This window comes from Ranitomeya imitator, chromosome 6 (genome assembly GCF_032444005.1).
Source record: "Ranitomeya imitator isolate aRanImi1 chromosome 6, aRanImi1.pri, whole genome shotgun sequence".
NCBI lineage: Eukaryota > Metazoa > Chordata > Amphibia > Anura > Dendrobatidae > Ranitomeya > Ranitomeya imitator.
Window position 1 is genome coordinate 429,697,995 of NC_091287.1, and position 72,089 is coordinate 429,770,083.

Sequence of the window (72,089 nt, forward strand, 5' to 3'; positions counted from 1 at the left end):
ACACGGACGCGTCTCATATGCCATCTGTTTCCACACGGACGCGTCTCATATGCCATCTGTTTCCACACGGAGGCGTCTCGTATGCCATCTGTTTCCACACGATCGCGTGTCGTATGCCATCTGTTTCCAGACGGTCGCATCTCGTATGCCGTTTCCACACGGACGCGTCTCATATGCCATCTGTTTCCACACGGACGTGTCTCATATGCCATCTGTTTCCACACGGACATGTCTCATATGCCATCTGTTTCCACACGGACGCGTCTCATATGCCATCTGTTTCCACACGGACGTGTCTCATATGCCATTCGTTTCCACACGGACATGTCTCACATGCCATCTGTTTCCCCATGGACGCGTCTCATATGCCATCTGTTTCCACACGGACGTGTCTCGTATGCCATCTGTTTCCACACGGACGTGTCTCATATGCCATTCGTTTCCACACGGACATGTCTCATATGCCATCTGTTTCCCCATGGACGCGTCTCATATGCCATCTGTTTCCACACGGACGTGTCTCGTATGCCATTTGTTTCCACACGGTCGCGTCTCGTCTGCCGTTTGCTTTTTCTTTCCGCAGATGACACGTGATGGATACCAGCCCTTGTTTTTTTTCATAGAGCCATTGACTTAAATGGGCAGTTTTGATATGGTAATTTGCTCAATATTGTTCCTGAGAAGCTATGAATGTGGGTTGCATTATAGGGGTCCCAGAGCCTGGTCCCTGGAACAATCAGCTGCACTGAGCAGTGTGTGACTCTTCTACAACCACAGTTCTGTGTAAAGCATGTTACTATGCTCATAGAATCACCGTCACCTCCTCCGATGAGGGGATTTTGTCCCAAAATTGTAATACATTATAGGCTGAAATGACTCCAGGACAGCGGAGCGGGACTGCTGCCCTTAACAAACATGGCTGATTCCCAACGCGTCATTTTCACGTCAATGCGGTAAAGCGTTACTACAAACAGCCTCATTCATAGGTCAGTGGACGTCACGTGGTTCTAACCTCCCCTGTCCTTCAGCATGTTGACATGGCGGCCTCCGGCAGCAGCGGCAAGAAAGCGGGGGAGCTGCTGAAAAGCCTCCCGCGGGTGTCACTGGCCAATCTGAGGCCAAATCCTGGGGCCAGGCAGCGGGTAAGAGGGTACGGGTGTGAGAGGTGCGCGGCCGCCATTGTCGTGCTGTGGAGGGACTGACACGTGTAAGCGCAGTGCTGGGATCCGGCTCCTGCTGCCTCCATAGCGATCAGTCACTGGTGATCAGCAGATGTATGTAGTGAGGAGGCGCAGAAGTATGTGACCCCCGAGCATACGTGACTGCATGGGGTCCTGAGTCATAGGGCAGCGAATAAGCCAGAAGTGTAACTGCCCTTTAAAGTCTGTCGTAGAGTCCAGGGGGCGGAGACTAAAACAAGGGCTGAGTGCTTCTCCTCATAGTTGGCGCTCGCACCCTCCCTGATCAGTTCTGGTCTTTATGACAGCAGAGACTTTGGGTTCATTGGGATCTGGGTGTCACTATTATTAGCGGCAGCAGGTGTAGGCTGATGGGAGTAGTAGTCCCTTCAGCCGCTGCCTGCTGTCGCTGATATCATTTCGATATAACTCTTTATCATTCTCCCCCGCTGATCGCTGGCAGAGCAGTGGAGAATGATGAGAGTCGGGGAACAGCGCTCACTGTACGGCTGCTTCTCGTGTGCCGGTGCGTGTGGTACTGATGCGGCCACGGTTGCCACACGTATTACACACACACGGACACTCACATCTCTCTTACACCCATCACATGAAGGTCTTTAGACACGGACCGATGGTCCGCATGTAACAAATCTCAGCATCTGCTACTCTGATCTGTATCGCGGTGCAGTCAGTGGGTGCTCAGCGCCGCTCCAGAGTGTGTTTTTTTTTCTATTTCAGCACTGGAATGATGCCACTAATCCGAGTTCCTGGCCCCAGTGCTAGGCTATGTGCACACGTGGATTGGCAGCAATTTTCCATGCGTTGTACAGTACAATGTAAACCTATGGAAAACCAAATCCACAGTGCGCACATGCTGCGGAAAATACCGCGCGGAAACACAGCATGTCAATTGTTTGTGTGGATTCCGCAGCGTTTTACTCCTGCTCCACAATTGGAATCTGCAGGTGAAATCCGCAGGTAAAACGCCGTCTTCAGCTCTGATCTGCAGCTCCTGACGTCGGAGGTAGCGGGCACAAGCTCCGTGTCGGCCTGAGACCCCGCTTCTGGCTCTCATACACTTCCATAGAGTTGTGATTTCCAGATTGTGCAGCAAACACTGGAGGTAACAAACTGCTGCGCCAGAGACCGGGGGCGGGGAACATAGTGACATCACTCACTAATGGAAACAGATGCCATAGTGATGAATAAACTGCCACGCGGCCGGCCTATGGATGACAGCACGACACTCACTCGTGTGAACCCGACCTCGGTGCGCGCCTCAGGGGCTACTTCTCCGCGTTCCTGGGCTACATAGTGGCCGCCGTGCTGCGACGCTCCATCACATTGGATGAGACCCTGTACACCTGATACTGTGCTGGAACCAAGTGCACGCCGGCCAGACAATAATGTTGTGTATTTTTTTTGTCACTGTATTCTATTGCAGGAAAAAAAACGAGGACGTGGCCAACATGGTGGAAACAGAAGTGGCAGAGGCCATAAGGGCGAGACACAGAGGGGTAACCGTCCGCGCTTAGGATTTGAAGGAGGTCAGACACCCTTTTACCTGGTCATCCCTAAGTATGGATTCAATGAGGGACACAGGTCAGTACAATCCAATCCTACAAGTGGCCACAATTGGGCATCCTTACAGCCTGTGCCCATGTATGTATATACCTGTGTGGTACTTGGGAGAGGGCAGATATTGGGGCTTTCTAGGCCTATGGTGGGTTGTTTGCTGTTCTTCAAAGGGAAGGTTCCCCACCGGGAATGGCAGGAATATCCTCAATCTATAAGATTACAGCGTAACAGTTAACATCGCCGGGATGACTTGTACATCATGTTGTATCTCAGAATAGACCTTAGGCCTCTTTCACACGTCAGTGTCTACGGTACGTGTAGTGACAGTTTTCTCACGTACCGGAGACACTGACACACGTAGACCCATTCAAATGAATGGGTCTATGCACGTCTCCGTGTTTTCACGGACCGTGTGTCCGTGTTTCTCCGGCAGCACGGTCCGCAAAGCGTCCCGCACACGTGCACACGGAGAACAGTGGGCACTCTCCTCTGTGTGCACGTCCCGCCCGCAGGAGAGACAGCGCTACAGTAAGCGCTGTCCCCCCCGCGTGTGGTGCTGAAGCCGGAATTCATTCCTTCTTCCCAGCAGCGTTCGCTGGAGAGAATGAATGAAAAATCTTTTTTTTTTTTTTTTTCTTTTCCCTTAAAAATAAAGTTTGTGCGCCCCTCCCGCCTCCCATCCCCTGTGCGCCCCCCCCCCCCCCCGCTTGCCAGGAAATACCGACACCCAGCTCCAGCGATGTCTCCCCTCAGCGGCTGCAGCCTGTGCTGTGTGAGCGGTCACATGGTCCCGCTCATTACAGTGAGGAATATGCGCATATTCCTCACTGTAATGAGCGGGACCATGTGACCGCTCACACAGGGCCTTATGCTGATGCTGAGGAGACATCTCTGGAGCTGGGTGTCAGTGAGTATTTCCCGGCAAGCGGGGGGGGGGCTTAGGGGGCCCACAGGGGATGGGAGGCGGGAGGGGGCGCACAAACTTTATTTTTAAGGGAAAAGAGAAAAAAAAAAGATTTTTCATTCCTTCTCTCCAGCGAACGCTGCTGGGAAGAAGGGATGAATACCGGCTTCAGCACCGCACGCAGGGGACAGCGCTTAACTGTAGCACTGTCTCCTGCACGGTCCGTGTGGTCCTCAGTCGGCACACGGCTGCCGCACGTGTGCCGCACTGATGTGCTACGTAAGCACACGGACACGGATAATTCCGGTACCGGAATTATCTGGACATGTGAAAGAGGCCTTAGTGTCAGTGTCTCCTTAGGCGAGAACCCTTGAGTAACGTCTGCCATGTTTGCCGAATATCTTTTTTTTTTTTTTTTTTTCTAGCAGCGAGGTTTGTTATAGAATAAAAAACATGTCACTTTTTAATTTCTCCCACTTTCGAATGGTCTGTTCTTACTTTGTCTCTGCGATCATGTGTTACACATTCTGACCCGTGGCCTTGTGCCGTTTCTATATGTATCACCACTGAGGCCAGTGATTGGCTGCAGCGGTCTCATGGATCTGCAACACATGATTGTCGTAGGACCAGGTGAAATCCTTTGGTGCGTAGACGATAAAACAGCTGACTATTTATATATTCCCTTCTCTAAAAGTAAATAGCTCCTGAACAACCTCTTTAAAGGGGTGTTCTGAAACGAATATAGACTATTTTTTTTCTAATATGGTTTAGTGAAAAAGTCCATAAACTTTCTTCTCTATTTTACTTTTTTAAAAAGAAAAAAATTTTATTACCCATTTCCGTTTTGATGATGCTTTCTTTGAGAATCCCTAGTGCATGTTGGAACACTCAAACAGGACGTCATCCGGTGGCAGAGGTTACGGTCACATCCACAGCTTCTGCCCCCTCCCTGAAATGAAGTATCATCAATAACATCTGTTTTCGGGGCTGAGCTAGTCCCTGCTCTATTTATCATGCGCCAGTATTTAATTCTCACGTATGCTCAGTATGACCTCCTTATTGTGTAATATTCTTCTCAGTGCACAGTGACAGTGCGCTCACTTGCCGACTCTAATTAGAAGTGAGGAGATGGCAACAGAGTGCACTGTCAGTGTGCATTGTAAGGAGCTAGCCTGGTGAACAGAGGATTATCTCCTTACAATGTGCACACTTGAGCCGGCGAGAGAGCACACTTTGACTGTGCACTGACCAGAATAGTGCACAGTAAGAATGGATCGCGTAGTGAGCATACATCGGAATTAAGACGCATGCTCAAGTAGAGCAGCCCCTGAAATTTGCATCACTGATGACGCTTCATTTCAGGGTGGCGACAGTCTGTGGCAGGGATTGCAGCCTCTGCATCCTGATGGCGACCCATTTGAGAATCCCAGCATGCACTGGGGATTTTCAAACAAAGCGTCATTAAAACAGAAGAAATGTGTAAAAAATATATTAAACCGTTAGGTGAAAGAGGGAAGGATAGGGAATTTTTAATGACACTATATTAGAAAAACTATAATGATTTTTAAAATATAGAGACCTTTAGGTTGAAAGTCGATATTATTTTCGGACCACCCCTTTTAAGGATTACACTTTTTTTTTTGTGTGTGTCTTGGCAGGTTTGTTATACTTTTATATAATTATTATTATTATTATTTTTTTAAAGTTTTCGGCGCCAGTATCAACCACTGAGTTTGAAGAGGTTACAGTACCTCATTGATCTTGGGAGGGTCGATCCTTCACAACCCATTGACGTGACCCAACTGGTGAATGCCCGAGGAGTTACCATCCAGCCGCTAAAGAGGGATTACGGCGTCCAGCTTGTAGAGGAGGTAAAGTGAAATGGTATTGTACTTTCGAAATAAATGAATTCTAGGATCTTGTATTTGGTTGTAAGTGCGCTTGACCCCTACATCCCCAAGACTGAGGGCACCTGTGGTCTGCACAGTGTCAGCCATGAGCTGTAATGTCTGTGCTACTGTGTAATACAAAGTCGGATGTCGTACTCTACGGGATTGTCGGAACAAAATGGCCGCCAAGATCCAGCACAATAGCGACAAGTGCAGCAGCCACCGCACACGTCAGCCCGCTCCGACATAGGACTGTCCCCCTATATAGATTAGGCCCTACCTGATGATGGCCGCTTCACCTTCAACAAGCCGCAGTTGCCGCCTCCTCTCATGACATTTGGGTCCTCCATAGCCACTCTAGTTAACCCCTAAATGACCGGCGGACAGCCTTTTGTCTTTATTCTTTAGTTTGTTCATCTTCTTCTCTAAGGGTAAGTTCACACAGGGCGTTTTTGCTGCGGTTTTTTATGCTAATTTTCAGCTGCTTTTTACAGTACCGGCAAAGCCTATGAGATTTAAGCCTATGAGAGGTAAGCTATAGGCTGGACCACGGTGAGTCATTGGACGTGGTATATCTCGATTTTTCCAAAGCGTTTGATACCGTGCCGCACAAGAGGTTGGTACACAAAATGAGAATGCTTGGTCTGGGGGAAAATGTGTGTAAATGGGTTAGTAACTGGCTTAGTGATAGAAAGCAGAGGGTGGTTATAAATGGTATAGTCTCTAACTGGGTCGCTGTGACCAGTGGGGTACCGCAGGGGTCAGTATTGGGACCTGTTCTCTTCAACATATTCATTAATGATCTGGTAGAAGGTTTACACAGTAAAATATCGATATTTGCAGATGATACAAAACTATGTAAAGCAGTTAATACAAGAGAAGATAGTATTCTGCTACAGATGGATCTGGATAAGTTGGAAACTTGGGCTGAAAGGTGGCAGATGAGGTTTAACAATGATAAATGTAAGGTTATACAGGTCCTTCTCAAACAATTAGCATATAGTGTTAAATTTCATTATTTACCATAATGTAATGATTACAATTAAACTTTCATATATTATAGATTCATTATCCACCAACTGAAATTTGTCAGGTCTTTTATTGTTTTAATACTGATGATTTTGGCATACAACTCCTGATAACCCAAAAAACCTGTCTCAATAAATTAGCATATTTCACCCATCCAATCAAATAAAAGTGTTTTTTAATAACAAACAAAAAAACCATCAAATAATAATGTTCAGTTATGCACTCAATACTTGGTCGGGAATCCTTTGGCAGAAATGACTGCTTCAATGCGGCGTGGCATGGAGGCAATCAGCCTGTGACACTGCTGAGATGTTATGGAGGCCCAGGATGCTTCAATAGCGGCCTTAAGCTCATCCAGAGTGTTGGGTCTTGCGTCTCTCAACTTTCTCTTCACAATATCCCACAGTTTCTCTATGGGGTTCAGGTCAGGAGAGTTGGCAGGCCAATTGAGCACAGTAATACCATGGTCAGTAAACCATTTACCAGTGGTTTTGGCACTGTGAGCAGGTGCCAGGTCGTGCTGAAAAATGAAATCTTCATCTCCATAAAGCATTTCAGCCGATGGAAGCATGAAGTGCTCCAAAATCTCCTGATAGCTAGCTGCATTGACCCTGCCCTTGATAAAACACAGTGGACCAACACCAGCAGCTGACATGGCACCCCACACCATCACTGACTGTGGGTACTTGACACTGGACTTCAGGCATTTTGGCATTTCCTTCTCCCCAGTCTTCCTCCAGACTCTGGCATCTTGATTTCCGAATGACATGCAAAATTTGCTTTCATCAGAAAAAAGTACTTGGGACCACTTAGCAACAGTCCAGTGCTGCTTCTCTGTAGCTCAAAAGTGGCTTTACCTGGGGAATGCGGCACCTGTAGCCCATTTCCTGCACACGCCTGTGCACGGTGGCTCTGGATGTTTCCACACCAGACTCAGTCCACTGCTTCCTCAGGTTCCCCAAGGTCTGGAATCGGTCCTTCTCCACAATCTTCCTCAGGGTCCGGTCTCCTCTTCTCGTTGTACAGCGTTTTCTGCCACATTGTTTCCTTCCAACAGACTTACCATTGAGGTGCCTTGATACAGCACTCTGGGAACAGACTATTTGTTGAGAAATTTCTTTCTGGGTCTTACCCTCTTGCTTGAGGGTGTCAATGATGGCCTTCTTGACATCTGTCAGGTCGCTAGTCTTACCCATGATGGGGGTTTTGAGTAATGAACCAGGCAGGGAGTTTATAAAAGCCTCAGGTATCTTTTGCATGTGTTTAGAGTTAATTAGTTGATTCAGAAGATTAGGGTAATAGGTCGTTTAGAGAACCTTTTCTTGATATGCTAATTTATTGAGACAGGTTTTTTGGGTTATCAGGAGTTGTATGCCAAAATCATCAGTATTAAAACAATAAAAGACCTGACAAATTTCAGTTGGTGGATAATGAATCTATAATATATGAAAGTTTAATTGTAATCATTACATTATGGTAAATAATGAAATTTAACACTATATGCTAATTTTTTGAGAAGGACCTGTACACATGGGAAGAGGGAATCAATATCACCATTACACACTGAATGGGAAACCACTGGGTAAATCTGACAGGGAGAAGGACTTGGGGATCCTAGTTAATGATAAACTTACCTGGAGCAGCCAGTGCCAGGCAGCAGCTGCCAAGGCAAACAGGATCATGGGGTGCATTAAAAGAGGTCTGGATACACATGATGAGAGCATTATACTGCCTCTGTACAAATCCCTAGTTAGACCGCACATGGAGTACTGTGTCCAGTTTTGGGCATCGGTGCTCAGGAAGGATATAATGGAACTAGAGAGAGTACAAAGGAGGGCAACAAAATTAATAAAGGGGATGGGAGAACTACAATACCCAGATAGATTAGCGAAATTAGGATTATTTAGTCTAGAAAAAAGACGACTGAGGGGCGATCTAATAACCATGTATAAGTATATAAGGGGACAATACAAATATCTAGCTGAGAATCTGTTTATACCAAGGAAGGTGACGGGCACAAGGGGGCATTCTTTGCGTCTGGAGGAGAGAAGGTTTTTCCACCAACATAGAAGAGGATTCTTTACTGTTAGGGCAGTGAGAATCTGGAATTGCTTGCCTGAGGAGGTGGTGATGGCGAACTCAGTCGAGGGGTTCAAGAGAGGCCTGGATGTCTTCCTGGAGCAGAACAATATTGTATCATACAATTAGGTTCTGTAGAAGGACGTAGATCTGGGGATTTATTATGATGGAATATAGGCTGAACTGGATGGACAAATGTCTTTTTTCGGCCTTACTAACTATGTTACTATGTTATGTTACTATTTCAGAAATCCCTGCACACACATTGGTTTTTTGTTTGATCAGTGTTTTGTGCTTTGCTGCGTTTTTTTGGACATGGAGCATGTCACTTCTTTCAGTGTTTTTGCTGTTTTTTTTCACCCATTGACTTGAATGGGTGTTGAAAAAAACCGCAGCAAAAACGCAGGTATCATTATTTGCTGCGTTTTTGCTGCTGAAAATCCAAGGACATTAGCCTGGAGAAAGAGAAAAAAAACCCCACAACAAATACGCAACAATAAACGCACCTAAACCTGCGTTTTTGACGCAGCTTCTTTCCTGCCAAGAAGATCCAGTTTTGCTGCAGGAAAAAAAAGCAAAAACTCCCCTGTGTGAACTTACCCTAAAAGTCTAGAGTGCTATTTTTAATTCTTTTTTTGCGGTACACTTTGTACTTTTGACACCATTAATGTTATCAAAAAATGTACTGAAAGATGTTGGGATGGGGAGGAACCAAATGGGATGAAAAAAATGCAGCTATGTACCGTAATTGTTTTTTGGGTTTTGCTTTTAGTGGTCACTGTCTTGTCCCCATGATTCTCCGGGTCAGTGTCATTACGGCAGTAACAAACTTACGTAGAGTTTTGACTTATACAAAATTCAGTTTTTTTTTTTAAAGCCAATAAAAAAAACAAACATATAAACGTGTTTGGGATCCCCATAATCGTACTGACCCGCAGAATCCTTATTCCATTTTACTGCACACATAATCTCTTCACCACCTTGGTATTCTCCATTTTTTGCTTTTTTTTTAATTTTTAAGTCAATATGGTCGTATGAGGGATATTTTTTTTTTTTTTCTCTGATCGCCCATGACGGCACCACGGAGAGAGGGGATCCGCCCACCAAGGACAGGAAACCTACGGATAAAAAGGCGGTACCACTCTCCTGCATCAGTTGGTTTCCTGTCCTTGATGGGAGACCTACGGACTTACCAGTTCGTCGTTGGATCCGGGGCCAACCAGTCCGATTCAGGCAGCTGGGGTCCCTCTGCCTCGGCTAGGGTGGTGACCCGAAGCGCCACCGCTGGGAGCCAGTGGGCCGACAGGGTGTGCGGGGGAGGTGACAAGGAGTTCGCGGTCACCTCCCCAGGTAAGATGCAGCAGCGGCAACATCCAGGGGGGTCCCTCTGTGGTTGCGGGAGGTGCAGCACGACCCTCCCTAAATCAAGCGTCAGTCTGCACACTGCATCGCCATCAGGCGTGCAGGTATTGTGCTACTGGGGCTGCATAGGACCGGGGGTGCCGGTCAGCAGCGCATATCTGCTTCCGGGCGCTGCTTTGCGCAGGCCCGGTATCCAGTCTCGCGAGGTCTGCAGAGCGCCGGTATGCGCAGGCGCCGGCGGTGCTTCCGGCCGGGCGCTTGGTGCGCTCTGCGCAGGTTCTGGCCGGGGCGCGCTCTGCGCAGGCGCCGGCGTGGCTCCAGCCGGGCGCTTGGTGTGCATTGCGCAGGCGCCGGGGGTGCTTCTGAAGCCGCCGGTATGTTTCGGCGGGGCGCTTGATGCGCACTGCGCAGGCGCCGGCGGGTCTTCCGGTCGGATGGCGCGGATTACCGCTAGAGCGTGTTTTTTGAGTCGGATTACTGCGCAGGCGCCGACCGCTCCTCATATGATCAGTCGCTACTGCGCAGGTGCAGGGAAGCGGCGGGAGGGTTCAAATAGTAGAACCCTCATCCTCTTGGTGGCTCTGCAGTAATAGGCAGGAGCTTCAAGGGGAATAGGAGCGACAACTCAGCCGAGTTCAAGGCACGCAGACCAGCAGCAGTATGAGTGACCCAGCATCACCTCCGCCCGAATCACCTCCACCTGCAGTATCGCCACAGCAGCTGCAGCAGCAAAAAAGGCGGCAGCAGAAAGTGCACCAGGACACCAGCAAAGATTGCCAAAGGTCTCAACACAGTAAGGAGTCCAGTACGGCGTCGGGGAGAAAGCCAGAGGCAGAGAACCCCCAATCGGTATTTATGGGTCCTGGAGGTGGTAACTGGATCTTCGTGAATGTCAGAGACAGTAAGATTGTTATTTGTCTCTTTTTAGGGGAGGAAAAGCGTAGCTAAAACTAAACACAAAAGTTGCGCCATCTGTAGAGAGGACCTTCCACCTACATGTGATAAAAGACTATGCAATACTTGCATTCAACAAACTGTGTCTGAAAACCTTCCAGGGTTTGCTTCAGATCTTAAGAGCCTAATTAAAGAACAAGTAGAGGACACTTTTAGGTCACTAAAAAGTGGAAAAAAAAGGAGAAAGACCAGGCATAGGTCTCCATCTCCAGCCTCAAAATCCGAAAGTGGTAGTGAGAGTTCAGCGTCCTCCGTCTCCTCCGACTCATCCTCATCATCTACTTCTTCCTCGGGGGGACATAACTGTTTCCCACTAGAGGATACTGATGGCCTCATAAAGGCAGTAAGAAGCACCATGGGGTTGGTAGACTCCCATCCTAAAAAAACAGTACAAGACATTATGTTTGGAGGCCTAGAACAGAAAAAGAGGAGAGCTTTTCCGCTTAACGAAGCAATTGCAGCCCTAATTAAGAAGGAATGGAAAAAGCCCATGAGGAAGACTCTCTTAACTCCAAAAAGGAAATATCCCTTCGAGGAAGAATCGTGCTCCTTTTGGGAGAAGGCCCCGAAATTAGACGTGGCAATTGCTAAAGCCTCAAAGAAATTCGCCCTCCCGTTTGAGGACATGGGGGTTCTGAAGGACCCAATGGACAAAAAGGCAGATGCATTTCTCAAGGGCTCTTGGGAGGCAGCGGGAGGAGGCCTGAAGCCGGCAGTTGCAGCTGCATGCACTTCGCGCTCCCTGATGATCTGGCTGAACCAGCTAGAGGGTCAGTTAAAGGGGAAAACTTCCCGAGACTTAATTCTGGATACATTACCCGTAATGAGGGGGGCTGCGGCCTTCCTAGCCGATGCCTCGGCCGACTCCATCAGGCTATCCGCCAGAGCAGCAGTGTTTGCTAATGCGGCCAGGCGCGCCCTCTGGCTTAAGAATTGGCCAGGCGACCTACAAACGAAAACGAAACTCTGTACCATCCCCTGTGAAGGGGAGTTTCTGTTTGGGTCGACTCTAGACGACATCTTAGAGAAAGCCGGGGACAAGAAAAAGTCCTTCCCCTCTCTGGGTCTCCCCTCTTATCGGAAGCCCTTTCGGAACAAGAGGTTTTTCCGTAAGAACCCAGGGAAAGGCCAGGGGAAGTGGGACGATAAGAAAAATAAAAATAAAGGATTTATCTTCAATAAAAACCTCAATGACAGCAAGAAACCTCCACAATGAAGGTTCACCCCAGGTGGGAGGGAGATTATCTCTCTTTCTCCCAGCCTGGAAAAAGATCACCTCCAGTCATTGGATCCTAAACATCATAGAATCAGGACTGAGGTTAACATTCAAGAGGTACCCTCGTCCCTCCTTCAAGGTAACATCTACCAGATCCTCAGCAGAAGAACAGTTAACTCTAGAAAACGAGATTGTGGGGTTAGTAAAAAAAGGAGTACTCCTAGAAGTTCCCCCTCAAGAAAGAGGGCAAGGGTACTATTCCCCTCTATTCCTGAGGAAAAAACCAGATGGTTCCTTCAGGACCATTATCAATCTGAAGAATCTAAACAATTACTTAGAGGTTCAAGCATTCAAAATGGAAACGATAAAGTCATCAATCAAAATGCTGTTTCCTCAGTGTTTCATGGTGGTCCTGGACTTGAAGGACGCATATTATCACGTCCCAATACACAAGGATCACCAGAGATTCCTCAGAATGGCAATCCACATCAAGGGAGTCCTAAGACACTTCCAGTTTACAGCTCTTCCATTCGGCCTAGCAATAGCCCCGAGGGTTTTTACAAAGCTGGTCGCGGAGGTAATGGCTCACCTCAGGGAAGAAAACACCCTGATCGTTCCATATCTGGACGATTTCCTGGTGATAGGCTCCTCCCAGCAACATTGCAAGAATCAGCTAGATTTAGTGATTCAATCTCTAAAAAACCTGGGCTGGCTAATAAACCTAGAGAAATCCAAACTGGTGCCTTCTCAGGTTCAGGAGTACCTAGGTCTCACTCTAGACTCCAGAAAAATGGAATGCCGGCTCCCAGAGGGCAAATTACAAAAGATAAAAAGCTTAGCATCAAGAGTACAATCTCTCCCCTCTATAACTCTCCGACAGGGCATGTCACTGTTAGGCTCTATGACCTCTTGCATCCCGGCAGTCCAGTGGGCCCAACTACATTCCAGGGATCTCCAATGGCAGCTACTGTCCGAGCAAATCCGCCTAGGAGAGCATTTAGACGGGCGGTTAACATTGTCTCCTCGCACCAATCTCTCTCTAACTTGGTGGACATTGCAGGAAAATCTTTCCCAGGGAGTTCCATGGGTAATCCCGATATCAAAGGTCCTAACAACGGACGCAAGCCCCTCAGGGTGGGGGGCTCATCTGGGCGACCTTGTAGCTCAGGGCATTTGGTCCCCGTCCCTTGCAAACAATTCCTCCAATATGAAGGAACTCCTGGCAGTAAAATTTGCCCTTCAGGAATTCCTGGGGGTCCTTCAATCTCACCATGTGAGGGTGATGTCGGACAATCAGGTGGTAGTATCGTATATAAACCATCAGGGGGGTACCCGTTCCAAAAGTCTAATGGAAGTGGCCAACTCGATCCTTCAGATAGCCGAAAACAACCTTCTATCCCTGACAAGTCTACACATAAAAGGGATAGACAATTACAAGGCAGACTTCCTCAGTCGTTCCAGCCTAAAACAGGGAGAATGGGAACTAAATCCAGGCATATTTACCCAGATCACTCAGAAATGGGGGGTTCCCAAAATAGATCTCTTCGCGAGCCATTTAAACAAAAAAGTAGCCGCCTTTTGCTCTCTATCTCCCATGGGGAACCCAGTAGCCCTGGATGCTTTCCTGATTTCTTGGGGTCACCATCTGGTCTATGCCTTTCCTCCTCTCATTTTGATTCCAGCAGTGCTGAGGAAGATTCGGGAGGACGGGGCGTTGGTCATATTAATTGCCCCGTTCTGGCCGAAGAGACCTTGGTTCTCATGGATGAGAAAGATGTCGATATCCGACCCTTGGGTATTGCCAGACCTACAGGATCTGTTGTCACAGGGCCCAATCTATCATCCGCGGGTCAAGAACTTACACTTGACAGCCTGGCTCTTGAGAGGAAAATATTAGAAAGCAGAGGGTTCTCTTCAGGGTTAATTTCAACTCTGTTGAAAAGTAGGAAGCCGGTTACAACAAAACAGTACGGCAAAATATGGAAAAAGTTCCTGTCCGTTTCAGGAGCTAAAATAGGGAAAGAAATTCCTATTAATGCCATTTTAGAGTTCTTGCAAAACGGGTTGGAAATGGGGTTAGCCACCAGTACCCTAAAAGTCCATGTGGCAGCATTAGGTGCTCTATTTAATTTTGACTTGGCTTCAAATAGGTGGGTCTCTAGATTCATTAGGGCGGCAGGAAGATCTAGGCCTCTGCCAGTAAAAGTGGTTCCTCAGTGGGACTTAAATTTGGTCCTTAAAGCCCTGACTAGTCCTCCATTTGAACCATTACATGAATCTACAATAAAAACGCTATCCCTCAAGACAGCTCTTTTAGTCGCCCTTACTTCTGCCCGTAGGGTCAGCGACTTGCAGGCCCTTTCAGCCAGGCCCCGTCACACACAATTTCTAGAGGATAGGGTTGTTTTAAAAACAGACCCTGCATATCTCCCGAAAGTGGCTTCAAAATTTCACAGGTCTCAAGAGATATCTCTTCCCTCCTTCTGTCCCAATCCTAAAAATAAGGAGGAACAAAATCTACATACACTAGATGTAAGGAGATGTCTCTTACATTACCTAGAAGTCACTAGAGAGAGTAGGGAGGATTCCTCTCTGTTTGTGTGTTTCCAGGGTCCCCGGAAGGGGAAAAAAGCATCTAAAGCCACCATAGCAAGATGGATCACGGACGCCATCAGCCTAGCATACTCAGCAAGTGGGATGCCCGTTCCCGGGGAGGTTAAAGCTCACTCAACAAGGGCAGTAGCAACTTCCTGGGCGGAGAAGGCCGGAGCTTCCATAGACCAGATATGTAGAGCTGCTACCTGGTCCTCACCATCCACATTCTATAGGCACTATAGATTGGACCTAATCTCCTCTTCAGACCTTACTTTTGGTAAAAGGGTTCTGGAGGCAGTGGTCCCTCCCTGAATGTACTATCTATGTAATTCTCTCCGTGGTGCCGTCATGGGCGATCAGAGAAAAATATAGTTCTTACCGATAACGGTATTTCTCTGAGCCCATGACGGCACCCGTACATTCCCTCCCTTCACTTATGGGTGCACACATGGAATAGTGCCATAGTCTATTATAATTTAAAGTCACGCGGTATCTTGTTATGCTAAACAGTTAAAATTTTTACAAATGTCTTAGTAGTCTCCCATCATTATCTATGTAAACAACTGATGCAGGAGAGTGGTACCGCCTTTTTATCCGTAGGTTTCCTGTCCTTGGTGGGCGGATCCCCTCTCTCCGTGGTGCCGTCATGGGCTCAGAGAAATACCGTTATCGGTAAGAACTATATTTTTTTTGCGGGACGAGTTGTACTTTTGAATGACTCCATTGATTTTACTGCACCGTGCACTTGGAAACGGGGAAAATAATCCAATTGCACTGAAATTGCAAAAAAAAAGTGCAATTCCACAACAGTTTTTTTTTTTTTTCTTAAATTTTTATACCATGCTTACTAAATGTTAAATCTGACCTGCCTTTATGATTCCCCAGGTCATTATGAACCTGCAGACACCAAACATGTCTAGGGTTTTTTTTTTTTTTAATTTTATTAAAATGGTGACAAAAAATCCAAAGTTTGTATTTTAAAAAAATTTAAAAATAGCGCTGTTTTCTGAGACTCGTAGTTTTCCCATTTTTCGTGATCTGTGGCTGATTGACGGTTTATCTTTTCTGCCGTGAGCTGACATTATCGATATCAATTTTGGGGTAGATACAACCCATTATTGCATTTTATTACAATTTTGCGGCAACAAAAAATGTAATTTTGAGTTTTATATTTTTTTAGTTATGCCGTTTTTCTTTTTATATTTTGATAGGGTGTTTCGGAATGCAGTCATACCAAATATGTGTATATTTGTTTATTTATTTTTTTTATTCTTATGCCAAGCCATCGGCACCCCACTATCATGTGACCGGTGCCGACAGGTGGGGTTTGTGACACGCTTCCGTCGCCCGCTTGTTCAATGCTGCTGCCAGAGATTGACAACGGCATTTAACCCCTTCATGACCCAGCCTATTTTGACCTTAAAGACCTTGCCGTTTTTTGCAATTCTGACCAGTGTCCCTTTATGAGGTAATAACTCAGGAACGCTTCAACGGATCCTAGCGGTTCTGAGATTGTTTTTTCGTGACATATTGGGCTTCATGTTAGTGGTAAATTTAGGTCAATAAATTCTGCGTTTATTTGTGATAAAAACGGAAATTTGGCGAAAATTTTGAAAATTTCGCAATTTTCACATTTTGAATTTTTATTCTGTTAAACCAGAGAGATATGTGACACAAAATAGTTAATAAATAACATTTCCCACATGTTTACTTTACATCAGCACAATTTTGGAAACAAAATTTTTTTTTGTTAGGAAGTTATAAGGGTTAAAATTTGACCAGCGATTTCTCATTTTTACAACGAAATTTACAAAACCATTTTTTTTAGGGACCACCTCACATTTAAAGTCAGTTTGAGGGGTCTATATGGCTGAAAATACCCAAAAGTGACACCATTCTAAAAGCTGCACCCCTCAAGGTACTCAAAACCACATTCAAGAAGTTTATTAACCCTTCAGGTGCTTCACAGCAGCAGAAGCAACATGGAAGGAAAAAATGAACATTTAACTTTTTAGTCACAAAAATTATCTTTTAGCAACAATATTTTTATTTTCCCAATGGTAAAAGGAGAAACTGAACCACGAAAGTGGTTGTCCAATTTGTCCTGAGTACGCTGATACCTCATATGTGGGTGTAAACCACTGTTTGGGCGCACGGCAGGGCTTGGAAGGGTAGGAGCGCCATTTGACTTTTTGAATGGAAAATTAGCTCCAATTGTTAGCGGACACCATGTCGCGTTTGGAGAGTCCCTGTGTGCCTAAACATTGGAGATCCCCCAGAAATGACCCCATTTTTGAAACTAGACCCCCAAAGGAACTAATCTAGATGTGTGGTGAGGACTTTGAACCCCCAAGTGCTTCACAGAAGTTTATAACGCAGAGCCATGAAAATAAAAAAAATTATTTTCTCAAAAATTTGACCCCAAAAGTTGTTGTCCAGTTTCTCCTGAGTACGCTGATACCCCATATGTGGGGGTAAACCACTGTTTGGGCACATGCCGAGGCTCGGAAGTGAAGTAGTGACGTTTTGAAATGCAGACTTTGATGGAATGCTCTGTGGGCGTCACGTTGCGTTTGCAGAGCCCCTGATGTGGCTTAACAGTAGAAACCCCCCACAAGTGACCCCATTTTGGAAACTAGACCCCGAAAGGAACTTATCTTGATGTGTGGTGAGCACTTTGAACCCCCAAGTGCTTCACAGAAGTTTATAATGCAGAGCCGTGAAAATAATAAATACGTTTTCTTTCCTCAAAAATAATTATTTAGCCCAGAATTTTTTAATTTTCCCAAGGGTAACAGGAGAAATTTGACCCCAATATTTGTTGTCCAGTTTCTCCTGAGTACGGTGGTACCCCATATGTGGGGGTAAACTACTGTTTGGGCACATGCCGGGGCTCGGAATTGAAGTAGTGACGTTTTGAAATGCAGACTTTGATGGAATGCTCTGCGGGCGTCACGTTGCGTTTGCAGAGCCCCTGATGTGCCTAAACAGTAGAAACCCCCCACAAGTGGGGGGGGGGGTCATTTACTTTTTTTTTTTATTTTGATCACTGAGGTTATATCTCAGTGATCAAAATTCACTCTGGAACGAATCTGCCGGCTGGCAGATTCGGCGGGCGCACTGCACATGCGCCCGCCATTTTGGAAGATGGCGGCGCCCAGGAAAGAAGACGGACGGTCCCCGGGAGGCCAGGTAAGTATAAGGGGGGGGGCGTCGGAGCACGGGGGGGTGGATCGGAACACGGGGGGGTGGATTGGAGCACGGAGTGGGGGATCGCTGTGCGGGCGGGTGGATCGGAGCACGGGGGGGGGAATCGCTGTGCGGGGGGGGGGATCGGAGCGCGGGGGGGTTTGATTGGAGCACGGGGGGTGTGATTGGAGCACGGGGGGAGCTGGCAGGAGGACGGGGGAGCGGAGCACAGGACCGAGGGGAGCGGACCACAGATCGGGGGGCTGGGAGGGCGATCGGAGGAGTGGGGTGGGTGTATATTAGTGTGTCCAGCCATGGCCGATGATATTGCAGCATCGGCCATGGCTGGATTGTAATATTTCACCATTTTTTTAGGTGAAATATTACAAATCGCTCTGATTGGCAGTTTCACTTTCAACAGCCAATCAGAGCGATCGTAGCCACGAGGGGGTGAAGCCACCCCCCCTGGGCTAAACTACCACTCCCCCTGTCCCTGCAGATCGGGTGAAATGGGAGTTAACAATTTCACCCGTTCTGCAGGGACACGATCTTTCCATGACGCATATGCTGCGTCATGGGTCGGAATGGCACCGACTTTCATGACGCAGCGTATGCGTCAAAGGTCGGGAAGGGGTTAACATGTTAACAGCTGTGGGTTGATCTCTGATAACGGCACATGACTGCTGATCAGATCGGCCGTCATGTGCTGGGAAAGATGCGCTCAGTGCCGGATCCCGCATCAAAGGGGGAGGCGACCTATGACAGATATATACGTCATAGGTCGTAAAGGGGTTAATGCTGTAAAAATAGAGCCCATAGATCAGTGGTGGAATTGTGGTTGAATGGTTTCATTCAAACCTACAAGCCCTCGCACGCCTGTAAGTGCAGAGATGATAAAACCCAAAACATTATGGCTATTTAGAATAGGAGAGAGAAACTGAAAACACAGAAATTGGCTGCGTCCCTAAGGAGTTAATGGTTCTTGTGGTTCTCCTCTGGATATTGAACCGATCTTTATCCAAATGGAGGGAGCGCCCTCTTTGTCTTTTGAGGGGATTTGTCAGGAAATTGCTTTTGACCATAGAAAAATGAATACTGCCATTAGGTGGCGACATTTGCCAAGTGTATTCTGTCCATTATTTTGTACAAGCCATGTGGGTCCTTCAGGTAAAATGTCATGTGCTGGTGCAGGATTGATCTGTCTGCTTTAGTACAATCACATCTACTGCCTGTTCACCCTCTTTACCGGCAGCGAGACATAATTTGAGGAGATCTCTGCTTCTAAGAGTTTTTTTCCAGGCTTCTGATATCCCCCGGACAGGTACCCATATCAGATGAGCGGGGGGTGCCGGCTGTTTTTAGCTCTGGCAGTGGTCGGATGTGAAGAACAGTGATGAGAGCCGGAGCGGCACCACTCCATTCATTGTAGTGTCTGTTCCCGGCTCCATTCTTTTCCAGTGACCCGATATCGCTAGGATGTAGTGTTGCAGCCCCTTCGTTTTCCTGGTCAGTGATGGCCTATCCTACCCCTGGAAATGTCCTTGTAATGAGCAAACTGCGCAAATGGGTTAGTGACTAAACCTTCGTGTGTTGCTTTCCAGGGGGCGAACTTGTTTAGCGCGAAGATAAACATTGAAGTCCAGTGGGCATCAGAGCTGGCAATTGCAGCTGTAGAAAAGAACGGAGGAGTTATAACAACTGGATTTTATGATCCGCGAAGCCTTGGTAAGTAGATCATGTATTGGCGTTCTCTCTTGAGAGAAAAGAAAATTCCGCCATTTTACACCCAAGTTACGTTCAAGATGCTTGGTCGCTATTACTTACAACATTAATATCCACTTGGTAACAATAATTTAAAGGGAACCTGTCGCCTTATCCGTGGCGCCTGCTGACGGTACGAACCAGAGCCTGTCTGCACCATTGCAATCACACATATTTTTCTCTGCAATGCTCTGTCTCAGCCCCCCGCCAGCTTTTCCCAGCACTTCTAGAAATGATTGACAGGTCTCTCTCATTGTGAGCAACCTATCAATCTACAGTGAGAAAAGCCGCCATGGGTAATGCCGGACTAGTCTCATCTTTGGCTGCAGATCTTTATATTCATTTTCAGAAATGCTCGTGGCTGCAGTGGTTCAGGCAGGCTGTGGTTCCTGCTGCCAGCGGATGGTCAGCATGAATCAGGCGCCAGGTTCCCTTTCAGTGGAGTTTGTCCACGGTAACTAAAAAGCTGCACACTGGCATCACTACAACTCAAGTGACTGCGTATTGGCCTCTTTCACAGCGCCGCTATGTACCTTGTTCTCCATGTTGGTCTTCTTTACATTGGCTGCAGTAGTTACAGCCTGTACATCCAAAATGTGCAGCCTAGGCCAGTGATTGGCTGCAGTGGTCAAAGACTGTACGAACTGTAACAAATGTGAACAGAAGGCCTGCCCACTACCTTTTTTATATATATTAACAATGGGCACATGTGGTATTATACAAGATAACTTCTTCTCCCCTCGCGCTGCACCGGTGTTCTGTCGCTCTCCCAACTTCCTCATCTGGCAGGGAACATCACGTACCCGCTGTGCCCACTGGATCGGCTGCAGGTTTCACATTTCTTTCTGAACGGAAAGCGAAATAGTTTGTTCTGTCTCAGACGGTGTGTGAAGGCTGCAACAAACAAGTGGCGGTCCCGTGCCATAAGAGGAAGCCAATCGGTCGGCGAGCGGTGCTGCTCTAACATAGGGGGTCTGCTAGGTGAGCATGTTTATACCCACATGGGCCTGTTGTTAATTTCAAATAAACACAACTTCTTTAATTTCATTTATTTTACTTGTGTGTATAGCACCATTGATTCCACAGGACCTTACACATCATCACTGTCCCCTCCCTATAAGTATGTCTCTGGAGTGTGGGAGGAAAGCGGAGAAAACCCCCCAACGCAGGGAGAACATACTAAGGCTACGTTCATTTGCGTGCTGCCGGGCTGCGTCGGGTACAGCCGCGACGACTCATGCGCCCCTTTATTTAACATGGGGGCGCATGGACATGCGTTTGCATGCGTTTTGCGATGCATGCGTCTTTTTTGCCCCAAGCGTTAGGGCGCAGACGACGCAGCAAGATGCATTTTTTTTTGCGTCCAAAATCCGGCAAAAAAAGGACGCATGCGTCGCAAAACTATGCGTTTTGCATGCGTTCTTGTTTGCGTTGTGTCGCCGACGCAGCCCTGCACAACGCAAATGTGAACGTAGCCTAACTCCTTGCAGATGTTGTTCATGGTGGGATTTGAACCCAGGACCCCAGCATTGCAAAGTACCATGCTGCCATATTGTAGCTGTATAGTAGATTTTTCATTAGTCTGCCTTTTACATGGAAATTGTAACTCCTGTCATTTTATGGTTGGACAGTAGTTACGTGCTGACGTGTAGCTGCATCACCGTACCAGGGCTTTCCGTTGCCTTCTATGATAAGTTTGGATAGTTTATGCTCCGATGCCGCACCCCAGTACTCCATATCATCCCAGTTTATTGCAATGTTAATATGCATTCTTTTTTTTTTCCTCCCATTTTCTACTTCTAGAGGTTCTGTGTAAACCAATTCCGTTTTTTATGCGCGGAAAGCCAATTCCCAAACGGATGCTCCCACCAGAAGACTTGGTAAAATATTACACCGCTGCAGAAAATCGCGGCTACTTGGCAGATCCAGCTGAAGTGGTGGAGGCCAGGAGACATCTCGCTAAGAAATATGGCTATGTGCCCCCTGACATTACCAAAGATGAACTGTATGAAATGCTGTGTACACGTAAGGACCCCCGTCAGATCTTTTTTGGTCTGGCTCCTGGTTGGGTGGTGAACATGAAGGAAAAGAAGATCTTGAAGCCCACAGATGAGCGCTTACTCACTTACTACAGCTCCTAGGCGTTCTAAGATATTGTGCCATAATGGAGACTTGGCATCTAATAAAGAGGTGACGAGCACTGTATGTATAGAGGGGGCACAGGTCTATAACAGACACTTACCTCTCTGATATATTTTTTTTCTTTTTTTACATTGCGAATACAATATTTCAATTAGAAATAAATATTTTGGAGCCTCATGGTTTCCACTAAAAAACACTCACATGTATGATGTTTTCTACAGTTTCTCTAAAATGAAATGTTTCTTCTTTGTGTCCTTTTACTTACTATATATAATGAAATGCGGAAATATTTAAGTACCGTATATACTCGAGTATAAGCCGACCCGAGTATAAGCCAACCCGAGTATAAGCCGACCCCCCCCCTAATTTTGCCACAAAAAAACTGGAAAAACTTAATGACTCGAGTATAAGCCTAGGGTGGGAAATGCAGCAGCTACCGGTAAATGTCAAAAATAAAAATAGATACCAATAAAAGTAAAATTAATTGAGACATCAGTAGCTTAAGTGTTTTTGAATATCCATATTGAATCAGGAGCCCCATATAATGCTCCATAAATTTTATGATGGGCTCCATAAGATGCTCCATATTAAAATATGCCCCATATAATGCTGCACAAATGTTGATTATGGTCCCATAAGATGCTCCATACAGATAATTGCCCCCATATCATGCTGCACATGGCCACATAAGATGCCCCATACAGATATTTGCCCCCATATCATGCTGCACATAGTTATAGTTATTAAGGTTGAAGGAAGACTTTAAGTCCATCTAGTTCAACCCATAGCCTAACCTAACTTGCCCTAACATGTTGATCCAGAGGAAGGCAAAAAAAACCCATGTGGCAAAGAGTAAGCTCCACATTGGGGAAAAAAATTCCTTCCCGACTCCACATACGGCAATCAGACTAGTTCCCTGGATCAACGCCCTATCAAGGAATCTAGTGTATATACCCTGTAACATTATACTTTTCCAGAAATGTATCCAGTCCCCTCTTAAATTTAAGTAATGAATCACTCATTACAACATCATACGGCAGAGAGTTCCATAGTCTCACTGCTCTTACAGTAAAGAATCCACGTCTGTTATTATGCTTAAACCTTTTTTCCTCCAAACGCAGAGGATGCCCCCTTGTCCCTGTTTCAGGTCTATGATTAAAAAGATCATCAGAAAGGTCCTTGTACTGTCCCCTCATATATTTATACATTAACATAAGATCACCCCTTAGTCTTCGTTTTTCCAAACTAAATATCCCCAAGTGTAATAACCTATCTTGGTATTGCAGACCCCCCAGTCCTCTAATAACCTTGGTCGCTCTTCTCTGCACCCGCTCCAGTTCAGCTATGTCTTTCTTATACACCGGAGACCAGAACTGTGCACAGTATTCTAAGTGTGGTCGAACTAGTGACTTGTATAGAGGTAAAATTATGTTCTCCTCATGAGCATCTATGCCTCTTTTAATGCATCCCATTATTTTATTTGCCTTTTGTAGCAGCTGCCTGACACTGGCCACTGAATATGAGTTTGTCATCCACCCATACACACAGGTCTTTTTCATTGACGGTTTTGCCCAGAGTTTTAGAATTAAGCACATAATTATTCATCTTATTACTTCTACCCAAGTGCATGACCTTACATTTATCCCCATTAAAGTTCATTTGCCATTTATCAGCCCAAGCTTCTAGTTTACATAAATCATCCTGTAATATAAAATTGTCATCCTCTGTATTAATTACCCTGCAGAGTTTAGTGTCATCTGCAAATATTGAAATTCTACTCTGAATGCCCCCTACAAGGTCATTAATAAATATGTTAAAAAGTAGAGGGCCCAATACTGACCCCCGTGGTACCCCACTGCTAACCGCTACCCAGTCCGAGTGTGCTCCATTAATAACCACCCTTTGTTTCCTATCCCTGAGCCAGCTCTCAACCCACTTACACATATTTTCCCCTATCCACATTATTCTCATTTTATGTATCAACCTTTTGTGTGGCACCGTATCAAAAGCTTTTGAAAAGTCCATATACACTACATTACTGGGTTCCTTTGGTCCAGTCCGGAACTTACCTCTTCATAGAAACTGATCAAATTAGTCTGACATGAACGGTCCCTAGTAAACCCGTGCTGATACTGGGTCATGAGGTTATTCCTCTTCAGATACTCCAGTATAGCATCCCTTAGAATGCCCTCCAGGATTTTACCCACAGTAGAGGTTAAGCTTACTGGCCGATAATTTCCGAGTTCAGTTTTTGTCCCCTTTTTGAATATTGGCACCACATTTGCTATACGCCAGTCCTGTGGTACAGACCCTGTTATTATGGAGTCTTTAAAGATTAAAAATAATGGTCTATCAATGACTGTACTTAATTCCTGCAGTACTCGAGGGTGTATCCCATCCGGGCCCGGAGATTTGTCAATTTTAGTGATTTTTAGACGCCGCCGCACTTCCTGCTGGGTTAAGCAGGTGACATTTAATTGGGAATTTTTATCACTAGACATTTTGTCTGCCATGGGATTTTCTTGTGTAAATACTGATGAAAAAAAGTCATTTAGCATATTGGCTTTTTCCTCATCCTCATCCACCATCTCACCCAGACTATTTTTAAGGGGGCCAACACTATCATTTTTTAGTTTCTTACTATTTATGTAGTTGAAGAATATTTTGGGATTATTTTTACTCTCTCTGGCAATGAGTCTCTGTCTCAATCTATGCTGCCTTGATTTGCTTTTTTACAGAATGTATTTAATTTTCTGTATTTATTTAATGCCTCCTCACTACCTACTTCCTTTAATTCTCTAAATGCTTTCTTTTTGTCACTTATTGCACCCCTTACAGCTCTATTTAGCCATATTGGTTTCCTCCTATTTCTAGTATGTTTATTCCCATACGGTATATACTGTGCACAGGTCCTGTCCAGGATGCTAATAAATGTCTCCCATTTTCTTTGTGTATTTTTTTGTCTCAGGATATCGTTCCATTTAATGGCCACATAAGATGCCCCATACAGATATTAGCCCCCATATAATGCTGCACATGGCCACATAAGATGCTCCATACAGATATTTGCCCCCATATCATGCTGCACATGGCCCCATAAGAAGCTCCATACAGATATTTGACCCCATATAATGCTGCACATGGCCCCATAAGATGCCCCATACAGATATTTGCCCCCATATCATGCTGCACATGGCCACATAAGAAGCTCCATACAGATATTTGCCCCCATATCATGCTGCACATAGCCCCATAAGATGCCCCATACAGATATTTGCCCCCATATCATGCTGCACATGGCCCCATACAGATGCCCCATACAGATATTTGCCCCCATATCATGCTGCACATGGCCCCATACAGATGCCCCATACAGATATTTGCCCCCATACTATGCTGCACATGGCCCCATACAGATGCCCCATACAGATATTTGCCCCCATATCATGCTGCACATGGCCCCATACAGATGCCCGTACAGATATTTGCCCCCATATCATGCTGCACATGGCAACATAAGATGCTCCATACAGATATTTGCCCCATATGCTGTTGCTGCGATGCTGTTGTCTTCGGTCTGGGGAGACCTATTTTGAACTTTGGTATTTTTTGGGGTGTTTAAGATGCGGTTCTGAAACTTGTGGTTGATTGACTTAAATGAGGATGGGTCGGTTGGCCACAGGTTTCAGAGCCGCATCTTGAATATTTTAAAGAATTTTGAAGTTCAAGGTCGGTCGTTTTTGACCGAAGACAACAGCAGGGTTAAAAAAAATTACATACCTCTCAGGCCCCTGGCACTTGCTATACTCACCTTTTCCGTTCCACCGCTGACCGCCGCTGTGTCTTCCCATCCTCTGCGCCGACGTTCAGGAAGAGGGCGGCGCGCACTAATCACGTCACCGCGCCCTCTGACCTGAGCATTACTGCGGAAGACACAGCGGCGCCGCCGGTGGCACGAGGAGCATGTGAGTATCGCGCACTGCCCCCCGTCATACTTACCTGTTCCTGGTGCCGTCGCTGCAGGTCTGTTCCCCGGCGCCGCATTTTCTTCCTGTAGTGAGCTGTCACCGTTACTGCTCATTACAGTATGGGAGGTGGAGCCGCATATTCATTACTGTAATGAGCGGTACCATGTGCCTGCTCATTACAGGAAGAAGCTTCAGCGCTGGAAGAAGCAGGGACTGCGCCAGGAGTAGGTAAAGTATAATTAGCCCCCGCTCCCCCTCCCCTGCCGACCCCTGGGTATGACTCGAGCATAAGTTGAGAGGGGGACTTTCAGCCCAAAAAAGTGGGCTGAAAATCTCGGCATATACTCTAGTATATACGGTATATTAAGTGTATAATACATATATACACACACACACTGCATTGGTGGGGTACACTGGGGCGAGAGCGCAGCGGGAGGGAAGTATAATGTGTCTATATGTTATTATATACACATTAGCCTCCTGGACCGGTGCCCCTATGTCCCCCGACCAGGCACCTGATCTAATCCCTGTGAAGGTAAAGCAGCCACCATGCTAGTCAGGGGTCTCTGTTTGTTTCTTAGTGGCTTGCTGTCTACTATAGTTGAGCAAATATGTTCAGAAACGATCGCCAAATATGAATTTGCCATATTTGTGCCATATTGGTACCCTGTACGTGCCGAATTTATGTTTGACGATTGTTTCCAAACATTTTTGCTCAGTTCTACTCCCATTGACTCCAGTGACGTTTGGCTATGTTCTGAGAATATTGCAAGAACCATATTCGCCGGCTAACGTAATCCAAACCGAATATTGAAAAAGTCGCTCAACTCTGTCTACTTGAATTACCCAAAAATATAATGCACAAAGAAAGCAGAGACCGAATGTCCCCTTTGTGCAAATGCATGTATTAGCAGTCTAGTATGCAACGTTTCGGCAATATCTCTTTTTTCGAGTATGCTTCAAAGAGACGGTTGAGGGCGCTTTTTTTTTTTTTAATCCCTAAGGACACTTTGAGATGGCTGGACACTCATGAACGCCAGATTCGACAAGAGACCGTGTGAGCGAATAGGCCTTAACATTTGTGAGCAACACTGGCTCTGTTGTTCGAACATTGAGTGCTTTAAATATATCAGTTTATTACCTTTTCTGCTGATAGGTTTAATGTGGACTTTTTTTGTTTTTTGTTCAGTATTTGATTTGCGTAAGGCCTCTTTCACACTTGAGTCTTTTCAGATGCATCGCAATGCGTTGGCGTGACGTATCGACGGATGTGTCAAAAATAGTGAAAAAAGGATGCAACGCATCCAGTATTTTGACGGATTCGCTAGACAGTTCCGTCGAAAAACTGGATCTGTTGTCCTTTCCATAAAAATTGGGAGTCTCCCAAATGTGATTGGCTACTGGAAAATAGGGAAACCTATATATTGACTGTTTTTACTGCCCATCTTTGACAGGGTTTAGAGAAAGTGGCAGAGATGGAAGGAGTGCTAGTGAAGATTGCGAACGTAGTTACTGATGTTATTTTTGAGACCAATAGGCTGGAAATAATAGTTCGGGAGAAGGTAGCAGCAGCAAGACGGAGGATTCTTCAACAGCGACATCGCCGGCGACGCCTATAGATACATCCCATAAATGCACAGCGGATGACCCGGGGCGTCTATTCAACTCTCTACATGAAGTTGCGGCAGAACCAGAATACATTTTTTAATTATGTTCGGATGAGGCAGGAACATTTTGATGTTTTGTTGGGGATGTCATCCGAAGGCAGGACACATATGAGGTTTTCCATCTCCCCGGCGGATCGGCTGATGGTGACACTGCGGTAAGCCAACTTGTTGTTTTATTTTTTTTACCATTGTTCATATTTAATGCCATGTAAACATGTTTTAACCAATGGAAAACCACATCAGCAGTGAACATGCTGCAGAAAATACTGCGCTGAAACACTGCGTTGCATTTTCTGCAGCATGTCAATTATTTTAGGCTATGTGCACACGTGGTGGATTAGCCTTAGGAATTTCTGGTGCGGACTCTGCCTCTCCTGGCAGAAAATGCACCTGCGGATTTGTCGCGTTTTTTGTGTGTTTTTTTTCTGCATTTTTTTTGCAGATTTGCTGCGTTTTTTACCCCTGCGGTTTTCTGTAATGGAATGTGTACAAAAACGCTGCAGATTCGCAAAAAAGAAGTGACATGCTACTTCTTTTAAACCGCAGCGTTTCCGTAAAGTGTGCACAGCATTTTTTTTTCTCTCATTGATTTACATTGTACTGTAAATCAATTGCGGATCTGCAGCGTTTCTGCACCGCAAAAAACACTGCAGAACCGCAGAGAATTCGCAACGTGTGCACATACCCTTATTTTTTGTGCCCATTTCACAGTGTTTAACACTTGCTCCATAATAGGAATGCACAGATGTAAAAATGCTGGTTTAAATGTGCACTGAAACAGAACAAAAACTTCCGCAGTGGCGTTTATCAAAACTTTAAAAGAAAAAAAAAAACATATTTGTGAAAATTACTTAGAAATGTAATGTTGGTGCTTGCAATTTTTAATAACATTTTTATTTGTTTTCCACAGATTCCTGGCTACCGGAGAATCCCTAACTTCACTGCATTACCAGTTCCGCCTTGGAATATCGACAATTGCCGGAATTGTGAAAGTGACCTGCCGCGCACTCTGGGATACCTTGCACCAGCAGTACATTCCAAATCCGACTATGGACATCTGGCTGCAGAGTGCTGACAATTTTGAGAAACTGTGCCATTTCCCAAATTGCTTGGGTGCCGTAGATGGCAAACATATCCGTATTTTAAAACCTGCAGGATCTGGCTCAGAGTACCTTAACTACAAGAAGTACTTTTCAATTGTACTCATGGCCATAGCGGATGCCAACTGTAAATTCCTGGCTGTGGACATTGGAGCCTATGGCCGGTTCAACGACTCGCAAGTCTTCAAAACTTCTCTGATGGGGCGTCGTCTATATGGAGACACGTTTGATTTTCCACCAGCAAGACCACTCCCGGGAACAACTGAACCACCTATGCTATATGTCTGTGTTGGTGATGAGGCATTCCAGTTGTCACCACACCTACTAAAACCGTATGCAAGCAGAGACTTGACCCGAACCAAAAGAGTATTTAATTACCGCTTAACTAGACCCAGACGAGTGGTGGAGTGTGCTTTTGGAATTTTAACGGCAAAGTGGCGAGTGCTGCTAACCGCCATAAAACTGCACACAGAGACTGTGGATGAGGTTGTCAAGGCCTGTGTGGTGCTGCATAATTACCGTATATACTCGAGTATAAGCCGAGATTTTCAGCCCAAATTTTTGGGCTGAAAGTGCCCCTCTCGGCTTATACTCGAGTCAATGTGGGTGGCAGGGTCGGCGGGTGAGGGCGCTGAGGTATACTTACCTAGTCCCAGCGATCCTCGCACTGTCCCTGCCGTCCCACGGGCTTCTGTGCTGCAGCTTCTTCCCCTCTTCAGCGGTCACGTGGGACCGCTCATTAGAGATATGAATAAGCGGCTCCACCTCCCATAGGGGCGGAGCCGCCTATTCATTCCTCTAATCAGCGGTGTCGGTGACCGCTGACAGGAAGAGCTGCGGCACCGAAGACCAGGCAGAGGGACAGCGCGAGGATCGCCAGGACTAGGTAAGTATAGCATATTCACCTGTCCTCGTTCCAGCCGCCGGGCGCCGCTCCATCTTCCCGGCCGGCGCCTCCATCTTCTCGGCGTCTGCGCTCTGACTGTTCAGGCAGAGGGCGCGATGACGCATACAGTGTGCGCGGCGCCCTCTGCCTGATCAGTCAGAGCAGAGACGCCGGGAAGATGGAGGCGCCGGAACGAGACGCCGGGAGCTGCAATCAAGGGAGGTGAGTATGTGTTTTTTTTTTTTATTGCAGCAGCGGCGGCAGAGATTTCTATGGGGCACAATGAACGGTGCAGAGCACCGTATATGGCACAGCAATGGGGCACAATGAACGGTGCAAAGCTCCGTATAAGGCACAGCAATGGGGCACAATGAACGGTGCAAAGCACCGTATATGGCACAGCAATGGGGCACAATGAACGGTGCAAAGCACCGTATATGGCACAGCAATGGGGCACAATGAACGGTGCAGAGCACCGTATATGGGCACAGATATGGGGCACAATGAACGGTGCAGAGCACCGTATATGGCACGGCAATGGGGCACAATGAACGGTGCAGAGCACCGTATATGGCACGGCAATGGGGCACAATGAACGGTGCAGAGCACCGTATATGGCACGGCAATGGGGCACAATGAACGGTGCAGAGCACCGTATATGGGCACAGATATGGGGCACAATGAACGGTGCAGAGCACCGTATATGGCACAGCAATGGGGCACAATGAACGGTGCAAAGCACCGTATATGGCACAGCAATGGGGCACAATGAACGGTGCAGAGCACCGTATATGGCACAGCAATGGGGCACAATGAACGGTGCAGAGCACCGTATATGGACACACATATGGGGCACAATGAACGGTGCAGAGCACCGTATATGGCACAGCAATGGGGCACAATGAACGGAGCAGAGCACCGTATATGGGCACAGATATGGGGCACAATGAACGGTGCAGAGCACTGTATATGGCACAGCAATGGGGCACAATGAACGGTGCAGAGCACCGTATATGGCACAGCAATGGGGCACAATGAACGGTGCAGAGCACCGTATATGGGCACAGATATGGGGCACAATGAACGGTGCAGAGCACCGTATATGGCACAGCAATGGGGCACAATGAACGGTGCAGAGCACCGTATATGGCACAGCAATGGGGCACAATGAACGGTGCAGAGCACCGTATATGGGCACACATATGGGGCACAATGAACGGTGCAGAGCACCGTATATGGCACAGCAATGGGGCACAATGAACGGAGCAGAGCACCGTATATGGGCACAGATATGGGGCACAATGAACGGTGCAGAGCACCGTATATGGCACAGCTATGGGGCACAATGAACGGTGCAGAGCACTATATGGGGCACAGCTATGGGGAAATAATGAACGGTGTAGAGCAGGGGTCCCCAACTCCAGTCCTCAAGGCAAACCAACAGGTCATGTTTTCAGGATTTCCTTTGCATTGCACAGGTGATGCAATTATTACCTGGGCAAGACTAAGGAAATCCTGAAAACATGACATGTTGGTGGGCCTTGAGGACTGGAGTTGGGGACCCCTGGTGTAGAGCACTGTATGGCACAGCTATGGGGAAATAATGATCTATTTTTATTTTTGAAATTCACCGGTAAATGCTGCATTTCCACCCTAGGCTTATACTCGAGTCAATAAGTTTTCCCAGTTTTTTGTGGCAAAATTAGGGGGGTCGGCTTATACTCGGGTCGGCTTATACTCGAGTATATACGGTATGTGATTTCCCAGGAGCCTGTTTCCATGGATGATGAGGTCTCTCCGACAACCTTGTGGGATTACCAAAGCAACTCTGTTCGGGCCGCAGGTTCGGTTTCCAGAATGAGGGACCACTTTGCTGAGTATTTCATGTCACCTGAAGGCAGAGTTCCATGGCAAGACAACATAGTTTGAGATCTTTCTTTGATGTGTCTGTGAATAGTGTTCTGTGCAAATTTTTATGCTTTTAGTTACACCAAGTTTTATTACTTACTTCCCTAAAGTTTGGTATGTTTTCTAATAAACCTATTATGTTATACCTTGTAAACGTGTTATGTTTTTGTACCTTTTGTTTCTTATCATAGTTAAATGAACACACTGAACAATAAAATAGTTTTTAAACCCAAAAATTTTTTATTTAACATATTTTTATTATAATTTTTTTTTAAACTTTTTGTGAAAAAAAACTTTTTTTAACCCTTTTTGGGGTAAACACTTTTTTTTAATTTTTTATAAAAGATTCAACATGTTTATTAGACAAAAACATTTAACATTTTTATAAGTCTGTAATATGTGGGGTGGAAGGTTGGACCACGTCGATAGGGGGGGAAAGCCTACTGGGTTGGGGTTGATGTGAAGTGGAAGGGGGGCAAAAACATGAGGCTGAGCAGGGAGGTCAGGTTGGACAGAGGGTGGTGTTGGTGTAGGTGGCAAAGTAAACGGGGAAGGAAAGTTTGACAGGGAAGAAAATGCTGGGGAGGACGTTTGGGATTTGGGCCTGGATTGGGAATTGGGCCTGGGTTGGGAAACGGCAAGTGGCTTGGAAAGGGATGGTAGGAGAGACAGTGGCTGTGTGAGAAGGTGTGGGAGTTGGAGGGGCTTGGGTGATGACCTGCACTAGAGCAGCATGGCAGCCTTGCATTACCTGCATCTGCTGGTCAAGAGTTAGCTTTTCCATGCTCCTGAGCATTGATTGGAAAAAAAGGTTGTTTGGAGAATCCCTTGCATCTGAATGCATCCTATCCAAGCGACTGCTGTGTTCACTGATGAGTGTTTGCACCATGTTTAACCCAGCAGTCACTTGCTTTCCCAAAATTTTGAAAGAGCTCTGGAAGTATGCATTCAAATGCAAGAACTCAGGAGCATAGCTCCTTTCCTGACCCCCTCTGTCGCTGCCGCCACGAACCTAGTGGTGGTCTAGAGGTGGCAGGGTCAGAGGGGTGGGGTAAAGGGAACGCTAACTCTTCACCAGCAGCTTCAAGTAACGAAGGCTGCAATGATGCTCCAGTGCTGGCGGCGGTTGAAGTGGATGGGGCAGAGGTACCGGAAGGGCCAGACGAGGGGTGGGGTCTACCGACGTGGCCCACGGTGACGGACTCCTGAGAGATTGCTCCAGAGGGGTCCAAGGTAGAAGCAGGCTCCCGAGTGCTGCAGCAGGTGCTGTGAAATAGAAAAAAAACAATATATTGATAGGAAAAAGCCCTATCTGAAACCAAAAAAGTTAGACAGGTAAACATGGTGAATTATTCAATGGGCTGTGGAATATTTACCTTCTGCTCAACATCGTGGACCTGAGGAATGACAGGGCGCTGCTGTATTTGTAATGTGTCCTGCGTCCTCTTGAGCCACTCGGGGCCTGCATCATCTTGTTAAACTCCCTCTTGAAGCGATCCCTGAGTGACCACCACCACTTCATAACCCTTTCACCTGTAAAGAGAAGAATGACATTAAAAAATGGGTTAAGTACAACACATTCCGAGCTGCTCCCGAAATTACTGAAATTTGACTACTTACGTTCTCGAGTCTGCTGCCTTGGATCAAGGTCCTCCCAGCTGTCTGGAACGTTATGACATACTTCCAACCAGAGCCGGCGTGAGACTGACTGATCAGCATATACATGTTAGTCCTCACCACGAACCTAAATACCTATAGGTCACACTCCGTACATATTGTAACAACACAGAACCAATTAAGGAACAAGGATCGTAAATGTAAAATCACTAAAGTTTATTCAAACATATAAAATCTCAAATATTAAACAAGTGTATTTTGGATGCCTCAAGCCAAACTAGAAAATCAGCACAAGCTGACACACCACACCAATCCTAAAGTATTCAACAATCTTCATATGGAGAAGAAAACACAGTCAAAATATATAATGGATTTACTCCTATTACTTATATAATGCTGGTCCCATATTCATAGTTCCACCCATACCAAGAGTGCACCTAATTAGACTCCTTCATCAAGTACATAGTGCTTGTTGCTAATGCCTATAAGTGCATATCTTTAATGAATACCTGGATAGCGTGTCAACCCAGCTGTCTCACGCCGACGCCGCGTTTCGCCAATCCTCCCGGGGGGCGTGTCACACACCACCAGGTCTGTTTGTGGGTCTCGGGGAATGGGAGAATTGTAAGCTACCATGGGAAATGGCAGCAGGGGAGACCGTGTCAGAGTCCTGGATCCAGGTTTCAGTGAGGGCCAACAGATTCAGAGAGTTGTTCACAAAGTAGTTGTGCAGGAAAGGAAGCTTGTTACATACAGAACGTGGATTCCAAAGGGCACAATTGAAGGAGAGATATGAAGGAGTGCAAGTAATATTAATAAGGTTAGTATGGTTTTGATATGAGGTAGGGTAGTTGTTGAGGATGGGGGATCGGGGTTGGGGGACATGTTACCCGAAATCAGTAGGAGTAAGAAGATAAAAAGCAAGTCGTTTTTGGAAGTGTATGAAGTTTTTTTTTGTGCAGTGTGTCTGGGCAAGATGGGCTGAGGTTTTTCAGGAAGGTGAGAAGTGCATAGGAGCTGTACATGGGAGAGGGAAGGAGAGAGGAGCTGATGTATACGAGTCGTGATGGAGGGGGGATTGGGCGGTGAATGTGCATTGCAAGGGAGCATAGGAGGATAGGAATAAAGCACATGGATAGAAGGGAGAGCAGAGTGTGGGTTACCTGACTCCTTCCCTGACTAACTGCCATGGAATAACTGCTGTATCACGACGCTTATCTTCTGGGATGCTTGTGTGCACCCCTAAGGATGGTTCGAAATTTATAGTCCAGACTGCTGGGTCAGAAGAGATGGATTGTGGGACCAGGGTGGGGATAATTTGGCAGCTGGGGCCAGCACACCAGGGGGTGGTTAAATGATCAAACACATTGTGGCTGGCAACATGCTATGACACCTTCAACCTGATAGTATCTAGAGTGGCCACAGTCATGGATATACATCAAACAGTGAGTAAATCGTACAATGCAACCAATGAATTATACCAATCATTAAGCAGGAACATTAAAATATGTTGCTAGATGGTAGAGTGGCAGATAAGACAGCAGACAGCAAGCAGAGGGAGTTAATACCATTAGAGTCTATTGCAGCAGATGAGACCGCTATCAGAGGTAGGAAGTTGCACCATTTGAATGTATTGCAGGAGACAGCAAGCAGAGGGAGTTTATACCTGTGTGAAGAGAGAGAATTGTAAGAGTATGTGCACACGTATTTTGGAGTTCTGCGGATTTTTCTGCAGCGGATTTGAGACATACGTAGGTAAAAGGCACTGCGTTTTACCTGCGGATTTACCGCGTTTTTTTTGCGGATTTTGTGCGGATTCCAGCTGCGGTTTTACACCTGCGTATTCCTATTGTGGAGCAAGTATAAACCACAGCGGAATCCGCACAAAGAATTGACATGCTGTGGAATGTAACCGGCAGCGTTTCCGCTCGTTTTTTCCACAGCATGGGCACTGCAGATTACGGTTTCCATAGGCTTACATTGTACTGTAAACACATGGAAAGCTGCTGCGGACCCGCAGCTGCAGGTCCGCAGCAAAATCCGCAACGTATGCACATAGCCTCAAACTTGGCTTGGTCATGAAGTACAAAATTGTCACTATAGGGTTAAACACACTGTCAATCAAAAAAGGCCACACAATCTCTGAAAGGCTATGGATTCTTTAGAGAATACAAGGGCCAAACCTATATTTGTAATCTTTAACCCCTTTCTACCATTGGATGTACTATTCCGTCCATGTGGGGTGGGCACTACTTCCCAAGGACGGAATAGTACGTCCAGAGCGCGGCCGGGTGTCAGCTGACTATCGCAGCTGACATCCGGCACTATCTACTAGGAGCAGTAACGGACCGCCCCCGGAACATTAACCCCCGACACACTGCGATCAAACATGATCGCAGTGTTCCGGCGGTATAGGGAAGCATTGCGCAGGGAGGGGACTCCCTGCGTGCTTCCCTGAAACCCTCGGAGCAACGTGATGTGATCGCGTTGCTGCGAGGGTCTGTTACCTCCTCCTCCTCCCTGCAGGCCCGGATCCAAAATGGCCGCGGGGCTGCATCCAGGTCCTGCAGGGAGGTGGCTTACCAGCGCCTGCTCAGAGCAGGCAACGGGAAGCCTCCCTGCTGTGCATGTCAAATCGCTGATCTGACACAGTGCACAGCAAAGTGTCTGATCAGCGATCTGTCACTTTACTGTGATGTCTACCCCGTGGCAAAGTAAAAAAGTAAAAAAAAAATTTTGTGTGAAAAAAAAAAAATCCTAAATAAATAATAAAAGAAAAATATATTGTTCCAATAAATACATTCCTTTATCTAAATAATAAAAAAAAATAAAAGTACACATTTAGTATCGCCACGTCCGTAACGACCCGACCTATAAAACTGTCCCACTAGTTAACCCCTTCAGTAAAAAAAAAGAGGCAAAAAACAACGCATTATTATCATACCGCCGAACAAAAAGTGGAATAACACGCGATCAAAAAGACTGATATAAATAACCATGGTACCACTGAAAACGTCATCTTGTCCCGCAATAAACGAGCCACCATACAGCATCATCAGCGAAAAAATAAAAAAGTTATAGTCCTCAGAATAAAGCGATGCAAAAATAATTATTTTTTCCATAAAATAGTTTTTATCGTATAAAAGCGCCAAAACATAAAAAAAATGATATAAATGAGGTATTGCTGTAATCGTACTGACCCAAAGAATAAGACTGCTTTATCCATGCTACCAAATGCGGAACGGTATAAACGCCCCTCCCCCCCCCAAAGAAATTCATGAATAGCTGGTTTTTGGTCATTCTGCCTCACAAATATTGGAATAAAAAGCGATCAAAAAATGTCACATGCCCGAAAATGTTACCAATAAAAACGTCAACTCGTCCCGCAAAAAACAAGACTTCACATGACTCTGTGGACCCAAATATGGAAAAATTATAGCTCTCAAAATGTGGTAATGCAAAAAATATTTTTTGCAATAAAAAGCGTCTTTTAGTGTGTGACGGCTGCTAATCATAAAAATCCGCTTAAAAACCCGCTATAAATAGTAAATCAAACACCCCTTCATCACCCCCTTAGTTAGGGAAAAATTAAAAAAAATTAAAAAATGTATTTATTTCCATTTTCCCGCTAGGGTTAGGGTTAAGGTTGGGGCTAGGGTTAGGGCTACAGTTAGGGTTGGGGCTATAGTTAGGTTTAGGGTTGGGATTTGAATTACATTTACGGTTGGGATTAGGGTTAGGGGTGTGTCAGGGTTAGGGGTGTGATTAGGGTTACCATTCAGATTAGGGTTAGGGGTATGTTTGGATTAGGGTTTCAGTTAGAATTGGGGGGTTTCCACTGTTTAGGCACATCAGGGGCTCTCCAAACGCGACATAGTGTCCAATCTCAATTCCAGCCAATTCTGCGTTGAAAAAGTAAAACAGTGCTCCTTCCCTTCCGAGCTCTCCCGTGCGCCCAAACAGGGGTTTACCCCAACATATAGGGTATCAGCGTACTCAGGACACATTGGACAAAAACTTTTTGGGTCCAATTTTTCCTGTTACCCTTGGGAAAATACAAAACTGGGGGCTAAAAAATAATTTTTGTGGAAGAAAAAGATTTTTTATTTTTACGGCTCTGCGTTATAAACTGTAGTGAAACACTTGGGGGTTCAAAGGTCTCACAACACATCTAGATAAGTTTCTTGGGGGGGTCTAGTTTCCAATATGGGGTCACTTGGGGGGGTTTCTACTGTTTAGTTACATCAGGGGCTCTGCAAATGCAACGCGATGCCTGCAGACCAATCCATCTAAGTCTGCATTCCAAATGGCGCTCCTTCCCTTCCGAGCTCTCCCATGCGCCCAAACGGTGGTTCCCCCCACATATGGGGTATCAGTGTACTCGGGAAAAATTGGACAACAACTTTTGGGGTTCAATTTGTCCTGTTTCCCTTGGGAAAATACAAAACTGGGGGCTAAAAAATAATTTTTGTGGGGAAATTTTTTTTTTAACGGGTCTGCGTTATAAACTAGTGAAACACTTGGGGGTTCAAAGATCTCACAACACATCTAGATGAGTTCCTTAGGGGGTCTACTTTCCAAAATGGTGTCACTTGTTAAGGGTTTCAATGTTTAGGCACATTAGTGGCTCTCCAATCGCAACATGGCGTCCCATCTCAATTCCAGTCAATTTTGCATTGAAAAGTCAAATGGTGCTCCTTCCCTTCCGAGCTCTGCCATGCACTCAAACAGTGGTTTACCCCCACATATGGGGTATCAGCGTACTCAGGACAAATTGTACAACAACTTTTGGGGTCCAATTTCTTCTCTTACCCTTGGGAAAATAAAAAATTGGGGGCGAAAAGATCATTTTTGTGAAAAAATATGATTTTTTATTTTTACGGCTCTGCATTATAAACTTATGTGAATCACTTAATGGGTCAAAGTGCTCACCACACATCTAGATATGTTCCTAAGGGGGTCTACTTTCCAAAATGTTGTCACTTGTGGGGGGTTTCAATGTTTAGTCACATCAGGGGCGCTCCAAACGCAACATGGCGTCCCATCTCAATTCCAGTCAATTTTGCATTGAAAAGTCAAATGGCGCTCCTTCCCTTCCGAGCTCTCCCATGAACCCAAACAGTGGTTTACCCCCACATATGGGGTATCGGCGTACTCAGGACAAATTGTACAACAACTTTTGGGGTCCATTTTCTCTTGTTACCCTTGGTAAAATAAAAGACATTGGAGCTGAAGTAAATTTTTTGTGAAAAAAAGTTAAATGTTCATTTTTATTTAAACATTCCAAAAATTCCTGTGAAACACCTGAAGGTTTAATAACCTTGAATGTGATTTTGAGCACCTTGAGGGGAGCAGTTTTTAGAATGGTGTCACACTTGGTTATTTTCTATCATATAGACCTCTAAAAATGACTTCAAATGAGATGTGATCCCTAAAAAAAAAAAATGGGGTTGTAAAAATGAGAAACTGCTGGTCAACTTTTAACCCTTATAACTCCCTAACAAAAAAAAATTTTGTTTCCAAAATTGTGCTGATGTAAAGTAGACATGTGGCAAATGTTACTTATTAAGTATTTTGTGTGACATATCTCTGTGATTTAATTGCCTAAAAATTCAAAGTTGGAAAATTGCAAAATTTTCAAAATTTTTGCCAAATTTCTGGTTTTTTCACAAATAAACGCAGGTAATATCAAAGAAATGTTACCACTATCATGAAGTACAATATGTCACGAGCAAACAATGTCAGAATCATCGGGATCCGTTGAAGGATTCCAGAGTTATAACCTCATAAAGGGACAGTGATCAGAATTGTAAAATTGGCCCGTTCATTAACGTGCAAACCCCCCTTGGGGTAAAGGGGTTAATATAAACATACAGAGCTTACAAAAAAGATGTATAAAGATAAAAATAAAACAACACAAATATGTAAAAAAAAGTTGGAAAAATAAAAGAAAATACCTAGTTGTTCTTCTGTTTCCTTGGAGGGAGAAGAAAATGAATCATGGATCACAATCAGCATTTGCAGACCCCCACATGTGAACCCCTTTCTTTTGTGTAACCCAGCTTTTATATTCCTGACCCTGGGCTCGTGCTTCCAAGGCGGCCTAGATTGGAATAGTAATATTGCTGTGTTGTAATTGGACTGTGGCTAATTAGGGGCAAGTACCTTGCATATTAAACCTTGTGCCTCCCCGACCCTATATCGATACAGTAAATGGGAAATATTCTGTTTGATTACAGACCATCTGCTAACTCATTGAAGCTCAGAATCACAGAGCTGAGGTGTCATAGTTGACACCTCGTATTCCAATGAAAGACCCCTTTTTTTCTTAATCAAAACACCTAGAGGTAATGCATTTTGCTGTCAATACAGTCCTATGGACATCAGATTCAAATCAATCTAAATTTACTGCTGTTATTCCATAGATTTCCTTTACCATTATATATTTCCTGTACAATTTTGTTAATCAAAAAGCTTGAAAATCATCCCATTGTGACTAGGTGTTACTAGTCAGGATGGTCCCTAAGTCTAGTAAGGCTACATTCCCATGATGAGTATTAGGTGGGTTTTTCATGTTGCAGATTTTCCACAAGTTATTTATCTATTAGGTAAATTATTATTATTTATTTATATAGCACCATTAATTCCATGGTGCTGTACATGAGAAAGGTGAGAAAGGGGTTACATACAAGGTTATAGATATCATTTACAGTAAACAGGTTTATAGTGATGGACTGGTACAGAGGGGAGAGGACCTGTTATGAAAGGCAATTCAGTACTACAATGTACATAGCGGTCAGAGCACATACAGTGATCTGACAATAACCCAAAATCATAGAACGAGCTCTGAGACGAGGGAACTCTGCAGACCGCAATCCCTAATCCTCTCCAAACAACACTAGAGGCAGCCGTGGATTGCGCCTAACTCTGCCTAGGCAACTCGGCACAGCCTGAGAAACTAACTAGCCTGAAGATAGAAAATAAGCCTACCTTGCCTCAGAGAAATACCCCAAAGGAAAAGGCAGCCCCCCACATATAATGACTGAGTTAAGATGAAAAGACAAACGTAGAGATGAAATAGATTCAGCAAAGTGAGGCCCGACTTTCTTAACAGATCGAGGATAGAAAAGGTAACTTTGCGGTCTACACAAAACCCTAAAGAAAACCACGCAAAGGGGGCAAAAAGACCCTCCGTACCGAACTAACGGCACGGAGGTACACCCTTTGCGTCCCAGAGCTTCCAGCAACAAATTAGACAAGCTGGACAGAAAAAATAGCAAACAAAGAGCAAAGAACTTAGCTATGCAGAGCAGCAGGCCACAGGAATGATCCAGGGAAAAGCAAGTCCAACACTGGAACATTGACAGGAAGCCAGGATCAAAGCATTAGGTGGAGTTAAGTAGAGAAGCACCTAACGACCTCACCAGATCACCTGAGGGAGGAAACTCAGAAGCCGCAGTACCACTTCCCTCCACCAACAGAAGCTCACAGAGAGAATCAGCCGAAGTACCACTTGTGACCACAGGAGGGAGCTCTGCCACAGAATTCACAACAGTACCCCCACCTTGAGGAGGGGTCACCGAACCCTCACCAGAGCCCCCAGGCCGACCAGGATGAGCCACATGAAAGGCACGAACAAGATCGGGAGCATGGACATCAGAGGCAAAAACCCAGAAATTATCTTCCTGAGCATAACCCTTCCATTTAACCAGATACTGGAGTTTCCGTCTAGAAACACGAGAATCCAAAATCTTCTCCACAATATACTCCAATTTCCCCTCCACCAAAACCGGGGCAGGAGGATCAACAGATGGAAACATAGGTGCCACATATCTCCGCAACAATGACCTATGGAATACGTTATGTATGGAAAAAGAATCTGGAAGGGTCAGACGAAAAGACACAGGATTAAGAACCTCAGAAATCCTATACGGACCAATGAAACGAGGTTTAAACTTAGGAGAGGAAACCTTCATAGGAATATGACGAGAAGATAACCAAACCAGATCCCCAACACGAAGTCGGGGACCCACACGGCGTCTGCGATTAGTGAAACGTTGAGCCTTCTCCTGGGACAAGGTCAAATTGTCCACTACATGAGTCCAAATCTGCTGCAACCTGTCCACCACAGTATCCACACCAGGACAGTCCGAAGACTCAACCTGTCCTGAAGAGAAACGAGGATGGAACCCAGAATTGCAGAAAAATGGCGAAACCAAGGTAGCCGAGCTGGCCCGATTATTAAGGCGAACTCAGCCAAAGGCAAAAAGGACACCCAGTCATCCTGATCGGCAGAAACAAAGCATCTCAGATATGTTTCCAAGGTCTGATTGGTTCGTTCGGTCTGGCCATTAGTCTGAGGATGGAAAGCCGAGGAAAAAGACAAGTCAATGCCCATCCTACCACAAAAGGCTCGCCAAAACCTTGAAACAAACTGGGAACCTCTGTCAGAAATGATATTCTCTGGAATTCCATGTAAACGAACCACATGCTGGAAGAACAATGGCACCAAATCAGAGGAGGAAGGCAATTTAGACAAGGGTACCAGATGGACCATCTTAGAAAAGCGATCACAGACCACCCAAATGACTGACATCTTTTGAGAAACGGGAAGATCAGAAATAAAATCCATAGAGATATGTGTCCAAGGCCTCTTCGGGACCGGCAAGGGCAAAAGCAACCCACTGGCACGAGAACAGCAGGGCTTAGCCCGAGCACAAATCCCACAGGACTGCACAAAAACACGCACATCCCGCGACAGAGACGGCCACCAAAAGGATCTAGCCACCAACTCTCTGGTACCAAAGATTCCAGGATGACCAGCCAACACCGAACAATGAACCTCAGAGATAACTTTATTGGTCCACCTATCAGGGACAAACAGTCTCTCCGCTGGACAATGATCAGGTTTATTAGCCTGAAATTTTTGCAGCACCCGCCGCAAATCAGGGGAGATGGCAGACACAATAACTCCTTCCTTGAGGATACCCGCCGGCTCAGACAAACCCGGAGAGTCGGGCACAAAACTCCTAGACAGAGCATCCGCCTTCACATTTTTAGAGCCCGGAAGGTACGAAATCACAAAGTCAAAACGGGAGAAAAACAGCGACCAACGAGCCTGTCTAGGATTCAACCGCTTAGCAGACTCAAGATAAGTCAAGTTCTTATGATCAGTCAATACCACCACGCGATGCTTAGCTCCTTCAAGCCAATGACGCCACTCCTCGAATGCCCACTTCATGGCCAGCAACTCTCGGTTGCCCACATCATAATTTCGCTCAGCAGGCGAAAACTTCCTGGAAAAAAAAGCGCATTGTTTCATCACTGAGCAATCAGAATCTCTCTGCGACAAAACAGCCCCTGCTCCAATCTCAGAAGCATCAACCTCGACCTGGAACGGAAGAGAAACATCTGGTTGACAACACAGGGGCAGAAGAAAAACGACGCTTCAAGTCTTGAAAAGCTTCCACAGCAGCAGAAGACCAATTGACCAAATCAGCACCCTTCTTGGTCAAATCGGTCAATGGTTTGGCAATACTAGAAAAATTGCAGATGAAGCGACGATAAAAATTAGCAAAGCTCGGGAACTTTTGCAGACTTTTCAGAGATGTCGGCTGAGTCCAATCATGGATGGCTTGGACCTTAACAGGATCCATCTCGATAGTAGAAGGGGAAAAGATGAACCCCAAAAATGAAACCTTCTGCACACCAAAGAGACACTTTGATCCCTTCACAAACAAAGAATTAGCACGCAGGACCTGAAAAACTGTTCTGACCTGCTTCACATGAGACTCCCAATCATCCGAGAAGATCAAAATGTCATCCAAGTACACAATCAGGAATTTATCCAGGTACTGTCGGAAGATGTCATGCATAAAGGACTGAAACACTGATGGAGCATTGGCAAGTCCGAATGGCATCACTAGATACTCAAAATGACCCTCGGGCGTATTAAATGCAGTTTTCCATTCATCTCCTCGCCTGATTCTCACCAGATTATACGCACCACGAAGATCTATCTTGGTGAACCAACTAGCCCCCTTAATCCGAGCAAACAAATCAGATAACAATGGCAAGGGGTACTGAAATTTAACCGTGATCTTATTTAGAAGGCGGTAATCTATACAAGGTCTCAGCGAACCATCCTTCTTGGCTACAAAAAAGAACCCTGCTCCTAATGGTGACGATGACGGGCGAATATGCCCCTTCTCCAGGGATTCCTTCACATAACTGCGCATAGCGGCGTGCTCAGGCACGGATAAATTAAACAGTCGACCTTTTGGGAATTTACTACCAGGAATCAAATTGATAGCACAATCACAATCCCTATGCGGAGGTAGGGCATCGGACTTGGGCTCATCAAATACATCCCGGTAATCAGACAAGAACTCTGGAACCTCAGAAGGGGTGGATGACGAAATTGACAGAAATGGAACATCACCATGTACCCCCTGACAACCCCAGCTGGACACCGACATAGATTTCCAATCTAATACTGGATTATGGGCTTGTAGCCATGGCAACCCCAACACGACTACATCATGCAGATTATGCAACACCAGAAAGCGAATAACCTCCTGATGTGCAGGAGCCATGCACATGGTCAGCTGGGTCCAGTATTGAGGCTTATTCTTGGCCAAAGGCGTGGCATCAATTCCTCTCAATGGAATAGGACACTGCAAGGGCTCTAAGAGAAACCCACAACGCTTAGCATACTCCAAGTCCATCAAATTCAGGGCAGCGCCTGAATCCACAAATGCCATGACAGAATACGATGACAAAGAGCAGATCAAGGTAACGCACAGAAGAAATTTTGACTGTACCATACCAATGGTGGCAGACCTAGCGAACCGCTTAGTGCGCTTAGGACAATCAGAGATAGCATGAGTGGAATCACCACAGTAGAAACACAGCCCATTCAGACGTCTGTGTTCTTGCTGTTTAACTCTGGTCAAAGTCCTATCGCACTGCATAGGCTCAGGTTTAAGCTCAGGTAATACCGCCAAATGGTGCACAGATTTACGCTCACGCAAGCGTCGACCGATCTGAATGGCCAAAGACATAGACTCATTCAAACCAGCAGGCATAGGAAATCCCACCATGACATCCTTAAGGGCTTCAGAGAGACCCTTTCTGAACATAGCTGCCAGCGCAGATTCATTCCATTGAGTGAGCACGGACCACTTTCTAAATTTCTGACAATATACCTCTATCTCATCCTGACCCTGACAAAGAGCCAGCAAATTTTTCTCTGCCTGATCCACTGAATTAGGTTCATCGTACAGCAATCCGAGCGCCAGGAAAAACGCATCGATATTACTCAATGCAGGATCTCCTGGCGCAAGAGAAAATGCCCAGTCCTGAGGGTCGCCGCGCAAAAAAGAAATAACAATCAAAACCTGTTGAACTGGATCACCAGAGGAGCGAGGTTTCAAGGCCAGAAATAATTTACAATTATTTTTGAAACTCAGAAACTTAGTTCTATCTCCAAAAAACAAATCAGGAATAGGAATTCTTGGTTCCAACATAGCTTTCTGATCAATAGTGTCTTGAATCTTTTGTACTCTTGCCGAGAGCTGATCCACAAATGAAGACAGACTTCTAATGTCCATCGCTACACCTGTGTACTGAACCACCCAAATGTCTAGGGGAAAAAAAAGGCAAAACACAGTGCAAAGAAAAAAAAATGGTCTCAGAACTTCTTTTTTCCCTCTATTGAGAATCATTAGTACTTTTGGCTTCCTGTACTGTTATGAAAGGCAATTCAGTACTACAATGGACATAGCGGTCAGAGCACATACAGTGATCTGACAATAACCCAAAATCATAGAACGAGCTCTGAGACGTGGGAACTCTGCAGACCGCAATCCCTAATCCTCTCCAAACAACACTAGAGGCAGCCGTGGATTGCGCCTAACTCTGCCTAGGCAACTCGGCACAGCCTGAGAAACTAACTAGCCTGAAGATAGAAAATAAGCCTACCTTGCCTCAGAGAAATACCCCAAAGGAAAAGGCAGCCCCCCACATATAATGACTGTGAGTTAAGATGAAAAGACAAACGTAGAGATGAAATAGATTCAGCAAAGTGAGGCCCGACTTTCTTAACAGATCGAGGATAGAAAAGGTAACTTTGCGGTCTACACAAAACCCTAAAGAAAACCACGCAAAGGGGGCAAAAAGACCCTCCGTACCGAACTAACGGCACGGAGGTACACCCTTTGCGTCCCAGAGCTTCCAGCAACAAATTAGACAAGCTGGACAGAAAAAATAGCAAACAAATAGCAAAGAAGAACTTAGCTATGCAGAGCAGCAGGCCACAGGAATGATCCAGGGAAAAGCAAGTCCAACACTGGAACATTGACAGGAAGCCAGGATCAAAGCATTAGGTGGAGTTAAGTAGAGAAGCACCTAACGACCTCACCAGATCACCTGAGGGAGGAAACTCAGAAGCCGCAGTACCACTTCCCTCCACCAACAGAAGCTCACAGAGAGAATCAGCCGAAGTACCACTTGTGACCACAGGAGGGAGCTCTGCCACAGAATTCACAACAAGGACCCTGTCCTTGCAGGCTTACATTCCATGGGATAGTGGGGAAGAGACAGACGGTAGGGGTGAGGTGGCGGCTCTGGCAGTGGTGAGGCGATGGCTCTGGCGGTGGTGAGGCGGCGGCTCTGGCGGTGGTGAGGCGGCGGCTCTGGCGGTGGTGAGGCGGCAGCTCTGGCGGTGGTGAGGCGGTGGCTCGGTTATTGTTGGCTGTAGGCTTTCCTGAAGAGATGGGTTTTCAGGTTCCGTCTGAAAAATCCGAGGGTGGTGGATAATCGGACGTGTTGAGGCATGGAATTCCAGAGGATGGGGGATATTCGGGAGAAATCTTGGAGGCGGTTGTGTGAGGAACGTATAAGTGTGGAGGAGAGTAGGAGGTCTTGGGAGGATCGAAGATTACGTGAGAGAAGATATTGGGAGATTAGTTCAGAGATATAGGGAGGAGACATGTTGTGGATGGCTTTGTAGATCAGTGTTAGTAGTTTGAACTGGATTCGTTGGGGAATTGGGAGCCAGTGGAGGGATTTGCAGAGGGGAGAATCAGGGGAGTAGCGAGGAGAGAGGTGGATTAGCCGGGCAGCAGAGTTGAGGATAGACTGGAGTGGTGCAAGAGAGTTAGCTGGGAGGCCACAGAGGAGGGTGTTGCAGTAATCGAGGCGGGAGATGATGAGAGCATGCACAAGAGTTTTGGTAGATTGTGTGCTGAGGAAGGAACGGATTCTGGCAATATTTTTGAGTTGGAGGTGACAGGAGGTGGCAAGAGCTTGGATGTGTAATTTGAAGGACAGGGCAGAGTCAAGAGTTACCCCAAGGCAGCGGATTTCAGGTGCGGGAGAGAGCGTGATGCCGTTTACCACAATAGATAGATCGGGTAGGGGGGATGCGTGAGGTGGGGGAAAGATGATGTTCGGTTTTGTCTACATTGAGTTTTAAGAAGCTAGACGTGAAGAAGGAGGATATAGCTGACAGACACTTTGGGATTCTGGACAGCAGGGAGGTGACATCTGGGCCAGAGAGGTAGATCTGAGTGTCGTCTGCATACAGGTGGTACTGGAAGCCAAGAGACTTTGAGTTGTCCTAGGCCAAGGGTATAGATGGAAAAAAGTAGGGGCCCTAGGACAGAGCCTTGAGGGACTCCAACAGAGAGAGGGCGGGATGAGGAGGTAGTGTGGGAGTGGGAAACGCTAAATGTGCGGTTGGACAGGTATGAGGCAATCCAGGACAGGGCATGGTCTTTGATGCCAAGGGAAGAAAGAATCTGTAACAGTAGGCAGTGATCGACTGTGTCGAAAGAAGAGGACAGGTCAAGAAGGAGGAGGATGGAGAACTGTCTTTTAGCTTTGGCTGTGACTAAGTCATTAGTCATTTTTGTCAGGGCAGTTTCTGTGGAGTGGTGGGGGCGGAAGCCAGATTGGAGGTTGTCAAGGAGAGAGTTAGATGAGAGGTGGGAGGAAAGTTGAGCATGGACATGCTGCTCAAGGAGTTTTGAAGCAAACGGGAGCAGTGATATGGGGCAATAGCTGGGCATAGCGGTTGGGTCAAGGTTAGTTTTTTTTGAGGCTGGGTGTGATGGTGGCATGTTTGAAGGCAGAGGGGAAGGTACCAGAAGAGAGCGATAGGTTGAAGAGATGGGTTAGGGCTGGAATGAGAGTGTTAGTGAGGTTGGGGAGCAGGTGGGAAGGGATGGGGTCAAGTGCACAGGTGATGAGGTGTGATTTGGAAAAGAGGCGAGTAAGCTCTCCTTCAGTGATGTTGGAGAGGGAGGTTATTAGGGAAGGGCAGAGGTCTGGTATATGGAGTGGTTGGGGTGGTGGACAAGTAAAGGTTTGCCTTATTTGGTCTATCTTGTTTTTGAAGTAGGTGGCAAAGTCCTCGGAAGAGATGAAGGGAGTTGGGGGTGGCAGTGGTGGGCGGAGGAGAGAGTTAAATGTGCTGAAAAGTTGTTTTGGGTTGTAGGATAGTGAAGATACAAGGTTAGTGAAATAGGTCTGTTTAGCAGAGGTGAGGGCTGATTTGAAGTCAAGTGTAGCTTGTTTAAAAGCAGTGAAGTCGTCTGGCAGGCGAATTTTCTTCCAACGCTCCGTGACCCTGGATGCTTGTCGAAGTTTTTTTGTGAGATTGTTATGCCAGGGTTGCCCATTAATTCGTCGCACTTCGCCGTGCATGAGAGGGGCATCTGAGTCTATGGCTGATGTGAGGGTGGTGTTATAGAAAGCGGTGGCACTGTCCGTGTCGTGGAGTGAAGATATGGAGGACAGGGGTAGGAGAGAGTCTGAGAGTCTGTGAATGTCTAGGTTTGCGAGGATTCTGCGAGGATGTGGTAATGGCTGGACCTGGCGGGCAGGTGAGGAGGACAAGGATGAGAAGGTGAGTAGATGGTGGTCAGATAGGGGGATGGGAGAGGTTTTGACACTAGATAAGGAACAGAGGCGGGTGAAGATGAGGTGTTGTGTATGTCCGTCTGTGTGGGTGGCTGTGGAGGACCACTGAGTGAGTCCAAAGGATGAAGTAAGGGCCAGTAGTTTGGAGGCTGCTGGCTGGTGGGTGTTAGTAGGGATGTTAAAGTCGCCCATGATGATGGTGGGGATGTGGGCAGAGAGAAAGTGAAGGAGCCAGGTGGAGAATTGGTCGATGAAGGCAGTGGCTGGTTACTTGTGTTGTTTTCATTGTGTGTTTTTATTGCGTTTTTATACTGATTTGTCTCTTTTTGGTATCTCATACTTTAAAGCTGTTTACTGTAAAGCTGTTTTTTTTATACTTCCTAGTATTTGGTTTGACAAAAATGTATACAGTTATGTGCAGATTACATCCGTTTTCTGCGCATTTACGCAGCAGAAACACACCAAAAACGTATATGCTTTTTTCTGACTAATGCAATTCTATGGTGAAAATCTGCACATAAAACTCAGCGTATTCATAAAAGAAACTGACATGTTGAAGATTTAACACAAGCACCACAGGTCAGTTTACTCTGCGTAAAACGGAAACACAGATGTTGTGAGATTTCTATGCACCTCACCCACTTTGCTAGAACTGTAAGATGCTGCGTATTTTAAGAAGCAAAAGTATGTAGCGCCAAAAGCTCACCAAAACTCATTGTGGGAACATAGCCTTTCCTTGCTATGTGCAAACCAGGTCTTAAGATAGATGCAGCAGAGCAGGATCAGTGCCTGACTGTGGTTAAGGTACCTGTTGAAATACTTAAGCTTGACGCTAAATCCAATACAGTAGGGTGCCCATGTGTATCGCTGCATCATGCAGCTTCATTAGAGGTCCAAAAGCTGCTGCCACAATCCTAGTCAACAAAAGATGTTTTTTCTGAATATTGCTTTTTACCTCTGACATAATATCCAAATTGACCTTATATGTGGAGTTGAAGACTTTTTATCTTTTAATAAGCTAGTTCTCGTATATAGTAGTGCTTTGTCATAATCAAATCCTAACCTATTATTCTCTTCTTCTTACCTGCACTTTTTACCTCATTTGTCCCACTTCCTCTTTCCTGATATTCTTTACTAGACCCAATCTTATCTGCATCTCAAAAACATTTATAGAATTCGCCCTTTTTTTTACTTTCGACTCTGCAAAAATTCTTACTGTTTCACTTATTCATTCTCGTCTGGACTATTGTAACTCTCTACTAATCGGCCTCCCTCTTACCAATCTCTTCCCGCTCCAATCTGTCCTGAATGCTGCTGCCAGGATCATATTCCTCACCAACCGTTACACCGATACCTCTACCTTGTGCCAGTCATTACACTCCAGAATCCAGTACAAAACTACTACCCTCATCCACAAAGCTCTCCATGGCTCAGCACCACCCTACATCTCCTCTCTGGTCTCAGTCTACCACCCTACCCGTGCCCTCAGCTCCGCTAATGACCTCAGGTTAGCATCCTCAATAATCAGAACCTCCCACTCCCGTCTCCAAGACTTTACACGTGCTGCACCGATTCTTTGGAATGCACTACCTAGGTTAATACGATTAATCCCCAATCCCCACAGTTTTAAGTGTGCCCTAAAAACTCATTTGTTCAGACTGGCTACCGCCTCAACGCATTAACCTAACTATCCCTGTTTGGCCAATTCAAAAAAAAAAAAAAAACTTAAACCATAATCCGGTTCTTCGCATCAGGTTCTCATACACTTTATGCAGTTAATAGCCCTCTGTGTCTGCACTGCTACATACTTAGGCAGTGAACTGGTTCATGCAGCTTTACATGAACACCTGAGCCTTACACTATGGCTGGTCCGAATAACTAAAGCAATTGTTACCATCCACCTCTCGTGTCTCCCCTTTTCCTCATAGTTTGTAAGCTTGCGAGCAGGGCCCTCATTCCTCTTGGTATCTATTTTGAACTGTGATTTCTGTTATGCTGTAATGTTTATTGTCTGTACAAGTCCCCTCTATAACTTGTAAAGCGCTGCGGAATATGTTGGCGCTATATAAATAAAATTATTATTATCTACATTTTTATCCCACATAAAATCTATAATACTGCTATCTGAATGGACACCCGTAACAGCCAAATTAAGCGCCTATATGGCCATGTCTGCAACGTTTTCATGGAATTAAGAATTTCCCATGCTTTTAACGTCTCTTGTGAGTAAGGATGTGCTATATGTGAATTTTCTATTAATCAAGGTAAGAAAATAAAAAAAAATAGCCTTTGATATTAGTCGTAACATCCAAATGATCTGTGTTACTGTAGACCAGACTTATGAATAATCTGTAGATAAGTTCTTCTAAATCCTTTGCTCATCAAGACTAGTAAACCCCATTTATTCTGAATGTGTAGCTTTCATCTAGGACAGCCGTTTCCAGCACTAGTCATCAAAGATGGCCACACAGAGTAGGTCGCTTGTTGAGGATAACCCTAATTAGCCAGTGTCAAAAGGACAGCTTGTTCGACATCCAAGAGAGTGCGCCCTTTCTTACAAAGAGTTAAGTATGCCCACCATCCTCTACAAATAGGACATTCCAGAGGGAACATAAGTATTTGTTGCCAGTCTCCAAAGGTCCCTACAGGTGAAAGGAAAGCACAATAGTAGTATAACGGAGAAGGAATGAAAACAGGAAACAGATGTCTGGTGACGTGTAGTGATTGGGTAGGATTTGCTCCGTGAACATGTATTTAGTAATAAGACAGCTGTATCCTGGTGTTGATATTCCTAGGCTTAGATACTTTCTGAGCCAAAACAGCCACGTTCCTCTAGATCCGGTTATTCTTGCCCCAGAAAACGTCTCCAGGAGATTTTGCACTTATTAATTTTACACAACTTGTTTGGGAAAGTCTTCATCACTTTTTCCTTCAGGGATATGATGCAAACAAATGAGTGAAATGTTATTGAATTTCAAAAAATGATGAGACTGTCCCATTGATATAAGGGGTTTCTTAACAGGTTTATCTGTTTTTTTGTTTTGTTTTTTAAATCTGCTTCTACTCCAGCACTACTTGTGTTCTTAGGCCCTTTTCAGACATCCATTTTGGAAAACGGGCCAGTTCACAAAGTGCAGATGTGACTGGCTCCATGTGCAGCTCTCCATGCTCTACCTCTTTGTATGCAGCTGCCTATACAGTACATTTGCATACATTGTCTGGTCTGTAAAATACCAAAGTGGTGCATGCAGGATTTTTTTTCCCACATAGACTAAAGGTACCGTCACACTTAGCGACGCTGCAGCGATACCGACAACGATCCGGATCGCTGCAGCGTCGCTGTTTGATCGCTGGAGAGCTGTCACACAGACCGCTCTCCAGCGACCAACGATGCCGGTAACCAGGGTAAACATCGGGTAACTAAGCGCAGGGCCGCGCTTAGTAACCCGATGTTTACCCTGGTTACCATCCTAAAAGTAAAAAAAACAAACAGTACATACTTACCTACAGCTGTCTGTCCTCCAGCGCTGTGCTCTGCACTCCTCCTGCACTGTCTGTGTGAGCACAGCGGCCGGAAAGCAGAGCGGTGACGTCACCGCTCTGCTTTCCGGCTGACCGACGCTCACAGACAGTACAGGAGGAGAGCAGAGCACAGCGCTGGAGGACAGACAGCTGTAGGTAAGTATGTACTGTTTGTTTTTTTTACTTTTAGGATGGTAACCAGGGTAAACATCGGGTTACTAAGCGCGGCCCTGCGCTTAGTTACCCGATGTTTACCCTGGTTACCAGTGAAGACATCGCTGAATCGGTGTCACACACGCCGATTCAGCGATGTCTGCGGGGAGTCCAGCGACGAAATAAAGTTCTGGACTTTCTTCCCCGACCAGCGACAGCACAGCAGGGGCCTGATCGCTGCTGCCTGTCACACTGGACGATATCGCTAGCGAGGACGCTGCAATGTCACGGATCGCTAGCGATATCGTCTAGTGTGACAGTACCTTAATGGTTTGTGTGGAAAATCGGCCATGTGCACTTGCACACTGGCTATAATGGGTCTGTGTGCACTCCGTGTGTGGTCTGTGGGGCACAAAGACCGAATGTATGATATGTTTGTCTGAACTAAGCCTAAACTCGCACACCCCCATGTTCACAGGCAGTAGCTCTATAGATGAGATTATATTGCAGGCAGAGAACCCAGAAACAGATTATACATGTAGATCAGATACAGCATTGTATTTCTTTGTACTTGTATACTGAGGTGAAAAAAATGTCAGATAATTTTTATTGCTTTAAGTCTCCCCAGTATTAAGGCCCCGTCACACATAGCGACGCTTAAGCGATCCCGACAACGATACGACCTGTCAGGGATCTTTGCTGCGTCGCTATGTGGTCGCTGGTGAGATGTCACACAGTGCGATCTCCCCAACGACGCAGCAGCGATGCGGCGACCTGTAGCGACCTGTAAAACGATGCTATTTCATGATGATTCAATGGGACGTCCTGTCAGCGAGGTCGTTGGTAAGGTGTCAAACACAGCGATGTGTGCTACCCAGCGGGACCTCAACGATCAAAAAACGGTCCAGGCCATTCCGACACGACCAGCGATCTCACAGCAGGGGCCTGGTCGCTGCTACGTGTCACACATAGCGAGAACGCTACTGAGGTCGCTGTTGCGTCACAAAACTTGTGACTCAGCAGCGATCTCGCTAGCGATCTCGCTATGTGTGACGGGGGCTTTAGAACCCACAAACTTCAACACTACAAACAGGAGCTAAATCAACTGAGCCACAGGTAAATTACCCAATACATAGCAGGAGATGGACTCTGAATGAAGTGTGAATTCCACCGTTACCAGTTGGACAAAGTTCTGAAGTAACGGTGTCCTGTTAAAAATGACATTTTGTTTGGGTCTATTCAATTTAACTGTCCCTAATCCTTAAGAATCAATCCAGAATCAATGAAATTGGCCTCAGACCCACAGTCAATGAACGAAGGGAAAATAACCACAGGTTCTGAATGCAAAGTTCCACGTTCAGCAATACTTTATCTGAGGCGTAAAAGGGTACCTGGAAGTCTGGGTGACTTCCCCACGATCCAAGTGCAGGCTGCTCCAACCTCCATTGGTTTTGTCTCTGGTAGGTGGACAGACTTGGGCAAGATGACCAAAACCCACTGTCGTTCATCCCGAATTCTGCAATCCATTTCAATGGCCTAAGTCATGGCCTCCCCAGTATACAGAGCCAGAGCATCCTTAAGAGTATCCAAAAGGCCATAGTGAAACTGACACCTAAGAGCTGCATTATTCCACAGAACCTCAGAGGAGCATTGCTGGAACTCAGAACTATAGTCCTCAGCAGTGTGGACCCCGGTGTCAGGTTCATGATCTTTGCTTCTGTGACCTGGACCCTGTCATGTTCATCGTAGATTATCCCTAAAGGATAACAAAAGGCATCAGCAGAAGACCGTTCTGGGGCTAGTGAGGACAAATAGAATGCCCAAAGCTGAGGACCCCCTCGCAATAGGGACATAAGTCCCAGCGGGTGGGAATAATTATCATCTGAAGACCAAATTTGTAAGGTAAACAACAGTCTGCAACTCTCCCTGAATACCCTAAACTGATCCTTCTCCCCCTGTATTTCTATGAGAAGGTAAGCGCAAATCTGGATGTTGATAATGCGGCTGATGTGATTTATATGGACTTTTCAATGGGATTTGATACTGTACTATATAACAGTCTTATAGTGAAGCTACAGAAGCAGGGACTAGGAGAAACTATATGCAGATGGATTAGCAATTGGCAAAAAGACATGAAACAAAGATTTGTCGCAAATGGTGTGTTCTCTAGATGGGGTATAGTCAGCCATTGGATTACTTCAAGGATCTGCACAAGGTTGTGCCACGATAGGTTGTGTTACAATAGGAGGAATCGTGACACAACCTATGTAACTATGTATATAATGTCGAGGGCGATCACTACAGTACCTGTACACTGTATACTATATACAGAGCTCCTATGTATAATGTTTCCGCACAGCAAAAAGACACAGGATACTGCATCTGAAAAGTCTCTTCCAGGCAAAGATTTCGAAGCAGATTGAGATTTTAAGATGTATGGCTCAAGCTGTTTTAAATAAGTTCCAAGAAATGGGCATAGACACGGTGGTGGGCCAAGGAAACTTAGTGCAACAGATAAAAAAAAATATCATACTTCTCCTTGAAATCAGAAGATATTCAGTACTGTCGTCATCTCAGGAGTAGAAACAAACAGACTCAGCTACACCTATCTACTGTACAGATAGGTCTGTCCAGAATTGGTTTTCATGGAAGAATTGCACCCAAAAAGTCCTACCATTGACATGGAAAAAAAGGCCAAGTGACTCACTATGCAAGTAAATATTTGAACTGGGGTGCAGAACAATGGCAGCAGGTGCTATGGACTGATGAGAAAATGTGAAATATTTAGCTGCCACAGAATGCAGTTTGTTTGTGGAGAACTGTAGAATAATGAGTGACTGAAGACAACAGTGAAGCACGGTGGAGGGTGAACTTCAGGTCTCCTCTGTTACATACTCCAATGTGAGCTTCTCCAATCCCCTCCCCCATAGTCAGACATTATTTTCAAGCACTCTCCCTTTCTGAGTACTGGGGAATGGCACAGAAATGCTCACATTGGAGTATGGATATTTACTAGTCTTGCAGTTCAAAACAGCTACACTAAATACACGAACTAGGCAGTTCAAACTGCTCTTTCAGCATGGAGTTTGAGAGCAAAGGAAGTAAGATAAGGTAATGGAGTATATTACAAGATTCATAACTTTTTAAAGACGGATCTATAATTAAAGGGGTTGTCTACTACTCAGACAACTCATTCTCAATTGCTATATCCCTCCTGTATAAAAACAGCCAATACTCAGCTCCGATGCTGGCGTCATTCAAGCCATGATGGCACTGGGTCTTCTGGAGCTCATGTGACATTGTTATGCCACGTAAGCTTTGCAGCCATTCGGCGGTCTACTCCCTCTCACTCTCGTTCCTATGGACGTAACTGACATTCAGAGAAGTCAGGAGAGCAGCAGCAACTTTCACTTACGGTAGTCTGGGTGTCACGCAAGCCCAAAATACCCAATGCCGTCATCGCTGGAATGATGCCGCCACCAAAGGTGAATATAGGTTCTTTTTATTTATTTTTTTATGGGGGACTATAGCAGTTATTAGCTAATATTTAATAAAAACAGGCATGTTTTCTGCTGGACGACTTATGAACTTTCATGAACTTCAACACTTTATATCTTAAAGGTCACAGAATTCCTTAGTGATTGCTGATATCACTGTTTCACAATACATTACTGTGTATGTGTGCACAGACAGGTATCAAGCAGTATGTGTTATTTATTGTCTACTTTTTAGTTACTTTCCTTATTTCAGCGAAACATTCCGCTATATACAAATGATCGGAAGCCATTAATCTATAACATACACAGCTTCTTGAGACATCTCACTAGTGCTACAGAATATGTATTTCAATGGGTCTATCCTGTTCTTACAGACAAATGACTTTCCTGTTATGGCATGATTATTATTATGCTTTTAAACTGCATTGTGTATGGTTAAAAGGTCCCCAATCTCCTACTACAAAAAGAAAAAAAAATAACAAACAGGAAACAAACTGTTCATATCTATTACTATGATCAGCTCTCTAAGGAATTTACATATTGCGGAGAACGTTGAGATTCCCACTTTCAAGTACTCAGCGTGCCTGTATATAAACATTGCAGCATTACTAGACATCCAAACAAGGTTGAAAATAGCCGCTGATGTAGATGTGTTGACCCAAGTGACCCAAAACATGTTTGGTCATTCAAAACTGTTATAGGTAGGGACAGATATAGAAATGAAGGGGCCCCATAACAAAAGGATTTGCTCAAGCCTAAATCCACAAAAGATCTGTGGTTGATTCACCTTGTCCAATACATTGTATGGGTGAAATTTATCTTGTGGAGGCTCTCGTCTATGCAAGATAATTAGACATGCTGTGGTCTGGAAAGACGCGCAGCATGTTCGTCTCCGCGGATGTCTCTGGACGCATAGTGGCCATGAGATTTCTTAAAATCCCATCCACTATTGCTGTGAGAGCTGGACACTGCCGGTTGGACACTGCGCAAGTACGCAGCTTCCAACCCTCAGTGTTTACTGATCGTGTGCACCTACCCTAAAGCCATTTTCGTCATTAAATTTTCACTTTGTTAATTGAGAAAAATATGCTATTACGACTTCTATTATTTTAAAGTATTACTTTTTTAGCATTTTTTAAATACCTGACTAAAACTTGCAATAGTTGAGGTACCAACAGGACCCCAGAAAGGGTTCTGAAATGCTTCATCGGAATGGGGTAGTGGCCACCACTTTATTCATTCTCTCTGGGTCTGCAGGAAAAAACAATAGTTGCACTCAGCTAACTTTGCCATGGAGAATGAATGGAGCAGTGGCACACACATGGCCACTTTATTGGACATGGCAATCCAGAACCCTTCTCTCGTAAGTGGTCCCAGTGGTCAGATTCCCACTGATCCGCAAGAAATCAATTTTCCCTGGGATAGATGATAACTATAATGTTAAGAATAACCCTTTTTAAGGTGCAGCTCAAATGGTGCTGGATAGCTACAGTGAGGAAAATAAGTATATGATATGCAGTCAATTTTGCAAGTTTTCCAACCTACAAAGAATGGAGAGGTCTGTAATTTTTAGCGTAAGTACACTTCAACTGTGAGAGACAGAATCTAAAAATAAAAACCAGAAAACCACATTGCATGATTCTTAAATAATTAAAATGCATCCGTTTATGTGCAGCACCCTGGGGCTTAGGCCCCTTTCACACATCAGTTTTTTGCCATCAGTTGCAATCTGTCGAATCAGATTGTGAAAAACTGATGTGACGGATCCATTTTTTCGCCGAATCCGACTAGCTGATCTGGCTTTTTGGATCCTAAAAATATCGGAGCATGCTCAGCTAAAAAAAATGGAATCCGTCACCAATGCACCGATGACCTTCGATCACGTGACGGGGGTCACCGGTGCACGCATTTCCGGCCGGAAGCGATTGTTAAATGCCGCTGTCAGTTTGACAGCGGCATTTAACTAGTTAATAGGCGCGGGTGGATCGCGCATATTACGGGCACATGTCAGCTGTAGATAAGCCCCTGATGCCGGTGGCCTTAGCTTATAGGTGAATTTTTGGGGTGACAGATTCTCTTTAAGGTTTTTGCACCAAAAACACAGCAAAAGCTGATATCTGCGTTTTTTGTGGCGTTTTTGCACTTATTCATTACTTTCTATGGGTGAAAAAAATGCTGATAGTGACATGCTACAGTTTGCAAACATGCAGCTCTTTGATTTTTTTATCTGACTGATTTGTCATTCTGTGTGCATGAGATTTCTGAAATCTCATAGCTTTTCCTGTACTGTACAACACAGCTTAAAAGTAGCATAAAAAAAGCAAAAACATGCAGCAAAAATGCAACATGTGAGCATAGCCTTACAGTTACTTGATGTGTATTAGGGTTTCCTGGGCTCAACAAGTTTACATATCTTACAATGCAAGATTTTGTTGGAGATCTATGGAATATTTCAAGAGTAATGGTGAAATTTTTTTTTTATTTGCATGATGCTATATAAAGTTACGTAACGACTTGATGAAAATCAATATAAAGGATGAAAATCGAGCCAACTTTGTTGAAATTGGAGAACATTTGACACCAGAACAAAATGCACAAAATTAGAAAAATTCTGTTGAGACTTCCCCTTCATGACAACATGTCAAATTGCTTTTGTCTGTCTGAGGCCAGTGTCTGTACACAGCCCAGTACATCAGCACACTGGGAATGTTTAGAAAGGCAACACTTACTGTGTGAAGTCACCTCCTTCTGAGGCGCAGCAGATTTCTGATATTGTATCACAGGAAATTCCTGATGTACCAGAGGAAAAAAATTGGGCTGGGAAATGCAGCTGTTGGAGAATGTGGAGAGGCCCAGACCGATTGTGACTTGGAGGACACCTGGACTGTAGCAAGAAGTGCATCAGAATAGTCCTCCCAATTGTACAGAACGGGGGCAGAGGTCAGTTATGAGTATTGTACCAAACATCACGAGCTACATAATGGGTACAGGATGCGCACTGTGAGAATGGCTTCTTACTATTAGACGCCAGGATCTTCAAGATGTCGTGTACTGTATGGTGTACTGTGAGACACATTTCCATTGTGTACCTATTTTAAATATTAAAACAGCACTGTATGTAAAGTGAGAAAAAGGATAACAATGAATTATAGTAGAAAATAAATGGGTTTGTATGGAACCAGAAAAGGGCTTAACTGCTGTTAGCTCAAGTGGGGCACAGTAGGCCTCCAAAGTGACTGCTGTGGTTGCATCGGTGGCCCCTAGACATCTGTAGCTTAACGTCTATTCCGTAAATTGGTGATAGGTTGTCACTGCAGAGCCAACGCCATTAAAGGGACTCTGTCACCTGAATTTGGCGGGACTGGTTTTGGGTCATATGGGCGGAGTTTTTGGGTGTTTGATTCACCCTTTCCTTACCCGCTGACTGCATGCTGGCTGCAATATTGGATTGAAGTTCATTCTCTGTCCTCCGTAGTACATGCCTGTGCAAGGTGCAATCTTGCCTTGTGCAGGCGTCTACTATGGAGGACAGAGAATGAACTTCAATCCAATATTGCAGCCAGCATGCAGCCAGCGGGTAAGGAAAGGGTGAATCAAACACCTGAAAACTCCGCCCATATGACCCAAAACCAGTCCCGCCAAATTCAGATGACAGGTTCCCTTTAAATTGTCTCTGTCACATCAACAAATTTTACATACCTCAATAATACAATTGAATCTTAGAAACTTTGTAATTTATCTTATCAGAAAAATCTCCTTTTTTCTTTACTTACTAGTCACTACTTCCCTTCTACCCGTTCTCCTGAACTTATCATTTAGGCTGGGATCACACATGCGAGAAACACGGCCAAGTCTCGCATGTTAATATCCGGCATTGCCGCTGTCACTCAGCAGCGGAGCATGTGGCGCACAGCAAGACATGCAGCCGCATGGTCCACTCCTGAGTGACGGCGGCAATGCCGGGTATTAACATGCGAGACTTGGCCGTATTTCTCGCATGTGTGAACCCGGCCTAATAGTAACAGTATTGCCCTTTTAGGACCCATCACAGAATATTCTATCATTACAAAAAAGAATAGTTGGCCTGAAATTTCTTTATCAAACTTGGAATATTAATGTCTTTCTTCAGGACAGTATCCCGCCCAAGCAGAAAAGATCCCATAAACCTTCTTATAGTACAGAATAAAATTAATTTCATACTCCATGCCAGGATCCGTTGCATTGTCAGGAGCTGACTTGATTGTAGAGGAGGATTTATTAGAAACCAGAGGACAAAGTAGTGAGATATGAAAAGCATGAGGAATCTTCATAGCAGAGGGCAGTTTCAAATGTAATGTGGCCAGATTGAGTTGATCATTATTTTGGAATTGGCCAGTGAACTTAGGAATAGATTTATGCAACAAGTCTGAAAAAAGCCAAAGCCAAATCTTATCAACAGGAGAGATTTTCGGAACAGGTTGATGGTGTTTATCTCCATTCTTTTCTGTTTTAGCTGCTGCTGCCAAATAGGATTGTACCTCAGTCAATACAGTATGTTATGAATGTCCTTATAGAAACTGTTCGCAGCAGGAAGTTGACTCTTGGATACTGTTGGCAGAGGAAGACGAGGCTCTCAACCATACACTGAGATAAAGAGACAATTCCCAGAAGACTCAGAAACGTAATTGCTGTGGGCAAATTTATCCCAAGAAAGCAAATCTGGACAATTATCTTGATGGGAATTAAGGATAATTCAAAGATGTTGCTGCATGGACTCACTGATTCTTTCAGTTTGCCCATTACTTTGAGGGTGATAGGTAGAAAAGTCTACTGAAATTTTGAGATTCATTCAGAACCTATAAACAAATGGCACACCATGGTCTTAAACAATATGAGCTGGAAGACCATAGAACTGGAACATTTCTTTCAAGAATTCTTGGGCTATTAGTGGAACAGATGGAAGTCCAGCTAATGAAATAAAATGAGACATCCTGGAAAAATGGTCCACCATGACCCTGATAGACGTGAAGTTCCTCAGGATGATGGAAACAGGAGTAGAGTGCTGAACTTTGTTTTACTTCTGGGTGAACAGAAAGCGAAGAATGGATTTACGTTTAGACCCCCTGTAGAAGTAGTTAGAGATAAGGGAACGTTCATTAGGTGAAGAATTAGTAGAACAGATTTAAATACAAGTGATGGTACAACTTTAGAATTATCATGTGGATCAAAGGACCTGGAAAAAGCATCAGCCGTGCATTTTTTACCAGCTGAATGGTAGGTGAGAATGAAGTCAACCCACTAGAAGAAAAGTGATAATTGAGCTTGTCCAGGATTTAGGGTACCGTCACACTATAACATTTCGATCGCTACGACGGTACGATTCGTGACGTTCCAGCGATATCGTTACGATATCGCTGTGTCTGACACGCAGCAGCGATCAGGGATCCTGCTGAGAATCGTACATCGTAGCAGATCGTTTAGAACTTTCTTTCATCGCTGGATCTCCCGCTGTCATCGCTAGATCGGTGTGTGTGACACCGGTCTAGCGATCTAGCGATGCGATCCAGCGATGCGTTCGCTTGTAACCAGGGTAAACATCGGGTAACTAAGCGCAGGACCGCGCTTAGTTACCCGATGTTTACCCTGGTTACAAGCGTTAAACTAAAAAAAAACAAACAGCACATACTTACATTCTGGTGTCCGTCAGGTCCCTTGCCGTCTGCTTCCCGCACTGTGACTGCCGGCCGTAAAGTGAAAGCAGAGCACAGCGGCTGTGCTTTCACTTTCACTTTACGGCCGGCAGTCACAATGCGGGAAGCAGAGACGGCAAGGGACGTGACGGACACCAGATGTAAGTATGTGCTGTTTGTTTTTTTTTTAGTTTAACGCTTGTAACCAGGGTAAACATCGGGTAACTAAGCGCGGTCCTGCGCTTAGTTACCCGATGTTTACCCTGGTTACCCAGGGACTTCGGCATCGTTGGTCGCTGGAGAGCTGTCTGTGTGACAGCTCCCCAGCGACCACACTACGATTTACCTACGATCACGGCCAGGTCATATCGCTGGTCGTGATCGTAGGTAAATCGTATAGTGTGACGGTACCCTTAGTCTACAGACTGATTAAAGATACCCTGGATTCTTATGGTTCATATAGATGGTCATCGGGAAATTAGCTCCCTTAATTAGATGTCGCCATTCCTCCAGAGCTAAATTTAGAGGTAAAAGATTTCAATCCCCAATTGAGTAATTCTGCCAGAGAACATTTAATGGAGTAGAAACAACTGGGATAATTTCTAGATTCAGAAGAATTTTGTGAAAAAAACCCCCTGATATTAGGGTGGTGTTGAAGCAGAGCAGCGGAAAAGCAAGACTTAGGCTGCTTTCACACATCTTTTTTTGCCGTCAGGCTCAATCCGACAAATTCTGAAAAAAACGGATCCATCGCAGATTGTGAAAAACTAATGCGACGGATCCGTTTTTTCAATTGATCCAACTAGCTTATCCAGCTAATTGGCTAAAAAAAATATTGGCGCATGCTCAGTTAAAAAAAAATGGAATCTGTCGCCGGATTCTGTCATTTGACAGATCCGGCGCCATAGGCTTCCATTCTAGCAAACACTGGACGGCGCCAAATCCGGCGCTGTCCGGTTTTTCGCCAGAGGCAAAAACCATTACTGTGTCTGTTTTTTCCAGACCCCGGATAAACAAATTTCGCCGGATCTGGCGAAAGATGGGTGAAACGTGAGGACATCCGGTGCTAATACAAGTCTATGGCATCATTCGCCGGATCTGTTTTTTTCAAAAGTCACTGGATTGCGCCTGACGGCAAAACCCTGATGTGTGAAAGCAGCCTTAAGGTACCTTCACACTGAACGATATCGCTAGCGATCCGTGAGTTTGACAGGCAGCAGCGATCAGGATCCTGCTGTGCCATCGTTGGTCAGAGCAGAAAGTCCAGAACTTTATTTCGTCGCTGGACTCCCGCAGACATCGCTGAATCGGCATGTGTGACGCCGATTCAGCGATGTCTTCACTGGTAACCAGGGTAAACATCGGGTTACTAAGTGCAGGGCCGCACTTAGTAACCCGATGTTTACCCTGGTTACCAGCGTAAACGTAAAAAAAACCAAACACTACATACTTACATTCCGGTGTCTGTCCCCCAGCGCTCTGCTTCCCTGCACTGTGTAAGCGCCGGCCGGAAAGCAGAGCACAGCGGTGACGTCACGGCTGTGCTTTCCGGCCAGCCGGCGCTGACACAGTGCAGAGAAGCACAGCGCCGGGGGACATACACCGGAATGTAAGTATGTAGTGTTTTTTTTTTTTAACGTTTATGCTGGTAACCAGGGTAAACATCGAGTTACTAAGCGCAGCCTTGCGCTTAGTAACCCGATGTTTACCCTGGTTACCAGGGGACTTCACATCGTTGGTTGCTGGAGAGCTGTCTGTGTGACAGCTCTCCAGCGACCACACAGCGACGCTGCAGCGATCGGGATCGTTGTCTAGATCGCTGCAGCGTCGCTAAATGTGAGGATACCTTTAGAGTGAACCTGTCAGCAGTATTGTGCGCAGTAACCTAACACAGTGTCATGTTTTCACTGTTATAATGATGAAAATGATACCAGGGTGATGAAATACGTCTTGTGGTTGTTGTTAAATCTGTATTTGCAGTTTTCAGTTAATGAGGTTCTTTTGCTCCTGGGCAGCTTGTGTGGGGTCTTTATGTGGTGCTCTGCTTTTAAATCCATGGCCTTAGTATTCTGTTATGGGATGTTCTGCTGAGGTGGATTTGCTAAGCCGGAGTTTGGGTTGAGCAACTGAATAGGAAGAATGACAGGTGGATCAGGGGGGCTGGAAATGTTAGGTGCCTCAAAGCCAAATGTACAGACAGCACACAAGAACAGTAGAGATAAATAGGCAATCGGGCACCTTATTGCAGGAGGAGTGTGGGAAGCACACAGACTTCGCAGAGTTGAGTAGGCAATCAATCACCTTGTTGCAAGAGTGCAAATAGCACGCAGGAATAGCAGGATTGAGTAGGCAACTGGGCATCTTGTTGGAGCAGAGCCAAGTGGGAAGTGTGGTTTAACTCTTGGAAAGCACATGGTAGCCTAAATACTCAGGCAGCACTTAGCCACCAGAGCCGGCCTTAAAGGGACAAGAATAATTATATCAGAGGTGCAGGCTGGGTTATCGTAGGAATCCAGCCTGAATTAGCACTGAGGGTGCCATAGGGGGAGGAAGCAACAAAGTGCTAGAGCTGGGACAGACGAATAATACCTAATAGTACTCATGAAATTTGGGTTTGTAAACTTGACAATTGTTTTTTTCAATGAATATATTGTGGGGCAATTATACTGTTTACAGGGCTATATGGTGGTCATTATACTATTTGGATGGCTCGTTTGTGGGCCATTATACTGTTCCGAGGACTATATTGGGGCCATCATACGGTTTGGAGGCTTTATTGGCTATGTGGGTTGACCCAATTAGGACTTCTGCTATGTTGCCCCATGATTTCTATGTACGCCTCTGATATGCACCCACTGCAGTGTTGCTGATCCTCTGCATGGGCTGAGGTGTACGCTGCCAGTTTTCTATCAACATCTGGCAGGAGTGGGAGCGTTATTTCATCACTTCAGGTAATCAATAGTTGTTCTGCAGCAGCCTTCACATTGTATCCACAAGGTAAGAACCTCTTCTGTCCTCTCACCAGGATTCCTGGCAGTTTTGGACAGCAGGGGACCCAACATACAGCAGCCCAATCACTCAAGCTACCAACTTCAACATGTATTAAAATATGTTTAGTGAATGTTCTATGTTTCTTCTGTCTCCTTCACAGTGCCTCTCTGGTGAAAAAGTCTTGTCTATTTGTGATGCTGGCAATTCTTCCAACAACTTAGGATCTCTTGGACCCTCCACCCAGACACTCTGTCTACCTAGTTCTTCTCATTCGGTCCCTCTAATTTAGATTCAATTTTATCTTTATTATGCGGATACAATTAAATATAATAAAGGGGCTACAGGAAGAAAATAAGCCTTTCAAAGGTCCCTGCGTTGCTGCTAGGTACCTTTTCTGTGACGCGATGACATCATTGTTCCCTGTGCATCATTTAGCAGGAGCACAAGCGAAGGGACATATTTTATTCATGGGCACAATGTGGGGCGTATTTTGTTCAGGGACACACTGCAGGCCATATTTTTTATTCAATTTTATAGTATGAGACACTTTTTGATATTCAAGGGCTTGATGTGGGGTATTTCTGATTCAGCACTCTGTGCCTCAGCCTCCAAATCTACTGTATACATATAAAGCAGAAAATCTGTCTCGTAGCCCATTGAATAGAAAACCACATTTTTCACACGATTCGAGTGACATTGTGCACGGTCCGTCTTTAAAACCAGATTTGGCCCCCGAATTTAGACTCAATAGAAATAAAGGAGAAAATGGGTGTCTGTGTGTTGAATGCAAAACCACAGTTTTTGCTCAAAGGGTCTTAAAGAATTAAAGTGACAGCGCCCAAAGAGTCACTCTTAGGCCGGCTTCACACTTGCGAGTTTTACGGACGTAAGAGCGCAGAAACTACGTCCGTAAAACTCGCAAAAAATACGGCACAATTATTCTCTATGCCCCTGCTCCTATCTGCCGTATTTTACTGATCAGTATTATACGGCTTTCTACGGCCGTACAAAATCGCAGCATGCTGCGTTTGTCACCGTACTGCGCAAGAAATACGCCAATGAAAGTCTATGGAAGCGTGAAAAATACGGATTTCACACGGACAAGCAGTGTGACTTGCGAGAAATACGCAGCGCTGTTAGAGAGAAAAGCCGGTAATTCAGTGCGGTGTACAGTAAAATCACACTGACAGCTTCCAGTAGAATAGGTAGAATAAATGTGTACACATAGAATAGGTATATATATATATATATATATACAGTGGGGCAAAAAAGTATTTAGTCAGTCAGCAATAGTGCAAGTTCCACCACTTAAAAAGATGAGAGGCGTCTGTAATTTACATCATAGGTAGACCTCAACTATGGGAGACAAACTGAGAAAAAAAAATCCAGAAAATCACATTGTCTGTTTTTTTAACAATTTATTTGCATATTATGGTGGAAAATAAGTATTTGGTCAGAAACAAACAATCAAGATTTCTGGCTCTCACAGACCTGTAACTTCTTCTTTAAGAGTCTCCGCTTTCCTCCACTCATTACCTGTAGTAATGGCACCTGTTTAAACTTGTTATCAGTATAAAAAGACACCTGTGCACACCCTCAAACAGTCTGACTCCAAACTCCACTATGGTGAAGACCAAAGAGCTGTCAAAGGACACCAAAAACAAAATTGTAGCCCTGCACCAGGCTGGGAAGACTGAATCTGCAATAGCCAACCAGCTTGGAGTGAAGAAATCAACAGTGGGAGCAATAATTAGAAAATGGAAGACATACAAGACCACTGATAATCTCCCTCGATCTGGGGCTCCACGCAAAATCCCACCCCGTGGGGTCAGAATGATCACAAGAACGGTGAGCAAAAATCCCAGAACCATGCGGGGGGACCTAGTGAATGAACTGCAGAGAGCTGGGACCAATGTAACAAGGCCTACCATAAGTAACACACTACGCCACCATGGACTCAGATCCTGCAGTGCCAGACGTGTCCCACTGCTTAAGCCAGTACATGTCCGGGCCCGTCTGAAGTTTGCTAGAGAGCATTTGGATGATCCAGAGGAGTTTTGGGAGAATGTCCTATGGTCTGATGAAACCAAACTGGAACTGTTTGGTAGAAACACAACTTGTCGTGTTTGGAGGAAAAAGAATACTGAGTTGCTTCCATCAAACACCATACCTACTGTAAAGCATGGTGGTGGAAACATCATGCTTTGGGGCTGTTTCTCTGCAAATGGGCCAGGACGACTGATCCGGGTACATGAAAGAATGAATGGGGCCATGTATCGTGAGATTTTGAGTGCAAACCTCCTTCCATCAGCAAGGGCATTGAAGATGAAACGTGGCTGGGTCTTTCAACATGACAATGATCCAAAGCACACCGCCAGGGCAACGAAGGAGTGGCTTCGTAAGAAGCATTTCAAGGTCCTGGAGTGGCCTAGCCAGTCTCCAGATCTCAACCCTGTAGAAAACCTTTGGAGGGAGTTGAAAGTCCGTGTTGCCAAGCGAAAAGCCAAAAACATCACTGCTCTAGAGGAGATCTGCATGGAGGAATGGGCCAACATACCAACAACAGTGTGTGGCAACCTTGTGAAGACTTACAGAAAACGTTTGACCTCTGTCATTGCCAACAAAGGATATATTACAAAGTATTGAAATGAAATTTTGTTTCTGACCAAATACTTATTTTCCACCATAATATGCAAATAAAATGTTAAAGAAACAGACAATGTGATTTTCTGGATTTTTTTTTCTCAGTTTGCCTCCCATAGTTGAGGTCTACCTATGATGTAAATTACAGACGCCTCTCATCTTTTTAAGTGGTGGAACTTGCACTATTGCTGACTGACTAAATACTTTTTTGCCCCACTGTATATATATATATATATATATATATATATATATACACACATATATATATATACAGTGTGTATGTGTATATACTGTATATGTGTATATATATATATATATATACTAGATGGTGGCCCGATTCTAACGCATCGGGTATTCTAGCGTATGTATGTATATAGCAGCCACATAGTATATAGCACAGGTCACGTAGTATATAGGAGCCACGTAGTATATAACACAGCCCATTTAATATATGTAATATATAACAGCCCACGCAGTATATAACACTGCCCATATAGTATATAGCAGCCACGGAGTATATAACACAGGCCACTGTTGTGAATTCTGTGGCCAAGCTCCCTCCTGTGGTCGTGAGTGGTACTGCGGCTGGTTCTGTCTATAAGCTTCCTTTGGTGGATGAGAGTGGTACTGCGGCTTCTGAGTTTCCTTCCTCAGGTGATGAGGTTAAGTCGTTAGGTGCTGCTCTATTTAACTCCACCTGGTGCTTTGATCCTGGCCTCCAGTCAATGTTCTAGTATTGGTCTTGCTTCCTCCTGGATCGTTCCTGTGGCCTCTCTATCCTGCATAAGCTAAGTTCTGCTTGTGTTATTTTTGTTTGCTATATTTTCTGTCCAGCTTGCTTTATTGGTTTTTCTTGCTTGCTGGAAGCTCTGAGACGCAGAGGGAGCACCTCCGTACCGTTAGTCGGTGCGGAGGGTCTTTTTGCCCCTCTGCGTGGTTGTTTGTAGGTTTTTGTGTTGACCGCAAAGCTATCTTTCCTATCCTCGGTCTATTCAGTAAGTCGGGCCTCACTTTGCTAAATCTATTTCATCTCTGTGTTTGTATTTCATCTTTACTCACAGTCATTATATGTGGGGGGCTGCCTTTTCCTTTGGGGAATTTCTCTGAGGCAAGGTAGGCTTATTTTTCTATCTTCAGGGCTAGTTAGTTTCTCAGGCTGTACCGAGTTGCATAGGGAGCGTTACCACACGGCTACCTCTAGTGTGGTGTGTTAGGATTAGGGATTGCGGTCAGCAGAGTTTCCACGTCTCAGAGCTCGTCCTATGTTTTTGGTAAATGTCAGGTCACCTTGTGTGCTCTGAACTTCAAGGTCCATTGTGGTTCTGAATTACCTGTTCATAACAGGCCACGCAGTATATAACAGGCCATGCAGTATATAACACAGCCTATGCAGTATATAACACAGCTCACATAGTTTATAACACTGCCCATGTAATATATAGCACAGCCCACGCAGTATATAGCACAGCCCACGCAGTATATAACACTGCCTATGCAGTATATAACACAGCTCACATAGTATATAACACTGCCCATGTAATATATAGCACAGCCCACGCAGTATATTACACTGCCCACGTAATATATAGCACAGCCCACGCAGTATATCACACAGGCCACATAGTATATAACACAGCCCATGCAGTATAGAACACTGGCCACGTAGTATATAGCAGCCACGCAGTATATAACACAGCCCACGTAGTATATAGCAGTGTGGGCACCATATTCCTGTTAAAAAAAATAATTTAAATAAAAAATAGTTATATACTCACCCATCGGTATCCAGCGAAGCTGTCACGATGCGCGCGCTGCTGTCGCCAGCTTCCGTTCCCAGAGAGGCATTGCGAAATTACCCAGATGACTTAGCGGTCTCTTCTAAGTCTTCTGGGTAATTTTGTAATGCATCTCTGGGAACGGAAGCTCGCAGCAGCCGCGCGCGCATCGGCGGACAACGGAAGGTGAGAATAGCAGGTTTTTTGTTTTTTTATTATTTTTAACATTAGATCTTTTTACTATTAATAATGCATAGGCAGCATCAATAGTAAAAAGTTGGTCACACAGGATTAATAGCAGCGTTAACAGAGTGCGTTACCCACGGCATAACGCGGACCGTTAACGCTGCCATTAACCCTGTGTCAGCGCTGACTGGAGGGGAGTATGGAGCGGGCGCCGAGCATTGACTGGATGGAAGTAGGCAGGGACTAATTCTCAGCCAGACTGTGCCCGTCGCTGATTGTCCCGCGACCAATCAGCGACGTGGGACAGACAGATGGAAGTACCCCTTAAACCATTATATATATATGCCATATATATATATATATATATATATATACAGTTAGGTCCATATATATTTGGACAGAGACAACATTTTTCTAATTTTGGTTATAGACATTACTACAATGAATTTTAAACAAAACAATTAAGATGCATTTGAAGTTCAGACTTTCAGCTTTTATTTGAGGGTATCCACATTAAAATTGGATAAAGGGTTTAGGAGTTTCAGCTCCTTAACATGTGCCACCCTGTTTCTAAAGGGACCAAAAGTAATTGAACAATTGACTCCAAGGCTATTTCAAGGGCAGGTGTGGGCAATCCCTTTGTTATGTCATTCTCAATTAAGCAGATAAAAGGCCTGGAGTTGATTTGATGTGTGGTGCTTGCATTTGGAAGGTTTTGCTGTGAAGTAAACATGTGGTCAAATGAGCTCTCCATGCAGGTGAAACAAGCCATTTTTAAGCTGAGAACACAGAAAAAACCCATCCGAGAAATTGCTACAATATTAGGAGTGGCAAAATCTACAGTTTGGTACATCCTGAGAAAGAAAGAAAGCACTGGTGAACTCATCAATGCAAAAAGACCTGGGCGCCCACGGAAGACAACAGTGGTGGATGATCGCAGAATAATCTCCATGGTGAAGAGAAACCCCTTCACAACAGCCAACCAAGTGAACAACACTCTCCAGGAGGTAGGCGTATCAATATCCAGATCTACCATAAAGAGAAGACTGCATGAAAGTAAATACAGAGGGTTCACTGCATGGTACAAGCCACTCATAAGCATCAAGAATAAAAAGGCTAGACTAGACTTTGCTAAAAAACATCTAAAAAAGCCAGCACAGTTCTGGAAGAACATTCTTTGGACAGATGAAACCAAGATCAACCTCTACCAGAATGATGGAAAGAGAAAAGTATGGTGAAGGCATGGTACAGCTCATGATCCTAAGCCTACCACATCATCTGTAAAACACGGCGGAGGCAGTGTGATGGCTTGGGAATGCATGGCTGCCAGTGGCACTGGGTCACTAGTGTTTATTGATGATGTGACACAGGGCAGAAGCAGCCGAATGAATTCTGAGGTATTCAGAGCCATACTGTGTGCTCATATCCAGCCAAATGCAGCCAAACTGATTGGTCATCGTTCATACTACAGATGGACAATGACCCAAAACATAAATCCAAAGCAACCCAGGAGTTTATTAAAGCAAATAAGTGGAATATTCTTGAATGGTCAAGTCAGTCACCTGATCTCAACCCAATTAAGCATGCATTTCACTTGTTAAAGACTAAACTTCAGACAGAAAAGCCCACAAACAAACAGCAACTGACAACCGCAGCAGTGAAGGCCTGGCAGAGCATCAAAAAGGAGGAAACACAGTGTCTGGTGATGTCCATGAGTTCAAGACTTCAGGCAGTCATTGCCAACAAAGGGTTTTCAACCAAGAACAAAAAAATGAACATTTGATTTAAAATTATTGAATCTGTCCAATTACTTTTGGTCCCCTTAAAAACAGGTTGGCACATGTTAAGGAGCTGAAACTCCTAAACCCTTCATCCAATTTTAATGTGGATACCCCCAAATGAAAGCTGAAAGTCTGAACTTCAACTGCATCTGAATTATTTTGCTTAAAATTCATTCTGGTAATGTCTATAACTAAAATTAGAAAAATGTTGTCTCTGTCCAAATATATATGGACCTAACTGTATATATATATATATATATATATATATATATATATATATATATATATATAGTGTGAGATAGCGCTTACTGCATGTGTTGGGGGCACTCCCTTAGCAATGAGACTCAGTCACACAGGTACGTTTTTCTCACAAAAACAGTCCATGCGGTTTATTATGCAGTCATAAACCGGGTTATGCACAGTTCGTTGTAAACTTCATAGAACACAATTATACAAACACATGTGGAACTACAAGTCCCATAACAACAACATTACTTCAGGCTTACAGCGCAGACTCCCTCCGCGACACACATCGGCCATTTACAATTCTGCCAGTCACTGCTTCACCATCATTATAACCACATACACGCCTCCATGCATATCCCGAGGAGCACACACAGCGCCCCCCTCCTGTAACAGGGGCCACTGCATCACAATATATATATACAGTATATATATATATATCTATAATATAACGCTGGGAGCGTCACTCTGTCTGAAGCCTTTATAGACTGCGCAAGCGCAAGCGCCGGCGCAGTCTGGGCCTCACAGAGTGACGCTCCCGGGAGATCGCGGTATGCGTTCACACTGAACGCACACCGCGATCTCCAACAGAGAAGCAGGGACCGCCAGGAGGGTGAGTATCGCCTATATTCACCTGTCCTGCGTTCCACCGCTGTGCGCCGCCATCTTCCCGGTCTTCGGCCTGTGACCTTCAGTTCAGAGGGCGCGATGACGCGCTTAATGCGTGCCGGCGCCGCCCTCTGACTGACCAGTCACAGCCAGGAGACCGGGAAGATGGCGGCGCGCAGCGCTGGAACGGGACAGACAGGTGAGTATAGTAAGTGCTGGCGGCGATACCGGCACCTGACCCCCACAGCGCGCCGGTGTCCCCGCCTGCTCAGGCCTCCGGATGGGTGCAGCACATACCAGGATGGGGACGCAGGATGGTTGCAGCACATACCAGGATGGAGACGCAGGATGGGGACGCAGGATGGTTGCAGCACATACCAGGATGGGGACGCAGGATGGTTGAAGCACATACCAGGATGGGGACGCAGGATGGGGATGCAGGATGGGTGCAGCACATGACAGGATGGGGACGCAGGATGGGTGCAGCACATACCAGGATGGGGACGCAGGATGGGTGCAGCACATACCAGGATGGGGACGCAGGATGGGTGCAGCACATGACAGGATGGGGACGCAGGATGGGTGCAGCACATGACAGGTTGGGGACGCAGGATGGGTGCAGCACATACCAGGATGGGGACGCAGGATGGGTGCAGCACATGACAGGATGGGGACGCAGGATGGGTGCAGCACATACCAGGATGGGGACGCAGGATGGGGACGCAGGATGGTTGCAGCACATACCAGGATGGGGACGCAGGATGGGTGCAGCACATGACAGGATTGGGATGCAGGATGGGTGCAGCACATACCAGGATGGGGACGCAGGATGGGGACGCAGGATGGTTGCAGCACATACCAGGATGGGGACGCAGGATGGGGACGCAGGATGGGTGCAGCACATACAGTGGGGCAAAAAAGTATTTAGTCAGTCAGCAATTGTGCAAGTTCCACCACTTAAAAAGATGAGAGGCGTCTGTAATTTACATCATAGGTAGACCTCAACTATGGGAGACAAACTGAGAAAAAAAAATCCAGAAAATCACATTGTCTGTTTTTTTATCATTTTTTTT

General features: G+C 45.3%; 2 protein-coding genes across 2 annotated transcripts; both read left to right on the top strand.

Moving 5' to 3' along the window:
* Positions 1 to 1,002: 1,002 nt before the first annotated feature.
* Positions 1,003 to 22,072, top strand: MRPL15 (mitochondrial ribosomal protein L15). Its single transcript, XM_069731354.1, has 5 exons — positions 1,003 to 1,142; positions 2,623 to 2,780; positions 5,366 to 5,531; positions 19,575 to 19,698; positions 21,538 to 22,072. Exons 1-5 carry the CDS (start codon positions 1,038 to 1,040, stop codon positions 21,873 to 21,875), a joined length of 891 nt encoding a protein of 296 aa, XP_069587455.1. The 5' UTR covers positions 1,003 to 1,037; the 3' UTR covers positions 21,876 to 22,072.
* Positions 22,073 to 26,387: 4,315 nt separating this feature from the next.
* On the top strand, positions 26,388 to 31,513 carry LOC138643410 (uncharacterized). Its single transcript, XM_069732325.1, has 3 exons — positions 26,388 to 27,666; positions 28,422 to 29,162; positions 31,483 to 31,513. Exons 1-3 carry the CDS (start codon positions 27,488 to 27,490, stop codon positions 31,511 to 31,513), a joined length of 951 nt encoding a protein of 316 aa, XP_069588426.1. The 5' UTR covers positions 26,388 to 27,487.
* The last annotated feature ends 40,576 nt before the right edge of the window (positions 31,514 to 72,089 follow it).

Excerpts from the sequence above, each read along its gene's own strand:
- MRPL15 (XM_069731354.1), top strand. The coding sequence starts at position 1,038 with ATGGCGGCCTCCGGCAGCAGCGGCAAGAAAGCGGGGGAGCTGCTGAAA. Across the intron at positions 2,781-5,365 it reads GGATTCAATGAGGGACACAG|TTTTCGGCGCCAGTATCAAC; the intron begins GTCAGTACAATC and ends ATTTTTTTAAAG. Across the intron at positions 19,699-21,537 it reads TTATGATCCGCGAAGCCTTG|AGGTTCTGTGTAAACCAATT; the intron begins GTAAGTAGATCA and ends TTCTACTTCTAG.
- LOC138643410 (XM_069732325.1), top strand. The coding sequence starts at position 27,488 with ATGACCCGGGGCGTCTATTCAACTCTCTACATGAAGTTGCGGCAGAAC. Across the intron at positions 27,667-28,421 it reads CGGCTGATGGTGACACTGCG|ATTCCTGGCTACCGGAGAAT; the intron begins GTAAGCCAACTT and ends TGTTTTCCACAG. Across the intron at positions 29,163-31,482 it reads AGTATAAGCCGAGATTTTCA|TTACACCAAGTTTTATTACT; the intron begins GCCCAAATTTTT and ends TTATGCTTTTAG.